A 66,248-nucleotide genomic window follows, 5' to 3' on the forward strand; every position below is an offset into this window, starting at 1 on the left:
CAATACTGGCTTAGCTTTTGTACCACTAGCTGTTGTTTCTCCATCTATTTCTGCATTGTGGATTTCTTTCAATTCCATTCACAATACTGGAGTTCCATCCTTATACTGAATTAAATGAGTTACAACTACTATACTGGACAGTACAATATGAGCAAATTATTATAAACCAAGATAAGGCTACAATTATTTTGTCGGCATTCACTGAATATACAGTAGCTGCCATGGGGAAGCTGTCAACCTCATCTGAAGCAGAGCTGTTGAATACCAACAAGAAAACTGTTGCTTTATCTTGGTTAAAATGATAAGGTGCTCAAATTGAATTTCCAGCACACTAGCTAATACCTATTTAGCTTAAAATGTGGACAAAACCCCTCACTATCATGTTTCAGCTTTTCAGAAAAACTAATAAAAGAATTTGTCTATGAAAAAAAATATCCTCAACTAGCGCAAAGGCCAGCCTGAAAAGGGGGGAGGACTTCATCATCCTATAATATTGTCATTGTAGTCTTCTGTGGAAGAATAGCAGCAGCATATCTCGTTCAGATAACGCAGCGCTCCTGCTCTGACTGATGGCCTATCTCATGCATAGTGAATAAGAGGCTATACAGAGAGTTAATGAGTGGCCAGCGACAGGGAAATGGCCGAGAGGAACGTAATGACTGACATGTTTGAAAGTAGGTCACAAGATACATCGTGTTTTTACCATCCATCCACCTCCTGCATGTTTTTCCACAACCATGTCTTTTTTAAAAGCCATTTCTTCCTCTCCCATCTCTCTCACCCTCTCTCCCACCGCCCGCTCATTGTTACCCAACTCTCCCCCTCTACCTCTCTCCGCATCCTCCCATCTCTCAGAAAATCCCTTTAACAGAGTGAGGACCTTTTCCTCTCCTCCTCCTCTAGGCATCTATTTGGTGCAGTTAATGGATAGTTGAGAAATGACTACCGGCAGCGGGGGAGGAAGGAGGGGAGGGAGAGGAAGGAGGCGGAGGGCTGGTGTGGGCTCCTCTTTTGTCTGTAAAATACTATGGATAGGAGACAGGCCAAATCACATCACAGCCCTTTAGAAATGCTCTGGACACATTTTCATACCGCACACATACTGAGATGTGCTCTATTCAATTTGGTTTCTCGGATATAAGAGCTATAAATCTTGGTTTAAGAAGTCAAACTGTCTAAAATGATAGCTCTTTCAAACAAGGTTTACCTTTAGAGAGGAGGCACTGTAGACAGAGAAGCCTTTGTAATATGACAGGAACCTTTAGCAAGACCTGGCCCACATAGCTTTTTACTCTCGCTGTCCTTCCTCTTCTCCCTACTTCTGCTTCCCTCCAGCTCTCTTCAATAGGCCAATTTAGATTTTTCTCCCTCTGACAGAGCTTTGCAGCCTTCCTCCTTCTCCTCTGCCCGTCTCCCTTCTCCTTCCATCATTATACTGGATGTAGTATTGTGGCTGGCTCGTTGCCTTCTCTACTCCTTGCCTGTCTCGATGTGGATCTAATGGTTAAATAACGACTACACGTCTCATCTTTAACTGTTAGCGGATCAGGGTAAGAAGTCCCTGTAATCTTTCGAGGTCCTAATTGATTTCCTGAATAGGAGGCCTAATAAGATCCAGGGGAATAGTCATTAAGGGTGCGTGAGACTGGGTGTTGCCGATCCTTTAATGAGGCCTCTTACGAAACAGAGAAAGTAATTACACAAACCAAGGTTAGAGGATACCTCTCTGCAAATGTGACAAAACAGGCTGAGCTTGTGCTGTGCAGAAAGAAAGAATGTGGGGAACAATGAGAAGTTCAGATGGAAATAACGCCTCCGGCTTCTTCAGCAATCACGGTTTGCTCACACGACACACATGTTAAATGACTACAATGAACACGTCAGTGCCTTCAGCAAGTTGCTGAGAGCCTGAAGTATAAAGCACACTGACTGAATACAGATTTAATGATAAAATAATAAATCCATGCATCTATAACATCAAAAATTGCTTCAGGTATTTTTAATTCACCAAAAGGAGAGATTGTATGAGGTATAGCTTTGCAAAGTGTCTAAAAGCAGAAAAAAGTTTGAAAGAACAACAAACAGATGAGATGAGATGAAAACTAATGCAAAACAAAAACATGGTGTTTACAACGGGATTACTATTTACAATATTTACACCGATGGTACCAAACAAATGAGGGAACAAGACAAAAAATGCTGGTGCCAAATAACAGCTGCCAAAAAAAAAAACTCATCCAGACAGTCCTTACTCAAAAACAAAATCCCCCAAATCCAAACCAACCCAGCACACCCTGGACAGAAACCATCTGTGTGTGCACAGTGAAGAGGATGCACCTAAACTGAACTCTGTCCTGACTCACCTCTTCATTTCAAAGGAACCAACATATTTGAAAGAGAAAACACAAGCAAACATTGTGGTAATAAACGGCCCACTGTAACTGAGCACTAGAGTTTGCAGATTTATTTTGTGTTGCAACTTCGACCCTCTATACAGTAGTGTTCAATATAATAGCTGTCCAATGTGACTAAGCAGATTAATCCAGGTTTTTAGTATATTTATTATTGCTACATGGCAAACAAGGTACCAGTAGGTGCAGTAGATTCTCACAAAACCAACAAGACCCAGCATTCGTGATATGCACGCTCTTAAGGCTGTGCAATTGGGCAATTAGTTGAAAGGGGTGTGTTAAAAAAAAATATCAGTGTCTGCTGTTGACTTTACAAACTCAAAACTATTTTGTACAAACTTTTTTCTTTCTAGGATAAAGCAATCCTGTGAATCACTAAACTAATATTTAGTTGTATGACCACAGTTTTTTATAACTGCTTCACATCTGTATGGCATGGAGTCAACCAACCTGTGGCACCTTTCAGCTGTTATTCCACTCCAAGATTCTCTAACAACATTCCACAATTCATTTACATTTCTTGGTTTTGCTTCAGAAACAGCATTTTTGATGTCACCCCACAAGTTCTCAATTTGATTAAGGTCCGGGGATTGGGCTGGCCACTCCATAACATCAATGTTGTTGGTTTGGAACCAAGATTTAAAATCTAAGGTATTAATCTGAGAGACCGGTCCACTGCATTTCAATCTAACCAATGAGTGTTGGGTCGGGTGTTCACAGGTGGTAAAACTAAAAATCAGCCAATGATGCCCATCCCATACTAGGTGACATAACATTTCAGCAGGTGCATGTAATGTATTCACAATGGGTAAAGTGAGAAAAAGAGCATGCTGAAATATATGAACATGTTTCCTAAATGTCCTTGATTTGCCAGTGCTGTTGATGTACACCATTGTCACACTTTGAAATACAAAAAGGAAGTAAAAGGACCTGTTCACAGCTGCATGAGAATGAAATAAATTGTGATGAAATAAAGGCGAAACATGCTACAAAATACTTTATACTGTATTTACTATTTGGAACAGGTGTTTTTACACAGAGACATTTTGAAATAGAAGGGTTGTCCCTGGTGCACACTGGTGCAAATAATCAAATTATGGTGGCTGAATTCCACTTCGCTGCTTCAGTCTCGGGGTCCGGGTATTGTGCATGCTGGGTCACTGTCACGGCTCAGTGGTACACTTGAATGTAATGGAGTCACTGTTGATGTTATTAGTTACACCTGTCTGTGCTTTTCCTGCAATGAGATGCTGAATTGTCTGCTGTAAAAAAAAGGACAATCAAGACAGTGTGGATGGAAGATTGGTGAGCAAGATAACTGTAACATTAGAGCGTCCTGACTGTCATGTAACCCGGCTGTAATGGCTGATCATTTTCAGAGGGCAGTGTTAATGATGTGTCCTTGTATCCATACATGATGTGATAATATGTTATTAATATGGACAGGTGGAATGACATGGATCAGACGTGAGCTGACATTATAAGTGCCCTCATGCTCTGAACAATGTTTTCATTCTAAAAATAGATTAAAGATGTCTGGCTTTCTTTGTCACTTCTCTTCATTCTTACACTCCAAAGTGCAAATGGGCGACACATCCGAGAGATTCTAAAATGATCCTCCTTTATATGAAGAAGCAATTTACTGCCCTCCTAATTTTTTTTTTCTCTCTCTGATGCAAATAGAAAAGAATATTTCAATTGTTCTGCCTGACACATTTCCTGATGGGAACCAAATCTCTGAAATCTTCAAAAAGCCTGCTCATGAGGACGATGAAGGGAGGAATTTGGGGAAGAGAGAGAGCAGGGAGTGAGAAGTCATGTGTGGAAATGATAGAGGCAGAGAGATGGAGACAGAGCGGGAAGACAGGGAAAGCATTATATGCAATAATTTGATCTTATATGGATACTCTGTAGGCTTGAATGAGCCTATTTCCTGTCATTGTGGTGAGAATTTAAAGAGCATCTGATGAATGTGAGCTCATGCAGCAGCAGGTACATTAAAAGAACAGACTCTGCCTATTAAATCTCCTCTTTATGGTTTCCCTCCTCACTCATAACCACATCTTGTCGAAGATAAGACTCTTTCTATTTATACCTGGGTATTTGCTCAGGGAAGGACTCATAATGGTTTGGGAATTATGTGTGACAGATGGAGTATTGGTCTTCTTATTGTGCGCCATAAAACGCTTCCGTATCCTTCACAGGAATTTGAATGACTATCCAGAGGAGGAAGCAAACGATTGCACTGTGAATCTTTTATTATTGTCATTTGTAGCACAAGTCTCCACTGAGCCTGAATTAAAGTGCAGACAATCTTTCTATAGATAGCAAATGTCTGTGCCTGCAGGGCTGGAATTGGTAGGTGTGTAGAAGCGAACACAGAAGTAGACAGTTGAGTATGTGATCATCAGCCCTCCCACTGAGGAAGACAGCGGTGTGAAATAGAGACACAGAGCGAATGCCTCTGGCTTTTCTTAGTGTTGCTCACACTCAGCTTCATCTTTGCTTTCCAGTCTCTCCTTTTAGTTTACCACTTTCTTTCTCTGCTCAACAACTGCAGCAGCAGCGGCGGATACAAACATATTCCAAGAAAACAGACAGCTGGGGATAACAACCAGGAGCCAGCTGTGGAGGTTAAACATTACCTGGTTTTGTGTAATTTTAAATGTCACACAATGTCTGATCAGGAAGCAAATATTTGTTAATTCCAGTGTCGAGGCACTTGTATTTAAAGTTATATACCAGGAATTTGTATGCACTTCCTCAAAGTCTTCCTGCTGTAAAGGTTGTTATCATTATTATTCATCTCAGGTTATCAAAATGGCCAAATGGAGAGCTTCTTCCTCTGGAGTTACTCTGCTGCCAGCATACTTGACAAAGTGACCAGAGCTCAAGTGAGTGTATCAGAAACAGAGGGCGTCATGTGTGTATCAGCTGTTGGCAGGGCTGGAAAGTCTACTAGAATGTTGTACTCAAGTAAAGCCCTTTAAATGACCATTTGTATATCAATGATTTAACCCAATTTACCATGAATTCTTGAAAAAACAGATTTGCTCACATGCCTACAGAGAGAATCCAAAAAACAGAGGAAATTCTTGATTAATCAAAGTAAATGAGGGGTTTAACAACAGTAAAACTATATCTAAACATCCTTTTACAAACTCTCACACAACTTGTGTACAGTATAATTCAAGTCTCATTTAACCGGTTGTATGCTCAGTACCTCCCAAACACATGCATTTTTACTCTAAAAAAATCGTACTATTTAAAAGGCAAGGCAAGGCAAGTTTATTTGTATAGCACCTTTCAACAACAGCAGGTAAAATATTTAGAAAAAAATATTAAAGTACATTCAAATATAAAATTTTTAAATTGAAAGCGAGCTGATAACACACACACACACACACACACACACACACACACACACATATATATATATATATATATATATCAAATTCCCTACTCATATTGCTAAATGAGAGGAGTTCCTTAATCTACCCGGCACACCCAGCTTCGCCCTTTTTTATGTGATACATAAAACACTTCCTCAACTGCCATCTCACACTTGCAAGGGAACATGGGGTGAGCAATTGATATACAGAATTAATTTATAGGGTATTCCTTTAAAGGCCAGTTGTGTAGGATTTAGGGTGAACTTTTGGTCGAAATAGAACAAATTATTAAAATGTGTGTTTTAATGAGTGTATAACCACCTCAAACTTTGAATCGTTGTGTTCTAGTTAGTGTAGGTTAATCCCTTTATATCTCAACAGGGGGTCCTCTTCCATGGAGCCCACCACCTTTCTACTGTAGCCCAAACCAAACTCTGGCACTAAAGACTTTTTACTTCACTTGTAGGCCACTGCAGGTTCTCTGGCAAAGTTAGGGTACTATGCTGCTTACAACCTGCAACCCTACTAATAAATGCTGCTAAATCCTACACACTGCTCCTTTAATTCAAATGATTTTTACTTCAACAAAAGTAAGATGACGTGCAAAATTGTACTTTGATAAAAGCAAGAAGTGGGCCAGTTAGTTTACTTTGAATAAACATTACTATGCTACTTTTTAAAGTGGAGAGTGATAGAGGAAGGGTAAAGAAAAAATAGTAGCCTATATGATGATGATGTTATATGACAGGTCTATTGAATTAATGAACAGATGAGAGACTATAAAATGAAGTGCAGTAACAAGTTGGCTGTACACATCCCCAAAAAATATTTTTGATTATTTTTCTTTCGACCATTATGTGTCACAACTGGGCATACAGCTGATTATAAATAATACAACCACTTTCCTCGGTGTACCTTCACTAGAATCAATAGACCTAACTTGGAATTAATTAGTAAAGAAAACAACAACAAAAGACCAGCAATGGCGTAGCGTATTATTAATAAACTGACACTTCTCATATAATCAACAGCAGACTAAAACATCTCAAAAGCAGACACACTGAACTGAACTGTATAAACAATATAAACTCCTCGGCAGCTGCAGCCTCACACACACACACACACACACACTAAAGCTGGAACTAGTGCTCGCACATGCTACGTTGCTTGGCAACGTTACGTCCTCAGTACATCGAGTTTGTTGTACTCACCTGTATGAACACAGTCCTCCACTATCTGCTCCAGGTGCAACTTCTCTGCTCGTTTATTCCAAAAGTAATGAAGTAAAATAAAGATGGCTAATAATTAAAACCAGTCCACTCAGTCTCTCTGTCCCGCTGCTCCTCAAAGTTTTCATGTTGATCTAAAAGAGGCTCTGCGATGCCTTTTTCGTTTATAATCCTTTCCTTTCCTTTCTTATTTTATTTGGTTTTATTTACTTTTAATTTATTTTTATTTTAAATACTCTACTACTATACTAGGCTGTTTGAGGTTATACTTTATCATGACATGTTTTTTTCTTCAAAGTAAGAGCAGCTTGAGGACTTGCAATTTAAAAAAAAGAAAAAAGAAACAAAAGGGCACAAAAAACAACTTTGTTAAAGCAACAACAGTAAATATGTACCACACACACCAAAACTGACAATAACTGCCCTATAATGTCAGTCACGTATATTTCACTCCATTGTGCATATATATATATATATTGCTCGTTTCCATTTATTGTTATTATATATATATGTATATATATATATATATATATATATTATTATTATTATTATTATTATTGTTATTTTAGGCTTTCTATTTTTGCTGTACAATGTCCCCATTGTGAGACTATCTTATCTTATCTTATCTTATCTTGTCTTATCTTATCTTATCTTATCTTATCTTATTTTATCTTATCTTATCTTATCTTATCTTATCTTATCTTATCTTATCTTATCTTATGTAGCTATTACTCTATGTTTCTCTCTATGTTTTCTGCAGTAATTAACATATATGTTCATACAGTCAGTGTTGTGAGCAAGTTAAAACCAAAAAAGACAGAAAATGTTTTTTTTAGTTTATATTGAGACATGTGATTATAATGTAGTGTACATAATGTAGTGTGAGGCAGCAACCACATGGATCCTGTTGTGAAATAAAGATAGCAGCGTCTATTTACAAGTGTTCTGAGAGGTGTTTCATTTTGCGGGTTGGCTTCACATACAGCAGGGTAATCACCTTGTTATTGTCTACAAAGACAAAAGGAAGAAATTATCCACAAATTCTCATCATCTGTTTTTGCTCTACGTTAGAATCAGCTCCCAACCTCCCTATTATTGTCTTTCATCCAGTATTTAATAATGTTTTCACATTACTGGTGTCACAAGGAAATTCTAGTTTCTATATTAAAGAAAATCTGGGTCTTGTGTTTGTGGTTTTGTAGTTTCTATGGCTAACAATAACTCATCGTGTGATGAGGCTGAGAATTTAAACCCTAATTAAGTGATTTTGGAACATAAACTGAATGTTGAGTATGACATAATTATCCATCACAGTTTACAGGCAACTTTTGGGTTCAACTTTGACCTCCTCTGCCTGTAGGTAAAAGTCTAATGGGGGATTATAATCAACACTACAACAACAGGTATTATCTACCATAAACAATGTCTACAAATAAACACTCAACTTTTCTTACTGTAGCGGATAAAAATAATGACCAAAACAACAAAAAAACAAGAGCCAAGTTGTAATAAATCCTCATTTTCCTTTGAGAGGTGCGTGAGATAGAGCTGCAGTGTTTCTGTGTGTCTGCTACAATAATGAAAGCCATGCACAGCTCCTGTCCGTTTACAGTGTAAACAGCACGGAAACGGCCTTCCTCCACTGTTCTCAGAGGGGGATGGGAGCCTGCCAGCTCTGGCAGCAGAAACACATCTACAGTACACGCACGCATGCCACACACCATCAGTATAAATTACAATAATCTCCCATGGAGTCATTATGATTGGTTCTCTGATTTCTCTTTAAAAAACCCTGTAGTATGTAAAAAACAGCACTGAGATGCTGAGTACATCCATAAAACAATGCAGTCTTCCTGTATCCCTTTATGTAGCCATACAGACTGTAAGCTCATAAATACACATATCCATGTTTATCTACAACATAACAGCCCTCAGTTCTGCTATCTCAGTGCGTATCAGTTGTATAAATAAATATGAGCTGTGACTCTCTGAGCCTATAAATAGAGAGGGACCCTGGGTAAAGCTGGTGTCGTACACATGCTGCATGGAGGCCTGCTAACCTGGACATGCAGTGCTGCATCAGCACTCTCTCTCTCTCTCTCAAACACACACACACACACACACACAAGAAAATCCAAGAGTAATGTGCCCGTAAAACATTGCATTCATTTACATTAAGGCATGTTTGCTGTGTCCTGTGTGTGTGTGTGTGTGTGTGTCTGAATGTGACAAGGATACGTGCAAACCACCAGGCTGACCTTTGACCCTCACAATGGGTATTCCCATCATCCTATTGTTTACTCTCCCAGACCCAATCAGCCATCCCAGGACCGTCTCCCACGGCGACTGCAGGGGTTGACCAATGAGCCGAGCTCTCCTAGTGCTCTGTGCAAACTGGACTTGTTTCAAATGTGTGCTCAGCCACACACACACACACACACATACACACACACTGCAGGCCTGGGAGCCAACACTGTGAGCCCACATCGTCCTGTTAAACTGAGAAACTGTCAGGCCTCTGTTTGCCCATTAGCCGCCAGCTAGAAGGTCGGACATGTCCTTACTCCTCACAAGGGCATGGAAAAGCTGACGGTCCCTGCAGCTCCTGAAGTGCAATTACATCAATTCCCAGGTTTTAGGGATAACTATTTTTCATGTTGCTGTTTTCTTCTCATTGTTTTTACCTCCGTCAAGGGGGTCGTGTTTCCAGCTTGGTCTGTTTGTCTGTTTCTCAGCAGGAATATGGAAAAACACCATTCCACCAATATCTTAGCATGGTAGAACACATTAAATTTGGGAGCGAAACCAAATTATGGGGCTGATACAATAATTATTTTATATATTTGCTAATATTGTGAGATAGGGTATTTGTGCTGCATTAATATGGTGTCTGAATAAATGGAAAATTAGCTTTGGACTGAGAAAGAAATCCAGGCTGTTCTCATTAACAGGCCGTAATGATTCCTTTAAAGAGTGATGCACTGGGATCCATAGGTATCCCACTAAGTCCAAAGGAAACAACATAATGTCAAAAGTCACAGAGGTCATCAATCAGGCAGATGGGATGGGAAGTGGGTGGCCCAAACAACCCAGGACTACAGAGCGGCCAGGGAAGTTATGTCCAGAAGTATTGTTTTTTTAAGCCTGACCCTGTTCTTTTTTCCTTACCTTAGTTACATTTTAGTGCCTAAAACCTAACATTAACAACTGTTTAAAACAGTTATCATGATGTTTACAGAGGAAACTATGTGTTGCAATCTTCATGTACCTGTATCTTGTTTAAAACAATGTTTGTCACGTGTCCCGTTTCATAGGATATCATAAGAAAAAGTTTTCATGAAAAATCATACAAACTTGTTTATAAGAATATATTGAAATATTCATATGAAAACTGAAAGTTGGTAAAAAAAAAATGTTGATATGTTTTGGCTCACCTGATCTATTGCCTTTGCTCTAAATTGTCACACAAGCTGTAAACAGAAATGAATGTGTTGTTTAAACAATAAAATACTGTACAATTCATCTTTCTAGCCTCCATGTTTTTTCCACATTATGAGTTAAAGATCATGAACACACCAAAGTCAGAAGAGTGACTTCTGAACTCCATCTGAGGAGCTCCTGAATGCTCCATTTGCCTTGGCAAAGGTCTGATTGCCATTATAGTTTTTTATTGATTGCTATACAATCCTTTGTTGTTCTCATCTTTGTCTTTGGTTCCTTTCTACCCTTTGCCTTTTTGTACATATAAAAGCATTTTTCTATCCCATTTTTTTTCTCCCCCGCCTTCCTTCAGCATTTCTTTCTGCACAATCGAGTATGAGCAATCTTTTTTATACCCTTTAACACACATTTTCATGCTCCAGCCTTGCCAATGCCTGCCAAGCCCTCCACAGTGTAGAGGAGAGCACTGATACACCGTCTTCCTCGCTCACATCCTCTCTAAATCCAGCAACCCTTTCCTTCTTCTTCCTCCCTCGCTATCTCACCTCCACACACTCCGTATCTGTTTTTCTGTCTGTTCTTCCACCTCCTGCTCCACCTCCCACTGACAGACAGACTATCACATATGCAGACACTTCAAACATGCTCCTTCTCAAAGAGCTCCTTGGAAGAGAGCTCTAAAGAAACCCTGAATAAGTCATCAAATCAACAGAATTTTTTTTATTTTTTTACATTGCATCTCCTGGTCTGTGTGCTGTTCTGTTTTCTTTCAACACGCACAAATATTTTCATCCCCCTTAGCTTTTCTTTTTTGTCTGCTAGGCCTCGCTCCTTTCAGTTCCACATCTAACTTTTATTGTGTTTACTTTTACACCTCGTCTGTTTATTTCCATTATTTTACTCCTCTGCAACCATCCAAAAATATCTGTAATAATTGCTTTTCCTTTATGTATTCTCCTCTGCAATCTGACAGAAGGACACTCTAATAACATCCCGGCTCAACTGGGATTTCCACTGAAATTCTCTTCCCCTTTATTTCATTTTCAGCTCGAGTAGAGTGAACATCTGTCTCACCACACTCCGGCACGACAGCTGTGTGATGCAAAGTGCTGGTTGCACATATACATATAACACATGCATCAGTTGCTCAGGGCTGGGCTCAATCATAAAGATAGGTTGCTTTTGAAAGGTGTTGCTCCTCTCCCATCCGGTCCACTCAAAAAGAAGTTGTTCCCATGGTAACTCTGCCAGGTCTGTTAATTGACTGTCAAAATGTGTGATGCTCGGTGATGAGAGAAAATCCTGCAAACAAATGTATAGAGTCGTATTAGTGGGAAGATAATCACATTGCACAGCTGCCTCAAGAGATGATAGTAAGAGCTATCTAATCAAAATGTTAATGATATGAGCTGTAATGAAACTGTAGGGCCCGTGGACTCTCACACACGCAGGCATCAATGTGTCACAAGTTAAAATGTGCAGGGGGTTTTAATTGAAAATGCACACAGTGGATAGATGGCTTAAAAAAGCAATATAATCCAATTTAGCTTAGCAGCAACATAACCTACCCACACATGGATACCAGTGACGCACTTCTCCAATGGATAAATGTATGTGGGATTGTGTTTGAGCATGTGAGTGAGAGCCTCTGGTCTCCATGTTCGTGTTCTCAGATAATCCACAGTGTTGAAAGAAACCTTGAAACAGACACTTGTTCAAAATGGATGAGAGGGAGGCTGACATAAAGAGTTATGATTTTGTTCAACAGGGTCTGAGTGAAATTATAGACATGAGGAGAAAGTTGAAGAGCTGACATTGAATAATACGCCTGAATAAGCAGTCGGATGCATATATGCATTAGAAATAAAATGTTTTCCTGGAAATGGAGCATGCATAACATAGTATGAATTTGATTCTGTATAAAAATCACAGGAAACCCATAGTATCACCTTATATTCAGATTTCAACATATCCTTTCATAACCTTTATATGACCATTTTATTTAACATTATGAAACAGTCGCGCTGTCACAGTTTAGTTAAACTGAATTACTTGGTTAGGTTTCGTGAAAAAATTAAAATGATTTGACATTGACTTTAATTTTCACACAGAACACTGTCTTTATACTATCACATGACTTCCTCCTTTGCTCCCATCATAAGTACTATGGCCACGGGGGGTTGTAAGCTAATAACCAACGCAAATATGGGTTGTGACAAGGTACTTGCACAGGCAGTGAGTTTGTTTAAATACTATTAAATATGTTGAAACAAAAATTTGTGAACTAAACACTATGAAAATCAACTAATTACATGGACAGAAAAGTATCAGCTCATAAGAATGTAGAATCGTTGAAAAGGGAGATTCTTTTGTCAACTGAACATATTAAATTTAAGAGCCAGTGGTAGAGGAACAGTTCAGACCATTTACCTATATAAAAGTAGCATCTCTTTATGAAAATACTCAATTACAATTAAAAAAACTGCATTCCAAATTTCACTTCAGTATTAGTAACAAAATGTGCTTTAAGTATCAAAAGTAGAAGTACTTACTGTGCAAAATAGCCTCTGTCAGTGTTATAATTAAAAGTTTTAAAGTAGTGCAAAATAGAAAGTATCCAAAGATTTTACTTAAGTACACCACTTTTAGAACTTTGTTACAATTGAGGCTAGGTAAGGGACACCATACACCATTAAGAAAAAAAAAACCTCAAGATATACATGCAGCACACATAAGGCCTTTGGTTGCTTCTGTTGGTTAAAATATATATTTTATTTAAAATTGTTTCCATATTTTTGTTTCCATATTATGATATTGCCATGTGTTTTTCTGTTGTTTATGTTGATGTTATTGTACTTGCTATTGCACTGGTCAGCTAATAAAGTTACCTTAATGTATTTGATTACTTTCAACTACTGTTCGCCTGTGAAGCTCATAATTTTGGGATTAAAAGAACACCTTAAAGCAACATACTCAAAGCCGCACTTAAGTCTAGCTCAGTGTGGAGACGAGCTTTGTTTCCTTCTGCCTGAATAGGGAACCACGGTTGTCTTAATAAAACATGAGTAAACAGCAAAGAGACGGTATATAATCTGCTCAGGTAGCACTGCAGCTTTTAAGCACACACACACATGCAGAGGTTGGGGATCAGAGGAAAGAGAGGCCGGATGTTAATCTCTCCAAAACACACCTAAATGCAGGAATATACCACCGCACTACACACAAACTCTGCCGGCTTTTTTCTTATCTCTCCTCTCTCCTTGACGGTCAGTGTTGCTGCCTATCTGCTCGACTCCTCATCACTCATCCACACAACAACGGCAGCCTCACTTTTCCCTGATTTCTCTTAGTTTTATAAGCAGAGATGAATTTGTATCCCGGACTATATAACCACTCAGCAGTTAAAAGAGAAGCTGGCAGTGAGTCGCCTGTTAAGCAGACCCTGTCTCTTGTTAACAAGGGCCCTCCTCAATTACTCTCCATCGAGACACTTGCTAAAATAGCCACAGAGCGCTTCCTCTCGCCACCCTCCTCCTCCTCCTCCTCCTCCTCCTCCTCCTCCTCTTCCTTCATGCAGCCACCTTTATTATTTAGGACCAGAAGATCTGTGTTGCCATGGATTCTGTCGTCATGGCTACAAACAACTACGCACATCTACAGGAAGTGGAGAAGGACAAATGAGAGGGGAGGGCCAGGGCCTGAAGGGGTCTTGGAGGAAGCTTAACCTCTTCGTGGTGGCGATCCAGCTGTGATAAGTCACAGGTCCGGGGCGAGGGGGTACAGATGGCGAGGTCGTCCGTCAGACGTTCAATGACAGATGGAGGTCAGGGTAAAGCCTAAGAGGGACATGAGCAGGATTAGAGCACATGTGGGGTATTCCAGCTGGTTGTTTTCTTCCCTGTTGTCTCAGACCATTTCTGCTCTCTCCTTGAGTGAGAAAACAACACTTTCCCATATTCTGAAAGCATCTTCTGAGGAAACACATTTAAATCCTGCAAAGTACAAACAGATAAAAACCTTGTGATTCCTCCTCTGTCTGCGGGTGCATCCTTGAAGGATGCAGGGTGATTTACATAGAGCAGATAAGAGCAGAGTTTTATCAGTGTTGACGGACAGCTGACTGTTTAATGCGCCTGGGCAGAAATGAAGTTTGCAATCCTGCCCTTGATGTTTGAAGCATTGCAGTCAAACTCCAAGGCTTCTCAGTACTGTTGAGTAAATCAGCACTCATGTGGTTAAACAAAAGCGAGACAGACTTTACTTCCTCTGTACTCTGTGCTGCCGTTTGACTGGAGGGGATTTAAGGGCAAACTGCCTGCATGGATGTTTCCTCTGATCAAGAGGAAGTGATAGTAGTTCCTCTGTGGTGTCACACTAATGAAGGAGTTCCTCACTAGGCTTTGTGATCAATAGCGGATCAATAGGCCTTTACTGATCTGTATGAGGCTACAAAAACCAACAGACTCAACTCAAACAAATAGACACCTTTAGATAAAACAAATGCTACAAACCCCCACTGAATAACAAGGTCATCTTAATTGATATCACAGCACCAAATTAAATCATATATATAATAATAGTATAGCCCAGAATCATCATCCTTCTCTTCAAAATATATTAAATGATGTCAAGGTACACCGCCCATTTACTGTTGAAGCTTTTTATTGTTGTCTGTAGCTCCACCTTGTGGATTTAAGACACACTGACACAAGTGATGTGTGTCTTATCAATGATTCTCTCTCTAATGTAAATTCCTCCTTTTATCACTTTGTTTTCAATCACTTTGGCCACATAAACATCAGACAAAATGTTCCTCTCTACCATACAATGTGGGTTAAATCTGCAATCCTATACCAGAGACCTGTTCCATAAAGTGAGGTTTTTTTTTTAAATGAGACAGGCCTTTTTCGGTTAGTCTGATGCATTTTCCTTTGATTCTATTCCATAAAGCAAATTCAACATAGTTCAAGTTCAGTTACAATAACAAATTTGGTTGGAAAACTATGTTAAATTTACTTCATGGAACTAAATCAACTGAAAATGACAGAAATAAACCTAGCTTATTTGGGAAACCGATTTATGAAACTAGGCCCAGGTGATTCTATATGATTTGTCAGCTGGCTCGTGTTGTAGACAACACTTCACTGGTTTAGTGCTGAGCGGCTCTTAAAGATAAGTGGTAAATGCACCGCAGCAGACTCAGTGGGGTGAAGTCTGTCTACAGTACAAGCACTTGGCTGTTAATACATCCTACAGTGTTAATGTAGACAAGGTGCATTAAGGAAAATCAATGAGCTGAGGTAATAAGCAGGTGGAAGAAGTATCCAGTAAAAGTTACCGCTCATAAGAACTGCAGGATTTCTTTAAATGTGAATTTTTTATTTCAAGTCTTTGCAGCTTTATGTGTTTTTGACAAATCCTGAGAGCAGATTATGGGGTTCATTGTGTGTGCTTCACACTTTGTGCCAACAGCCACTGTCTATTTCTGTGGTTCCAGTTATGTGTGACTGTCTTTAGGAATGAGCCAGACTATATTACACCCTGGTCCCTCCCTCAGAAGCTGTGCTAAAGTAACAGCTGATGTCAGTCTTGCTTAAAGACACACACACATACAGACTACAACCTGTCTGCCATTAGGCAGCAGCTTCAAGGGCACAGCCAGTCAAAGGGGAGGAGGGCTCCTACACCTTCCTCTCCCCACGACACATCAGCACTTGGCACAGGGGCGGCTCCTGAGCACGCTCACAAGTCCACAGTCAAAGACTTGAATCCCAAGTTGCAGCAGACAGAGGAGGGGAGGGCAGTTATCTAAAGCTCTCAGCACCCCCATGTGCCTGGTTGGATAATGGAGCTGCACTGTCTTCCTACTGAGACCCCCACCACAGCCAGCTCCTGCTCCACGGACCCTCTGTACGACAACTGCCCACCTTTTGCCCAGCGAGGGAGGGCCAGGGAAAAGGAAATGGAGAGTAGGGTTGTGTGCCCGGCTGTAACCAAACTCCCGGGCCCCTGCAGCCCTCAGCCCGGTCTGGCCCCAGCTGTGGCTGAGGTTCCCACACTGGTCGGTGGGGGAAGAGGGACTGGCGCATGGCCAGATCACAGCTACTGCAGCTGGAGAGGAGGCCTGGGAAGACAGGGCTGGGAAGCAGAACTTGGTCCAGGCATAAACAGAGCAAAAGGAGGAGGAGAGAGAGGAGGAGAGCAGGGAGGTAGCTGGGGAGTTGAGGACAGCGCTCATCTGAACCAAAGCCCCAATCCATCACAGAGCGAGGAGCACAGGAGTGCTCTCTCTCTGTATGATAACCTCCCCGACGCTGTCACCCCTGACAGCCTCCAGGAGGTCTTTGACATGGAGACAAGCTTCCCGGAGCAGATGTACCAAGCATGGGTCCCTGAGCAGATCCGGGGGCTGGTGGACGGCGAGGGAGTAAGTGAAGACAAGAGCACCTGGTCCTCCTGTGAGATCATCCTCGCTGAAAGTGGTCCCAGTAACCAGGACCAGAATCCAGACCAAGACAAGAAGCATGAACAGGGGCCAGAGCTGGACTCAGGATCCTGTGGATTTAAGCAGGGGGGTCCGATGCTGCATCTCCCGATATCCCCTCCTCAACATCTTACAGCGGAGTGCCAGGCTCTGTGGCCCCCGGCTGAAGCCCAGCACCCAGAGCAGCCATCTTGGTCTCCCAGGGTGCCCCCTCCTGTCCCCCTGGCAGACCCCTCCGCCAGCGCCCTCCGCAGCCTCCTCACCAGCCTCCAGCAGCAAATAGTCAGACAGAGGGAGGAGTATGAGACAAGAATACTCAGGTAATTTTGCTTCATCTTACATTTCCATTTAACAGTACACAGCACACATAATCACATCACAGAGATTAAGCACACCACGTTAAAGACAAATGAAACGTCCTACATGTAATGTGCTTATGCTCTCGGCTTCAGAATCACACTTTCAGTTCACTGACTTGCCTGTGAGATTTTCCCAGCCCTTGGTGTATTTCAAGTTGAGGGTGACACAATGTTCCCAGGCCCAGAAACTGTGTGTGTCCACTCAGCTGTGCTGCTCCGTTCACTCAGCTGACCCCGAGCTTCACCCTATATCCTGTTTAGTTCATAGCACACCAACAACTGTTATTAAAAATTCCCATCAGAGGCAGTACAAATAATATAAGTCCTAATTATTTCCTTTCTACTGTGTATTTTTCTACTGTGGAAATTGTATCTCAAATGTATCACTTCGTTCATATTAATAACTTTGATGGTTTTTTTTTTTTTTTTTTAACACTGACACATTTACAGTATTTCCTGTCTGTAAATAGCTCTAGTAGCTAGTTTTAATATAGGGAGTTCATACAGCTTTTTAAGAGCAACATTCACACACTTTTCAAGGACTTTCCAGCTACCTGAACAAATAATTTCTAGATTCTGCTTTTTTATCACAAAAAAAGTAAGTTCCCCTAAAAGTTAGTTAGCACACTGTGATAATTTCATTTCAAGTATTTAAAGAGTTAGGTTAACATGAGCGATTGTGCACATTAATCACAGGTTAATATTGAAAATAAAGCATTTGTAAGGACAATATTAAAATTCAAGCATAATCCTAGCCTTGAAAACATAACGTTTAAAACTGAACCGCTTTTAAAACTTTGAACGAGCTGTTAATGGTAAAAAAAGGCACATCCTGTGTGGTTGACCTATAGAAACAGCACATGGCACTGGAAAGAGAGCTAAATTAAGGGTCCATGCTGCTGACCTAGACACAACACATACCTCATTTATTACTGATATAGATAGAGCAAGTCTCAGTGTGATGTCACAGCTACCGGTTGGCAAGGGCAATAGGAAAATGACAATCCTTTTGGCTAAACATGGAGTACATAAGGAGATTTAGTTGTAAACCCAACCTTCTAAGCCTGTTCTAAGCAAACTATATCAGCCATCAAGAATCAATCCTACTAAAACCCCTAAAAAAATCTAAATAAATGTGCAGACTGTCCCATTGTCTCCATTCTACCCATAATTAAAACAGCCTAATGCAGCTCTCCACCTTTTATATACACCCAATCATTTCTATATCTGTCTTTCTCCATTCTTCCTTGTGTGTTTACCATCAGCCTCGAGCAAAGAAATGAAGAGCTGCAGGTAGAGGTTGTCAGGTTGAAAACAAACCTCGCACAGCAGCGGCACTGGTACCACGCCATCCAGGCTAAGATCACAGAGTCTGAAAGGAGCCGGGCCGCCGCAGAAATACACAATGCAACTCTGCAGAAGGAGATGGAGCAGTTTTTTGACACCTTTGGAGAGCTCAACAACGAGGCCAAGAAGACAGAATATATCGTGAAGAGCTTCTAAGAAAGAGAATGTATGAATTGTGTGTGATGACATGAACAGTGTGGGCAAAGACAAGGACAAAAGGCACAATACTGGCTAGTCTTTAAACTCTACTTAGAATAGCTTGTCACTATCTACGCAGAATATTGCAAAACATCACTGAAAGACGAAAAATGAATCACTGATGTCCACTTTATTAGTTACGTAAGGGCAAAGATGTTGGCCAGGTGATTATATGGTGGTCATTGCAATCACAGGACATCTCTGAAAATAAAAGGAGAAATAAACTGAACACAAATGTGAGATGCACAGTGTATACAATGGAGCTTTTTTTTCTTTAAACATGGTAAAAATGGTAAAGGAGGTTTTGAGCACTGTAATGCTCAAGACCCATCCGATAAAATTTGTGGGAGTGAATTGCCCACGTCATTTAAGGCATGACTGAAAGAATAAGATGTTTTTAAAAAAAGGAAAATATAGTGTACAACAATTAAGTCCTCAGTGACTCCATAGTGTCATATTTCTGCATGTCCATTACACTGTGCAATCAGTTCTGCAAAAAAGCAGCTCCACAGTCCATTTCTCTCATCTTCAAGTTTCCATCTCGAGTTTCGAAGGTTCAGAATTTCATTCAGGACTCAGTCACATCCTCATTTTAAACCCAGACATGTCGGCTTTTTGTTGAGAAGTTGACATCCTCCACAGACTTTGCCCTTACAACCAGGCGACTGCTGTCTTTAAGGACGATTCAAAGGAGATAATGAAGGAGAGCGATGCACAGTACGTTTTCATAACACACACACACGCACACACACACACACACTCACACATGTAAAGGCTTACAAGGCAAGAAAAAAAAATACAACATCTGCAGGCTTTCAGAACCAAGAACACCAAGGTACTGTAAGTAAAATAATGGACCTGAACGGATTTCTCTTTATAACAAGAACTACTGTAACTTATTGGCATCTTTAATGCCGTGTCATGCAAGTTAAACACCATTATCTGTGTTTTACTGCCTTTACATGTGTTCTACATGATGTCTGATTGGTGATGAACTTTGTGACTGCTCCATGGAATGGTTTAGAAAAGGAGCAGCCATCGCATTGATCTGTCAATGAAATGCATCGACAAGAGGCATTAACTACATGGGCCTCGATGTGGTTGTGTGCAACATTTTGCAAGAAAACAAAAATAAATACATGTATCTTTTTGCCTCTCCCAAATTTACAGGATCATGATGTTTTGATATACACATTTTCAGTCGGTACCTTTTGTCCAATGGGGATGCAATATATAGTTCTATAGAAATGTTGACTTTCTTAACAAAATGAGCACACCTTATCTATTAGTAATGAAATGCAGCCACTATGAGTGTCAGATCAAGACATGATCGTGACTTCACATACAGTACATTATATAAGGAAATAAAAATATAACACTGCAACCACAGCTTCCCCTAGTTGTCAAGAGGAAAAGCTTAAAATCCACATCACTCAAGGCGATTAATTAAAAAACACAGTGCAGGAAGCACCACTGTGGAGGTCTGCAATACTGCAAGCTAGTTAACGGATCGACCAACCTTTGGATGAGTGTTTGATATCAGTCAGTTGGTGCAATCGACTCATGGTAAGCTTTTGTTCATATTGGCGTAACATGCATGAGAGCAGCTGGCAGCTGTGGTCTATGTTCAGTGCTTGTCTGATCTAATCTGATAACCTCTGCTGTCAACATAACATTAGCTAAAAAAATAAAACTATTAAAATACAGGCATACAGAATAAACAACAATCCCCCACCGACTCAATATGGAAATCAATATGGATGCATACATCATATATACTTGATGAAGGTAAACGATTTCCACAAAGAAGAGAAAGATTCACTTTTGACCCAACAGATAGAATAGACAGCTTTGACCTTTAGGCAGCAGTCCAAAACAAAGTTTGATGTTGAAGAGGTTCAACGAGATCCACCAGAGAAAGTAAATAGAAAAATAGACCTATTCACTGAGGTTTAAGAGGAAAGGAAATACGCATGACAAAAAAACTGAGTGATCTGAAGAAAAGAAGGTGATGGTTGATTGATATTTGATATTGTAAATGAGAAGGGAGGACTGAGGCAAGCCATGGACTGTGTTCACTGACTCTCATCCAGCGGTCCTGTCAGTGTGTCGATGCTGCTGCTGTCTGTGTCCGAGGCCAACGTGTGCTCCGTAGACATGGACGAGATGTCATTGGCTGACGAGGACTGCGAGGCCGAACCTGACACCACGTCTGATAAATGACACACACAAAGGAGAACCAGATATAAAAAAAAATAAATAATACTTAAGATTTAAGGGAGGAAATCATATAGTAAAGCGCTTTTCCTAAAGAGAAATGCTGTTACAAGAGCAGAGAGAATATGGCAGATAAAGATTGAAGACGGTGCATTTACGTACCTGAGCAGTCTTCTTTCATCAGTCCATTCTTGTTCCTCTCTTCCCAGTCAATCACCTCTTCGTAAATAAGTTCTGTATAAAGGCAGAAAAATAAAAGCCTTGTAGGTTCAGGAAATTCGGTAGTGAATTAGTAGGTAAATGGGTGTTAATTGTCATCAGATCTAATACATTTCATGGTCTTATTGTATAATTTTCCTTGTCTTTGTATATATACATGCAGATGTGTAACAAACATGATTCCTAACAGGGTAAGGTTTAGTTTCCTGAAACATTTTTGATGTTAATGTTAAACTGCACTGCTGTTAGATTTCCCTAGAGGGCAGTGTGTCCTACCTTTCCACTGCTCGATGGAGTGCTCTCTCTCTTCCAGCTGCTTATCTGAAATCTGGGGCGGAGGCTGCAAAACAAAGAGAAATACATAAATCAGCAAGGTCACACACAGCTAGATGCTGCACTGATAAAGTGAACCACAGCTGGAACAGCGTCCTCACCGCATCTGCCTCTCCGGGGTCGTACCACACGTGAATGTATGGGTGATTGAGGGCTTCTTCTACGGAGATGCGGCATTCAGGATCAATGACCAGCATTTTGGACAGCAGGTCCCGTGCTTGACCCGCTGTTATGGCAACAGCAGAGGAAGGGCAGTGTTACTATGGAAACAGGCCCATGACATCATTTAATTTAAGTGGTTTTCATGAAAACTGATTACTTCCCCTTGCGGTGTTGGGTAACATCTCTGGGAATGTCAAGATTTGTTCTCTAGATTCAGTGATGTGATCTCTAACTCTAAATGCCACAGAAAAAAAGTTTGACCTGCATGGTCATTCTCGGAACTAGTTGTATAAGAGATCCAGTTTTAAACCTCTGCGTCCCTGTAAGTTTTGTCAACATACTGCAGTAATATTCCTCTGTTAAACTAAAACCTATGTATTTAAGGAAGTGTCCTTTACAAGAGTTTTAAAACGATGAAATGTTATAATCCTTTGAAATACCTGAGCTAGGAAACTGCAACTATATGCATTTAGAGTTAAGTTAAATGAGTGTATTTTTAGTGTCAAAAATTCTTACTCTTGAGTTTGTCATGTTCTGAGTCAGAAGGAAAGGCCCAGTCTGGGAAAAGCTCAGCAAAGCTGACGCCAGGATACTGCGGCTTGTTCATCACATAGTTCCTCACAGTCTCCATCAGTCGGTTCATAAACTCTAGACTGGGCGTGCCCAGAACCTCAATCACCTTATTCCACTGGTCGATGTCTGGACAACACGCTTGTTAGGGAAGACTCAACTGCATTATGGGCATGCACAGTACATAGGTCAAAAAAATGACAGGAACATTTCATAAGGTACAGAATCAAGAGAGAAAAACAACAAATTATGCATTTCGAATAACATATATAAACACAAACAAATAAGACAATGGGGAGAATAATTGATATCACGTGGTTCAGGTGCATTTAGGATGTGTCTTCTGCTAGTTAAATGGTGCATACTTTGTGTCATCTCTCTTTCCCTGGCACATTGCTATTGAAATGGCAGATTTGCCAAATTGCAGAATTGAAACAAAGACAAGCACACCCATGGGTGCAAGTACATTTGCTACTTCTCAAAATCACAACTGCGTCAGTGTGAAACTAGCAGTGACAGTTGTGCTGTGCTGTGTGCGCACTGCACAGGCAGTAAGACAGGCCCCAAAGACCCAACAGTCATGCTAACGGATCTGTGAGGCTCTACTGAAGCTAAATGCTAACCTTAGCATGTTGCCATGCTCGCAATAACAATGCTAGCATGAGCACAAAACATACAGCTAGGTTTGGTGGGATTGTTATTTATGCAGGTATTTGGTCAGAAACAACAACAATTGGACACATTGAAGGCTGATGATGGTGCGAGGAGACATGAACGTGTGCACTGAATTTCATGGCAATCCATCCAATAGTTAAGACATTTAAAAATATATAGGTATGCACATTCAGTAGGCCTGCTGACTTTCAATTGCAGTAAAAGACTATTACTTCCCCTGATGAAAAGCAATCTATCCTTGAATTGCTCTGCGTCCTGTCTCAGCTACTCAGGTGTAAATGCACAGTGCCACTGAAAGGAGCTGGTGAGGGAAGAGGTGATCATACCCATTAGAAACAGAGAAACGGCCAATATAAATGCAAATGATTTTTTACTGCTTCAACTCTATTGCCTCCATCAATTAAGGGAATTATAGCCATCTGAAAAAAAACTGCACGGATTAATAATCATTGAAGAAGACAGGAAACACACAAAGCTCTCTGATTAAACTGGGCTGTGCTGGAATCTTGAGTATTCCTACTGAACAGATTCTGTTTAGAGGGCATGACTGGGAATGTCTTTACAGACAAGTGTGCTCGGAGTACAATAAGACCAAAAAAAGTCAACATGAGTGAAATACTTATGGTGGGCGAGAGATGGAAGAAGTTGGACAACGACAAAGAAGGTGAGATCGATGAAGGATACGGTCGGTTCCCTGGAAGATGACGCTTCCCTTTACCATCTCTCCCATGATGCACCCCACTGACCAGATGTCCACTGGGAACAGAGATCACAAGCAAACATAAATACACACAGAGACACAAACAAGACATTAAATAATGATCAAATAACATCAACCACATAATATAATGCAATCTAATTGTACAGTAAAATGACAAATGTCAGATGTTGCCAGAGAACATGCTCCATGATTTAAATTTCAATGACAAACATTGAAATGCAGAACACTAGCTGTTGTTATTTTAGTCCATCCTCTAGCTGTGCCATGGCCTGATGCTTTCATCATATTCATCTTAAGGCTGGCTTTTTTTCCCTCTCTCGCTCTGGCTCGGAAACCAGACGCAGCCTTCCAGGCCTTTCTCCTCGCCTCTGCAGCTCTGCTTATCAGTTTACACAGCTGTTGCTCTCCTCATCACTTTCCCATGTGTGTGCGCTTAGCAGAGTAGGATGTATATGTAGTTTGTCTCACTTTCTTCCTCTCTCTCTCTTTTCGCTGTCTGAGTTTGCTTAAGAGCGCATATGTGGCAAACAGCCGTTAACTCCTGTCTTCCCTCAATTTCAGTTTCACTGAAGCTTAAAAGTCTATGAGCTCCCTTAATGTCTACAGATCATACAAACCACTTTAGGTCAAGTTTATCAACAAACTCAAAGCATAGATCATAAATTTAAACTTTGGAGGGGTTAAACTATTCATTGTGACTGTTAAACAGGGTTGTTAGTTACACTTTTAAGTGGTCAAAAAGATTCTTCTGTGGGCCAAGTATATGACAGCCTTCTGACTACTTCCTGTTTCTAATCCTCCCTCTGGGTGAGTTTTCATGCATCATCTTGTAGCTACTTTAGAAAGGATACAGAGTATTCGACTGTGTTTTGTAGACACAGTATAAAAAATTACTAATTTGTAGCATAAACTGACCGTTTTAACAGGGCCTCTTCCCCAGTGACTATAATGGGCTGATGTGTATTTGCATGGCTTGGTAATAAAACGTAATGTACTAATCAAACTACTGTTTTTTTTATTCTTTTTTCACTGAATCTTTGGGCTGAATGGGAGTCAAACAAGGAGGGATACAGTCATTTTCAGGAAAGAGGACTTTGTGAGAGATCAGCTAACTGACAACAGGTCCACTGCAGCAGAGCAGCCACGGTAAGAACAATTCATTGCCATCATCATAACAAATAAACCAGAATTAAATAAAGCTGCAAAAGGCATTCAAGCCAATTGCTTGACATATATGCATTCACTCAACAAGTCCTCTGGATTAAAAAGGGACCTTGTGTTTCAAAGCGACTAAACCCTGAGAGCTTCAGAGCTTCTCCTGAACTCTGTGTGTTTGTTTCCAGAGGCTGAAGTATAATGTAATGGAGTTCTAAGATAATTAATGCATGTCCCCAGATAATGTAATTTAAATTTCAGAAGAATTGAAACGGACAAAATTCAGAACCAGCACGTGATCAAACAGGTGCACCAAATTTGGTTACAATATCTTAAACCAATTCTGATTTACTAGAGTTTCTGTAGTTTCTGGATGTTAAAAACACAGTTTTAAAAATGCATGTAAAAATAACACTGATCTGTTCAAAGTGGGTTCCAGCCCCTGATGTGCTTGGATCCTCTAATAACCAGACAGAATCCGACTGATACTGGATCAAAGAGACTGTGCACTTATTATTCTTAACAGCCGGCACCATCTGTTCAGCTGTGATGTGCTTCTTTGTTTACTCAAATGCTGCTGCGTATCATCAACAATCGAGTCTGTTGGACAAACAACGTAATAATGAAACTGTGCTAGTAATTACCTCATATTTTCCTCTGCGTTATGTTCTGTGACATCTTGTTTGCAAACTAGCTGATATATATGCAAGATTCAAATTAAAATATAGTGAGAAAATATTGACCAATTATGATGACTTTTTGTTTTTTTGCTGTAATTTTTTCAAACTGGGTATTAGAAAAAAGAAAAAAGTTATTATAAACAGTGTCCGCTGGTGAATAAGTTGTTCAATAAGGACATGGAGAGTTCTACCTTTGTGTTTAAGCATTTATCATTTCTGTACTGTTGGTCATTTTCTTCCTGTAAACCTGTGAATTGGAAAATTGTAATAACAGAGCAGTATTATATGATACTGTGTTCTTTAGAGTGGAGCTTTATTCCTCCATTCATCCCTCTCATTTTCAGTAATATAAGGTCATAAAAACTACCATTGTAAGAGTGGGGCTTGGCTCTCCTTACCATTCTCCTTATATTTCATGCCCAGGATGACCTCTGGGGCTCGGTAATATCTGGTCACCACATAAGGGGTCATCATGAAGTTAGTGCAGGCCGTCCGAGCCAAACCAAAATCCAAGATTTTTAGAGTGCAATCAGACTTCACCACGATGTTACTGGGCTTCAGGTCCTGTGGGGAGAGAAAATCTATAAATCTATAGAAACATACACACAAAAACATAACCCTTGAGTTAATAATTTCACTACAGGTAGTAGCTGGAAAAAGATTAGAATGGATGCCAGAGAAATTGTTTAAACAATTGAAATAAAAGGGTTCTTTTAAAATTAAGAAGTTTAGTTACTCTTTCAGATATTTTTAGTGCTATTAACATTCAGCCCACAGCACAATTGTTCCTCGTTACCCTGTGGATGATGCCAGCAGAGTGCAGGTGCCTGATGCCGCAGAGGATCTGGTACAGCAGATAGGACATCCGCTCATGGTCCAGGTCCATGTGAATCACCTGGCATAGGCTGGCATCCATCAACTCCATCACCAGATACCTAAAGGTAGCGACAGGAAAAAACAGAAATGAAGTAGGGAGGCAAAATTGCAGAATGGTAGATAACAGATACAAGCTGTAAGAGAGGATAAGAGTGGCAGTCATAAAAAAGAGGCAAAATGTAGTAAAGGAGTTCATAAAGGGACAGTGACGAATGCAAAGAAGCAATTTAAAGCCTACAGAGCATATAAAAGCAACATATTGCAATAAAAGAGGCTGACAGGTAAATCAAGGGGAGCTAGTGAAATGCTAGCTTCAGCTAAAATCTCTGAATCCTACAGAAAGCACAGAGTAGATTATTGAAGACAAAAAACACTCCACTGCCACTCACAGGTCCTGGAATTCCTCCAGGGACTTCTGAGGCGTGAACACGTTGATCAGACGGATGATCTGCAAGCAGAGAGACAGGCCATTAGTCCACTCTGTTAGTCTCCCTTCTACATCCACTTCAGTGTGGAGAGCAAGCCAGCTGAGGACAGAGCACTCAAGCGGGTTTGTCTGGATTCTCTCACTCTGAACAAGAAATCACATCCCCGCTGCAGTGAACCGACTATCCCTTTATCTCAAGTTATCATTTCAGATTTCCGAAAACAAAAAACAATTAAAGTTTTTATGTTGTCCCTCATATTCCAGTCTTTCTCTAAATCCCATCAACTAAATAAAAGAGGGAGGGTTGTAATTCTGAACCCAGAAGTGTCTCATGAAACAGGCCAAGAGAAGCTGTGATGATAAAAACTACATTTTAACTTGACTGCCAGCTTGTTTTAACTGCCCTGCAAAACTTAAGACATATAAAAAAGTTTTAAGTGCTTTATTATGCCATACAAAAGTATGTTATATACATTTGGACCCTGTCCCCCACAAAGTGAGATAATTTGCTTATCCTTTTTGACATACATTCAATTGAAAAATGTACAAAATCAATATATTTAATGTTCAAATGGATAAACTTTATTGTTTATTAAAAATATACACTCTATAACTATACACTGTATACACACACTGTAATGCCTGCAACATGTTTCAAAAATGTTGTGACAGGGGCATGCTTACCACTGTGTTACATCACCTTTTCTTTGAACAACACTCAGCAGCCAGTGTTTATGAACTGAGGACACTATTTGTTGAAGGTCTGAAAGCTAAATTCTTTCCCATTCTTGATTGATATAAGACTTCAGTTGCTCAATAGTCGAAATGTTACTGGCATTCAATTAAAAATAAGCATATAACAATCCACGAGGTTGGCAAGGCAAAAACATTAAATGATTGCACACAATTTTTTTTTTTTTTTTTAACAAATCAGGGTTGTATCTGTATCAGAGATATGCTGTATGTGGTAAGGCTCTAGTCTGCTGGCCTTTATGTTTTTTGGTTTTCCATCTCCAAAAGTTGTGGATAGTATCTGGTACTTTTTTTTGGTACACCTCGGTCAAGATTTCAAGTGAGCTGAGCTGGTACTAGAAGGTGGAGTTAAAGTGAAGAAATTTTTTTCTCGTTAGTTTCTGATTGAAGGATCGTGTGAGTGTTACGTTGAAGACGATTTCACTGCAGATTCAGGTGGTTTCGCTATTGAAATCAACTGAGAATCCCACCTACACTGAGGGAGTATTATTTGCACTTGAAATCAAAAAGAGGAAAGTACTTCTACCAAAAGGGGAGTTGAATCAATGAGCAGAGCCGTACCATACAGTGGAAACATGGTAATATAGCATTAACATATTAGAGAGGGAAGGAAAAGGAGCTGACGGTTTTCATGTCAAATGTTGGTGCTCATATGAACATTGAAACAGTTTTTGCCTGATCTAATCATTCCTCCCATTCATACTGGTTATTAATAAATACATTCCTAACACATTTGCAACACTGTAAGTCCTTGTGTTGAGCAAAAATACATCCCAAACGTTAGCTGAGGCTAACATGAGACTTTAGAGTGAATCAAATCAAGTGGGTATCTTCAAAGTTAGTGTTTTAGTACAGAATTCTCTGTTTGTGTTTCTGTTTCACTGCAGCTCAGCACACATACACCCTCCAAAGGAAACATGAAAAGGGAGTTTTTGGGTGATACCCACTTAAATGTGTAACTGAGACTGCTGAAGTCTCACACAAGCGTCCCATATATTATTCATATACTACATATACTACTCAGGTATTTTTGCACAGAACAAGCACTTTAGTATGCCCCCCAACACCTAAACTTAACTATAAGTCTTACATTTTTGTGATTGACACATTTGAGCAGCACCAGCTCCCTGTAGGCACGCTTAGCATGGGTCTGGTTCTGGAAGGGCCGACACAGCTTTTTCACTGCCACAGGTATACCGAGGACTGTATCGAGAGCAGAGCTGGTCACACATGGAACAGAAAGAGACAAAGGTTATTAATGAAGAAAAAAAAAAAAATGCATTCTCCAGAGCAAAACTATTGCCTCATCAAATGATGAGAAAAAAAGCCAGCTACCAGTCTCTTGTCCTTTATCTTAAAATATATATTTTTAAAAAGGTGCAAGAGGTATTTTCTCTCTGTACTTTCAACAATAAAAGGGGCTGCACAAAGTAAAAATTGCAGGGAATAAAATCCTCAAAGAAGAGGACATCGGAGAAGACTTATGGCACTAGTTCAACTGTTTCGTACTGGAGGTTTACGTGATTATTTACACTAGCAGGACAAAAGTTTACATTATCAAAGCAGTATTCACAATTTATGTCTAATAAGGCAGAACTTGGGACATTAACAACACTTTGGACCGGGGACACAATCACTAAAATGCTAATTAAAGTCCAGCCTCTCACCAGACGATGCCCTGGGCCCCGGAGCCGATGGCGCGGAGCTGCTGGTAGCGCTTGAGTACAGTGAAGGTGGAGTCCCCCACCTGGACGCTGTAGAACTGGCCCTCCGCCTCACTCATCCTGCTGAACAGTCAGGACCACCAGCACTGTCTGCAGGAGGGAAAAACAACACCAAGATAAACACCCAAACAGCATGACTGATTTAATGCCAGGAAGTTCAGATGTACATAAAATCATCTATCTCTATTGGCCGTGCGGGATGGTAAACAATTTATAGCACGTTAATAAGCCTACATCAGCGTGATGAGGTTATTACACTTATAAAGGGAACTTGAAACCCCTTTTTCCAGTCCACTGAATCACTGAAATGATCCACAGTGAATGGCAGGGCCTAATATGGTTCCATCTGTCAGTCCCTGGCATCACTCCCTCCATTTTCAGCCCAGTTCGAAAGCCAACTCATCTATCACCGCTTTCTGCTCAGTTAGTTCATCTGACAACGGTAACAGAGGATTGGAGCTGAAGTCGAGGCTGTAAATGTTTTGGAGTGTGTGTAGTGGAGAACAGAGGCAGCTGACAGCTTGGAGTTCCCGAGGCTCTCTCTGCCATATCTTAACTCATGCTGACACACTCCTGCTCAGTAAACACATACATAACACACACACTGATGCAGCATTAAGCATGTTAATTATTCTTTGATTTGCATCCAGCCTCACAACAAGTGTGTGCAGCCATCAGCATGAGCACATGGTATCTGATACATGTTAATACATGTACACGTGATGCATTTATGTTTATTAAAAAAAAGAAAAATGTCAGTGTTAACATTGGTTCCTCAGGCAGGAAGTGGAGGAGGAGGAGTATTCTTGGCTAGGGTTTGTGTGAGCACGCGTGTGGGCGAGGGCACACAATTGTGTAGCTATGCAACAGCGAGCAGTCATGTCTGTTTGTCATTCCTTCAGAAAACAGCCACAGGTTAAGTGGTGTATGATATTTTAGCCTCGTCTGTTTGACGAGGACACCAACACACGCTCGTCTTCCCGGTCAGAGAGACAAAGTGCCAAAAAAGAAAGGAGCAGCAGGAGAGGTTATGATCGAATAAAAAACTCCAACCGTGTGAATTGTAAAGCGACTCTGTCTCAGCTTTGACACTGTGACAGCTTTATAAAGGACTGCAGTGAGCTTAATCTGGACGTAGAGGTGGACCAATTATTAGTAGAGAGAGGAAACATTATGGTTATATTTTGTAGTCATACTACTATGACTGAACTGTTAAGTTAATCAACAGATAGATTATATTACTATCATCATTCTGAGTAGTAGGAGCAGGAGTGTTAATAAGACTGGTTATTAACGATACACATTTAAATACTTTTTAACTCCATCCTTTGAGCTTTGATATTGATTTTTTTTGCCATTTTCAGAAGAAAATCAGTAATTAAGAGGTCAGTAAATTAATTGTTGCAGCCCGAGATGCTGACTGAAATATAAAAGAGAAGAAGAGATAATACTGTTGAAAATATTTTCAGTAATATCTGTAATATATATGTTTTTATATATATATAATACAATTAATTATGGCGCAATGAAATCTGGCAGCAACCCCATTCATTTTAATTTCTGGAAAAAGATCTGGAAAAAACCTAAATAAATGAAAGTATTTACTGAACTCCACAAAGTCTCTTATCTCTCCTTTTCAGACACATGCATTAGCATAATGCTAAAACCCTTCCTCTTTAACATTCACTTAATTTTTATTATAACAACAGTGGTTTCCCTTGTTATTTTGTTGAGGTATGAGGTATTTCCCACCGTGGTTATGACTTCATTTGATTGTGTTACTTAATCCTCCAGAGTCTCTGCTTGTCATCTTGGTTTTGTATATTTCCCATTTGGGTTTGTTCTGAATAGTTTGTTTCTTTTATAAGCTCGTTTTTTTTCATCTGTTTTTCTGTGTAGCTTTGTAAATACACAACACAGGAAAAAAAACAACTTCAGATGTGGTAGGTGTGGGTCTGAAACGGCACCATTACTCAGATGAAAAATGAATCCTTTTCATCTCTATCTACTTTCTTCCTCTGCCTCCCTGTCTTTTTCTCCTCCTTCTCACATGTGCATCCAGCTGGCTCTCTCACTACACCCAGGGGGTGAGCTACAAAGAAAGACCTTTACGTTTCTCGTGCTTCTCTCACTCTTTCCATTTTCCTTGGCTTTGTCTTCCTTAGTTGTTCTTTTATGCTCCTGTCGTTCCCTCAATGCTCTGCCCTTTTCTAGGCTTCTCCCATCTTCCCTGTGGCCTCCTCAAAGACATTCCCACTGATGGACTGGACGCTACTGACGGATATATTTTGGATGAATATTTTGATGATCAAAGCAAACCTTTTCCCACTTGAATTGTTTAAAATGCAGGTGCAGCAAAAACATGCTAAGGCCTTGGCTGTGCTCAATTAGAATTAAATTAAAGTTTCCTTTGACATGCAGGCAGCATGGTTTCTAGGCCACAGATCCAACACAACACACGAACACCTTGTGCAAAACCTTTCCCTCAGAGAAAAAATACCGGCTCTGCTGTTTTAGCTTGGAGGCTGCATTTTCTAACGGTGGCACTTTGATATTTTTCGCCAGTATTTCTTTTCCCTCAACGTCTGGTGCACTGATTCACAACACTCACACATCAAACTAAAGAAAACTACGAAGGGGCCATTAATCATGACCAAAACCCATTTCAGCTGCAGCAGGCACAGTGTATGTACAATCCCTCACTAGCTGCCAAACTAGGCTCGACTATGGGCTAAATGTACAGTTGACTCAGCACAGATATATGGACACTGACAGGGAACAACTGAAATAAGGTGGGGATTGCATGTAAGCTCAGAAAACCAGACAGATACCAGCAGACACCTGTTATACTTCTGGTCAGCAAGCATTGAGGAATTTGTTAGAATTCAAAAGGGATTTGATTAGTGTAGATTAAAGTTAATGTCCCCAGGAGAAATCTAGGACATTGCAGGTGGACACCTCAAAGGCTAATAGAACATAAAGACAGATAGAATAAACAACATCACTGACATATTTAGCAAAGTTGTGCTCATGTTATTAACCAGAGCGGTACATTGACGTAGTTCGGCCTCACTAATGAATGCATCATGACACAGCTAATACTGCAGCACAACGCATAGTAATGTGGAGGAAAATAAACTGAAACAATGGCAAAATTACCACAAAAAAGCCACCAATTGTAGGGCAGACAATTAACTGTATAATAATGGTGATCACGGGTTTGGCTTCAACACTTAATTAAACCTGATCAGTCAAAATGCAAACGGCCTACTTACTGCCAGTTTCTAAGGTATAAACTGCCTGATCTTAGACGTTTCTTAAGAGAATGCTGTAATTAACCAGCCTCTGCTTCCCAAACATCATTAAGGCTGCATGCAAGAGTACTTTCACTGCAAAAAAGCCTGTCAGTGTTTTCTATGTAGGAACAATATAGCTGGTTACTTTCGGTGTCTCTATAAATTAAATTTATATTTTGCTAGAAAGGTGAAGAAAAGAAAATTACAAAGTTAGTTTAAGTATTGTTTAAGGACAGTGTGGTATTTAAAAGAGACTGTTCACACATAAAACAAAAATACATATTTTTCTTCTTACCTTTGGTGCTTATTTATCAATCTAAATTGCTCTGCTGTCAGTTGTTGAGTGTTGGAGATATTGACTGTAGAGATGTCTGCCTTCTCTCCAATAAAGCAGAACAAGACGTAGTTTCAGTTGTGCCTCTCGAAGCACCAAAATCTATATTTGAAAAGCTCAACAGCAATGTCTCTTTCTAGAACTCACGACACTTTTACTCAAGATAATCCAGACTTTTCTTTTCTGCTGAGCTACACCCACCAACCATATCACCACACAGAAGGCAGTGTGCATCTACTCATGGACGTCATGGACGAGGTGGTTGAGCTTTTCAATTTTTTTTTTCAATTCTTGGTGCCGATTGTCATATTTTTCCTTTATATTTGAGAGAAAGCAGACTCTCTGTGACTAATGCCTTCACCACTGTGCAACTCACACCAACACAATCTAGATAGATTAATAGAACTACAGGTAAGTGGAAAAAAATGTTTTCACTTTAACACATGAACAGTGAGAGCCTACAATCATGGACCAATCTGTTCTACGATATCAAAGATACCAACTGAGCTGCAGTCTCCCTAAAATCAACCAAAACAATTACAGTTAAAATAGTTCTCATTACTGGGGTGCCCTTATAAACCTTATATTGATTATTAAATGCTATATAAAAGGCTTTTAGTTTGATTAAATTTTAGATCACTGAGATTGTGTGGCACATATGCCACCATTCAAAAATATTAACTGATATGCTGAACTGACAAAACATACCAGTGTCAGTGCTAAAATATCAAAATGACTTATTATGGCACATATTGCAATATGTGGACAGTGTATTGAAAACAAATGGCAACAGCTGTGTCCAAATCGCATACTTCTTTTTACTTTTTTTACTTACTGCAGCTGCTCTTACAAAGTACATAGTACTGCATGCAGTATACAATTGGGACAAACTACTTCTTCACTTCTCTACATTGCACCTTGAACATTGAACATCTAGCTCATATATCCGTTGCAGTCTGTAGCACTGCATTTGACATATTATGCATTGGGACATACAAAATAGTATTGGCAGCACACACAACTCTAAATCTCTCCAAAACACAGGCACTCACAGTCAGATAAATAGTCTTCTTATTTATTGTTGGCAAAAATGACGTGTTCGTTGCTCCCACAGTAAATAGGAAGAGAGTGCCGGCGTTTTGTTTCTTTGCATGCTAAACAGTATGCTAATATGGGTATTTGGAACGCACCCATACATTTTTGAGTGCACTGGGTATTCGTTACCCCGTTTTATTTAGAATAAATATGAATGCAAAAATTGCATGCAAGCATTATGTTCTCTCTTCTTTGTCCCCCAAAATCCAAAGTTATAAAGCCATGTGATTTTGTTCATTTCAGCACTTCTCTTGTCAAGGAGTTGATAAGAGAAGTGACCTTCACCATCCTCGACCAAAGCCAATCATGACTACTGTCCAGTTCGGTCCACTGCTGCCTTGGGGTCTGATGTGGCTTTGGCTCTGAGTTGGTAGCTGGATGGGAGTCAGTGAGCTGGCTATGATATCATATTAGCATGGCCCGAAGACTCAGCATCTCATCCTGATGTGGCAGAGTTACAAAACACACAGGGGAGGGCAAAACTATATGCAGGCTGCTGCTGCTGCTGCTGCACTAGAGACGTCTGTTGAGACCAGCCTCTTAAAGAGGATGAAGGATGCTAAAGATGTGTTAATGGGAAAATATGCCACATGTGTTGCTCTTGACACAATCCTGTTGTCCTGTCATGTGTGTGCTGTGCTCTGTATTTATGTATGATCCCACTGTTGGCTCACACCACCCATGCCAACCTGTTTATTCTTTGACATACTTCAGATTTTGGAAATGACAGATTAATCCTGTGTACACATGGCGCCTGATTTGTTGACAAGCTGAAACTTGCCTTTGACATACCATACCAAATAAAACATAGCACTAGTGTTAGCTTTCATCTCTACACCTGTTTTCGTGGCCAATGTGGTACTGGTCTGAAAACCTGAGAATACTCGGCCTAGAAAAATGTCATTCATTTGGCTCATTGTGGCTACAACAACGTATGACTATGGTTAAGCTATGTGCACTGACAACATAATGTTATGACATAACCAAGGTACAAAACTGGGGATTTTTATTGTGTCCACACGCAACATACCTACTCTAAAATACACACATACACACACAGAGGTATGAAGTCACCCGTGTATGACACACCGCGGCCGCAGCACCGCTGGCACTCGGTGGTTTGACGCTCAGAAAATGTCAGTTCACACAGCCTAAGTCACAATAACGAAAAAGCCGGTTACATTCACGTCGCGTTTGGTCGGTTACAAAGTTACCGAGGCCTACAGCCCCCGTCTTTTTTCACTTCTGCCGGAGCAATGCGGTAGTCGGGCCGGGGCTCCACTGAGAGCTGACGGACCGACGGACTGCAGAGGAGACTTACCTTCTCCCTTCGCCGCTCCCAGGGCACTCCCATGCATCGAAAACACAGATAAAACCCTGTCTCCGTCTCCCCGGCACAGCCTAGACTTGGAAAAGTTGAGGGGAGCGGGCTGTCACGACGGATAGGGCTTCCTCCAGCTCCTAGCTAACTCCAGCGGCAGCAGCGCGGAGGGGACGGGGTGCGGAGGAAGGCGACGCCACAACAAGCACTGAGAGAGCATGCGGGTGACGTCATCGCGCAAAGTTTACGTGGGCGCAAACTTTTTTTTTCTTCTCCTCCACATAAAAACTTTGTGGAAAAACTTTTTGTTCTGGATGTTATTGATTAAAAATTATTAAAATATCGAAGGATCAATATAAAAATAGCCAATCAGAAAATGTTGATACATTCTGATAAGCATGAGTAATAAACAACTCAATCAGTCATGGAAAAAATTATTAGACCACACTTGTTTTCTTCACTTTATTATTCATTCTAATGCCTGGTAAACCTAAAGGTACGTTTGTTTGGACAAATATAATGATAACAACAAAAAATAGCTCACAAGAGTTTAATTTAAGAGCTGATATCTGGCCATTTTATATGGTTTTCTTGAAATTTATTTTGGTTATGATCAAGAAAATCATCAATCAATCAAAATGGCTAGACATCAGCTCTTACATTAAACTTTTATGAGCTATTTTTATTGTTATCATTATATTTGTCCAAACAAGTGTACCTTTAGTTGTACCAGGCATTAAAATGAACAAGGAATTGAAGAAAAGGGTTGGTCTAATATTTTTTCCATGACTGTATTATATAGGATATTTTTCTAATTCCCTACAATGCTACACACCATGTGTACATTCCCATTTTCCATAACATATCTCTATATGTGTAAATTGTATATAGTGCATATAGCCATTTTATTTTATCTTAATTTAGTCTTTTGTTTCATTTATCAACCAATCACCTTTTTCTTTTTAAACTTATCTTTTCTTTAAATAGCCCTTCATTCAAAATATTTGTATAGTATTAGAACTATCCAATAACACAGTTCCAAAAGATAAGGAGAGGTCAGAGGGTGTCCTAAAATGTATAGTCATCTCCTCCAATATCTCATTTAAATACGTCCATGGAACAAAGTAGCTCCATTTTATGCATCTCATAATGGTGTTACATTACAAGCTCAAACTGGGACCAGACTAAAGCAATGGTCATACCACCTCTAGTCACATCAATTAAAAAGAGCTATACCTGTAGCGCTTTCACTCCTGTACTAGTAATATAGCATTAACGACTGATACTCACTACACAAACCGTGGCAGGGAAGGAGAAATAAGGAATAACAACGGGAGACTTTGGATAGAATGCTTTACCTATTTATTTATTTATTGATTGATAGTGCCTGCTTATGTCTATAAAACATACAGTATAAAATACAATCACAGTTAAAGATATAAATCAAACCCTCTCTTAAACCCCTATAAAATAAAAAAATCAGATAAATACAGAATATTATCATTATCATAAACCCATACAAACTGCAGACAAAACAAGTATTATTGAAAGTCACGGTACATTATTTTTGCTCTTGGTATGTATGTCTATGGAAATGTTCCAGGGATAAGGAAAATAGTGTCATGTTCTACTATGAACAGAATAGATATACAATGTTTGTTTGGTTTTTTTTTTTAAATTTAAATGAGAATAACAATAAAATGGAGCAGAAACATGACCAAAGAATCAAGTAATTATGTGAAAGTCAGATTCAGAAACTTCCTTCTGATAACTTCGGCAGAAAAATATTGAAGTTATGGATTAATGGCCCAACAAGCACTGGAATAAAACTGTTTAGTTCCTACATTTCCCATTATGCCAAGAGAGATAAGATGCTCCCAACAGACATAAACAATTCATAAAGCATAAAAAAATAAATCACCTCATTCATGACTGTGTACATACATAATGCACATTTGGTCCCCATATTGCACAACTGTAAACACTTCAATACACCATTTTTATGTTTTTCTGTGAAGCCTTCTTGTGTGTATTTTTGGCTCATGTCACGGTAATAAAAAGGCACAGCATGTTAGTTGCTTTGGATGTGTAAATTTTGTTTTCATAGATTGTTCCACGAGGCCTCGATGGCACTTTCTCAGCAGTGTATTGGTCGGAATTCACATTTCTCTCTTTAAAAAAAATAAAAAATCAATGTACCGTATACCTCCCTCTTTCATCTGTCGCGTTATTTCTCTTTCACTCTCACTCACACTCATCCACACACGCACACACACACAAACACACACTCAAACATACTGGACGTTCAATTGCACTGTAAATCTAAGAGCCTCCGTTCTCCTCTCCTGTGCTTTGTGAAGAATTATTCCACGGTCACAGATTTGGCCAGGTTCCTGGGAAAGTCAACCTGCAAAAGAAAAGCCGTTTGTTAGAGCAAATAGTCATGTTGTGTCACACAAAGTGCATTTACTTTAAGCTAACTGGGAAAGATACAGTTTCCCTTTTACACTGAAACAAACACACTTTAACTAGCTCAGAAAATGTGGATAAGAAACGATTCTACAGAGGACAGATACGGACAAGGATGAGGGCCAAGACAGGAGAAAAAATAATGAGGAGAATTTTTTCATTATGCACTTCAAGAAAACAGTAGAAATAACATGAATAAAGTAAAAATATAATGTTGAGAAACAAATCTGTGAATATCTTTCTACCTCTACCAAACTCAAAAAGTTGACTTTTTTCTCTCCATCGTATTTCAACTTTATTATCAACATTTCAACATTTTTCTCGAAATGCATAATGAAAAAACAATTTCCTCCTCTCAATATTTTTTCTCCTGTCTGGCCCTAACCCTCTTCCTTACAGATCAGCTCTCACGAAGGACAAAAAAGAAAAACCACAATGCACACATTAATGCCTGACCAGTTCCTGTTCTTTTGATAAGAAACATCATTGCTTACAAATACACCATACCTGTGTAAACTATGTAAAGCTATCATTGTGAGATAGATAAAAGGTAGAAACGCAAGATCACCAGTATGTAAAACAAAACCCTATGACCATTTCACACAAAACACAATCCAGAAGTGATATCGAAGTGGTCATTATAAAGTGAAACAAACTGCCTGAAACATACACAGACACACATGCAGCTTTAGAAAGTGCTGGTCTCTGCATCAACTATACAGTTCATTAATAATGAATTAACTGCAAGCAATAAATAGCCTCCCAGAGTCCTGCGCTGTAGGCAAATAACATTCTGTTGACATGTTGAAATTTGATGAAAACACTTTTAAAATTGTTGTTAAATTAAAAACATAAATATTAAGGATGCTGCATGTATCTGAACTTCAAACTTAGCATGGCATTAAAACCAATGTGCAATAAGATCATATGCAAATAGATGCAACTGAAGGCATTTGAATAGCAAAGCAAGATCTTTCAGAGCATATCTGCATTTGAATTTTATATTCGTCAGTTTTCTGTATATACAAACATTTATGTTATAATAATCATTTATAGCATAATATTGAATGTAACCAATGACGCACTTCAATGCTTTATTGCTTTAAGTACATTTTTAATAAAAATATTTTAAGAATAAAAGGCTATGTTTTGCATACAGCTCCAGTGAGAATTTGTACACATAGCTTATGTCAAAAATTGTGCAGACTACTTACGTCATATCCTCGCAGGACGGCCAAGTGGAAGGACAGGAGCTGCAGGGGGATGACGCTGAGGATGCCCTGCAGACAGTCCACTGTGTGCGGCAGCTCGATGGTGTGGTAGGCGTTCTTGCTCAACTCAGGGTCGTCCTGGCAACAAAGGATGATGGGCCGACCCTGATGTAGTGAGAGTCACAAGCAACAACATTAACATGAGCCAGTCAATTCATTTTGCTATATTTGTTGCTTTCAGAACATTTGTGTTTTGTGTTAACCCTTTGAACCCCACAACCTACTGTTAGGTTTGAAATGCATGTTAATTACACTTTTTATCATAGCAAGAAACTGTAAAAAACAAACAAACAAAAAAAAAAACTGAAAATATTCAACCAATTAAACTTTATTTATATAATTAATTTATATATAATCAAAGACACTTTATTCTATGTATCATTTAAAATTCGGCCAAAAATAAACCATTTGTTTTAGCCATATCCTTTAAAAAACATTAAATTCTGCACTCCTCAGTCCAACTGGGAAACCATGAATAACTTGACTAATTGAAAAGTGAATTATCAAATAAATTAATCTTTTTCCGTTTTTCTTCTTTTTTTGTGTGTGATTTATGGCATTATTGAATTAAAAGGACTTATATACTGCAATGAAAAACAAGGCCAGAGGGAGTAAAATGTGACAGTGCCTGGGGTTCAGAGGGTTCAAGTGCATGTGTCTAGGTGTGTTTTCCTAGGACCTACCGATCTTGCAGTGACTTGTTGCAGAGCATTCTGGCACTTGGTGTAGCAGGCGTCTCTCATGATGATCATGATGACCGGCATGTCTTTGTCTATAAGTGCCAAAGGTCCATGCTTCAGCTCTCCGGCCAGGATGCCCTCAGAGTGCATGTAAGTGATCTCCTTGATTTTCTGCACAAGAGTAAAAAAGAAGAAGCCCAGAACATCAGTCTGCATAATAACCAGTGGTGGAACTAAGTACATTAATCAAGTACTGTACTTAAGTACAATTCTGAGGTACTTGTACTTTACTTGAGTGTTTCCATTGTATGTAACTTTATTCTTCTACTCCACTACATTTAAAGGCAAATATTGTACTTTTTATTTCACTACATTTAGCTGCTAGCTTTAGTTACTTTTTTAGATCGAGATTTAACATGAAAAACACGATCAATTTAAACTTATTATACATTTTCAAACTCATAATAGTACATCAGATAGTTAAAGATGAGCATGATAAATGCAAAAATAATAATCTAATAATATTTGGAAACAAAAATAAAACAATCAGAGTGGGGCCATTCTGCATAACATGTACTTTTACTTTTGATACTTAAAGCACACTTTGATGCTGATGCTTTTGTACTTTTATTTGAGTGAGTTTTGAATGCAGGACTTTTGCCTATAGTGATAGTGATATTAGTACTTTTACTTAAGTAAGGGATCTGAATACCTGTTTCACCACTGATAATAACACATACAGACTCTATTATGTCATCTGCTGTTGCTACTTTCCCCTCATATTTTATGTTATTCTAGGAGAAGAGAATTGCATTTTTTGAGAGACTACTGTGGCATTCTCAACTCACCAGCGCCCCCTCTAGGCAGGTGGCATAGTGGTAACCCCGGCCCATGACCAGAAGAGACCTCTGCTGAAACAGTTCCTCAGCGATGGCCTTGATCTTCTTATCCAGATCCAACACCTTCTTAATCAGATCTGGGAGAGTAGAAGAAGTGGAGATAGAGGCATTAGGGGCAACAGTGAGGATATCAGTGCACACATTTTAAACAAAGAAACAGCATTTGATTAGCTTTATCTGTCAGTGGTGGTTGAACATGGTTTGACGTCTGTCAGTCTACATTTAAAGATGCTATGTTCTTTTGTGATTTACTAGTGTTTGTTTGTTGAACTTACCAGGTAGTATCTTAAGGCCATGGATGATCTCCAGTCTTCTCTGCTGTAGGGAGAGCCTGTCCTCGCTCATCATCAGGCCAAACATGACGAGGGACACAAACTGACTGGTGTAGGCCTAGATCACAAAAAACACTCATATAACCCCAAGCTTTGTTTAACAGTGTGACCTATTTGGAAAATAACACACAACTCATGTGGATATCTTGCACTATTTAAAGAAATAGATTTTATCATTAAATGGAATGCAAAGTACGTAAAGGGATAGTTTGGATTTATTGAAGTGGTGTTGTATGAGGTGCTTATCTATAGTCAGTGCATTTCTTATAGATGGTGGTCTGCATGCCCCTATTTGCAGCAGCTTTATATTGCTGTCAGAGAGCCCCAATTTTAAATGGATGCGGAGAAAACTGAAGCCATTCTATGATATCTACAAAGCCACCAGACTCCACTGACAAAAACAGCAATTTTACCTTAAAAAACACGGTAGTTGCTGGTCTACTGCTGCCTAGATTGTTAAGTTTGTTTGTGTTATTGTGTGACTTTGGTGGATCCAAACTAACTATTTAAAACACAAAAGTCACATAATAATGTTGAACCTTTGCAGAGAGCATAACAGCTTCATTCCCCACAATTTAACGTAATTAAGGCTGAGTGACGGCATAGTAAATATGACCTACATTAAACAGATTTTTTAGGTGACTAAAAGGCGTTTGCTGACTCCTTCAGCCACAGTAGTGCTTTGCTTCGCTTCAGTATCTGTCCCTCTGTTTGCTTATGTTCACCATCTACTGTTACCGGTTGTAACAGACGACATCACATCACCCCGATTTGCTAGCTATTTAAGAGAATTATTAACTCCTGACTTGCGTCCTTAGATCCTCAGGTGGCGCCCTTCTGACCGTTCCTAAGTCAAAACTGAAAACCAAAGGTGAACGGGCTTTCTCCACCAGAGCGACCCGACTTTGGAACAGGCTGCCCGAGGAGATAAGGCACGCAGAGTCAGTAACTTCACTTCTTAAAACCCACTTTTATAGACTTGCTTTTATTTAATGCTGTCTATCTCACCACTTCTTTTACTTCTTCACTTTTTACTTTTTTACTCCTTTCACCTTTTATTTTCTGTGTATCTGAGAATGTCTTGTGATTGTTCTCTTATTGTTTTCCTTTTAACGTAAGAATTGTTTTTAGCCTTATGGCATCCTTCTTTGTGTAATTAACTTCTCTCTGTCAAAGCACTTTGTAAACTGCTGTTTTTAAAAGGTGTTATATAAATAAAGTTATTATTATTATTATTATTACTGTTGGTAATACACTGACTACGGATAAATACCACATACAACCCCACTCCATAAAATCCTAATTATCCATTTAGAGTTGGTCTGTTTTGCATATTGGTGGTGGCAGATCCTGAAAAGATTTAAAAAAGATTTACCTTGGTGCTAGCCACTCCTATCTCAGGCCCAGCATTGACGTGGACTCCACAGTCTGTTTCTCTGCAGATGGAGCTGCCAACAGTGTTGGTGATACCGACTGTCAGAGCACCTTGTTCCTTGCAGTAGCGCAGTGCCATTAAAGTGTCTGCTGTCTCTCCTAAGGGAGCAGAGGGAATGAAAGGATATGCTTATGATGCAGAATTGCAGCACAATAAGGCCACAGTTGGAGGTAAAACACAAAAAGATGATGATACTGTCAACAGATTGGACCATTTCTGTGTGAAGCTATTCTCTTTAAAGCCAGTTTCACGGTGGGATTTGTCTGGGAACAAACGACTGTTTGTAGAAAATTTTTTCCACGTTTTTGTGTGGTGTTTTCACCTGACTGGCTGATGAAGAAGCAAACGTCGTCTCTAAAAACAGGTGTGTTGCGATCCAGAAAGTCGCTGGCCAGCTCCACCATGACAGACAGCTCCGTCAGCTCCTCCAGGATTTGTCTTGTCTGAAAGTTCGGGAAACAAAAGCAGCAGTTTCACCATCATCATCATCATCATCATCTTCATCATCATCATCATCATTGTTTTTTGAACTACATTGCCAATTTTTAGTTTTACTCACAGCCACTGCAGCGTGGTAGCTAGTGCCACAGCCAATCACGAGTAGCCGTCTGCACCTTTTGATTTCTTTCAGGTGATCCTTCAGCCCACCGAGAATCACTGAGGAAGTAGCAGACAGTAACATTAGTTGACATTCACAGTGACAGTGAAATGTTTTAGTCTATAATTGCTCGATGTCTTTTAAAAGTTCAAATAGACTATGAAACTGCAGATCCTGTGTGCACAGTCTTGTTAATATTGATTTAAAGGATCCGGGACCTGTTCAAGTGACCTATTACACTTGAAGGCAGGGCAGGTTTGTGGGATTACTAGTCACCTGCGTCTGTGTCAAAGCAAATCCGTCCTCTCATAGTGTTGACAACTGACTCCGGCTGCTCAAAGATCTCCTTCTGCATGAAGGCATCGAAGTTACCTGCAAAGACACAAGCATATATATGTATATGAGATTATCTCCTCGGTATATTATAATGTCTTGTGAGGACGTGCAACATGTCCCCAAGAGATGAGACAGAAAACAGAAGCATGTTGAGGATGGGTTTTCTGCTTAAAGAGGCTGAAAACTGACAGCCATGTTATCTTTTCACTTTCAGCCAGCAGAGGGCAAGCAAGTCCACAAACTAGATTGGTAACAGTGCATGCATGTGCTCAGTGTATTCAGAAGGTGTGGTGGAAAAAGTATTCGTTGCTATATAATAGATAGCGTTCCTGCAGTGTTGTGGTTAACTCTTTCCCATGCTTTGTCCGAAGGTAAAAGTGTCCCGACCTGTTTTAATCAGGGAGGTTGTAAGACGTTGTGTCTCACTTTATTGCCACAGGCCAGAGACAGGCATTGTGTCATTAAGACTGGATAACTAAGAATCATCTGTGACCTTGTTTCTTGGGTTTAATTGAATTTGGAAAGATTGTTTCTTTAAGCAAACTCAACACGTTCTCTTCCCAACTCATCAGATACCAAAGCTTTGTCACAGCCCTCTGTGTCTGATTCAGACGCAGTGGGGGTGGTGTGTCAATTTCAGGTCCATGCATAGTGGTTTTTTTTTTTTTTTAAACTGTGTTTACAGGAAGTGGTTAACTTTAGGCAATAAAACCAGTTGACTAAGGTAAAAAAAAAAAAACGACCACTTCTGCACTTAATTACTGTATGCAGTTATGCAGGGCGACTCCAAAAAACAACATTGACTCTTGATTTCACATTAATCACAAACACTGATCTCCTGGGTCAAAGTCTGGCACTGTTTCTCTGTGGATTGAGCATTTTGACACTTAAATTGTACTGTATTTACACTATATGGCACCTAAACCTGCTTTATAATAAAAAGACATCACACTTTTTACAACACAGAACCTTGAAGTCTTGTCTGAAATAAAATAAAAGTAATGTATTATCCTCATGTTCATTCATTCCTCATGTTCTAACAAAAATGAATTTTTAACGATTATCTCACCTTTCATGATCTGTTGCAGCTCCATCTGCAGTGTCTGGATCGCCCTCACTGGATCCTCACCAGCCTGCCGGTTCACCCTGTGGATGGAGAGTTTCCCGCCGGTCACCACTGCCATGTCATCATCCTCCAGGTACAACACCTTGTTGGTGTGTTCAATGATGGCACTGTGTGTAGAGATACGATTAGGTTATAATGTGTTTATAAAGGGCACTTAACGTGTTCATTTTTGCTCATACCTGACAGATATGCAATAGAGAGAGACAGGTGAAGTTAACAAATTAATAATAATTAATAAGAACAATTTAATGATACAAAACTACACAGACGCTTGGTATCTCACCTGGCGTCAGAGGCAAAGTAATACTCCACAGGCCTGCCATCTCCCACAGAGTTGATGGCGTTGGAGCAGTCTGGACGATTATGGCTGTTCTTCTCCTGGACTCCCTCCTTGATGTGAGCTACAGGGTCGAAAGTCAGAGGTCAGGGGTCAGAGGTCGCACAATGACTTTGAGCAACTAAAACAATCAAGATGTGCTCATCACATGAATTCATCCACAGGTCACTGCTGTGGAAAATGGGCTTGTCATGTTGTGAAATTCAGATTTTACAGTAAGGTAAGGTAACGTTTGAGGTGGAACATCCATCTGCTAACAGCGCAGGACAGAACGTTTACGATGGACGTGAAACTGTTGTGACCTGCTGTTACATGGTGGGAAAAAAATTTCAGTGAGTTGTATTCGTAATCAGATGTGTTCTGTTTTTGCTTAAGTTAGCCACAATAATCAGCAGGATAAGACAAATATGTGGCAAGTCATTATATAAAATCCTGTGAAAATGCCGAAGAAGTATTTTTTTTCATCCATTAACGACACACCCAACTTGGTTCCCTCCTGACCCTAAACCACCCAAATCCTTGGACTTTGGTTCAGATAAGATAGTGAAGATACAGTTCTTCACACAGTAGAGATGAAGAAGCAACAGCAAAGCAAGTACATTGCTGCTCAAACAGTAATGATAATGACAGACGCTGTATTTGTAAGATTACACGAGTATTAAACTAAATGTCTCTATTGTCTTGCTGGCAACTCTAGGATCATGAAGCCCATTCTTTATTCAGTATCCAGATAAGTTTCCAAAGGACCATTACTCTGTGAAACTATACCGAAAAATCCCTGGCAACACTTTAGGGAAAATGGCTTTCTAAGAAAGTTTTTTAACAGAATTATTGCACAATGAATAACAGAACCACCAAACATCTTGAGCTACTTGTACAGTTAGCCAAGAGCATCACTTTTTGTGATTTGTAACAGTACATCAGAGAAAATCAAGAGTAAGAGCTACATTATGTTGTTATTCAGGGAAAAAGTAAAAAGAAAATACTTCTTTGATATAATGTCTGTTTAAACGCTACTGTATGAGGATACTCAGATGTCCTTGAAAAGACAAAAAAACAACAATACAATTATCCGACTAATATTATACGCCTATAACTTTGTATCTAAAGCCTGATTTAACATTTCATACATGCCATAAAGCTCCATTGTTACCCAAATAACCATTAAAAACACATCAATCAGCCCCACTGTTGCACATGTTTCTTCATTACGATAAACACGGCCAGCGATGTTTATTTTGAGTCAATCCCACACACACACACACACACACACACACACACACACACCGTCCTGCTGGATGAAAATAACCCCAACAAATATTTACTCCTGTTTGAGTTTGCTTTAAACTACAGTGCCCAGCTGTTTTAGGGAATTATATAGTCTTTTTTTTTGAGAAGTACATATTCACGACCCAGTATCAACATTTACAACCCCAGTGGGAAAGAAAGGGCTTTTGTTTGAGCGTGTTGAGAGATAGACCAATGCATTGTTGGACTGGGTCGTTGCTGGCCTTATGCTTTTAAGATGTGTTTTATAATGTGTAGAAATGTGATGACAGGCAATGTGAAAGGGGGATACATTCATTGCTTCCCTCACTTTTAAACTGCTCATAAAATGACATAATAATAATAGCAATATAGTCGTATTCCTGTCTTCCTCATTACAATCACTTCTAGTTCAAAATGCTGCTGAGAATGCTCACAAAATCTAACATAAGAGTCGACACCAAGGCCTATTTTGGCTCTGCGCTGGTTACTTTATGAGCCTGAATGCAGCCTGGGATCCTCCAGCAGAGGTATGATAGTAATTCCTTGGTCAAGGCTAAAAATCAGAACCCCTTGGATTCAAGGCCCCATAACTCTGGAACAACCTAGTAGTCAGCTGAGTCGTTTATTCTTATTTAAAAAAAAAGTTATTTATTATAGTTCTTAAACAGCAATGAAATAGAGTTGTTAAAGACAACTATTAGGGTGGTCAGTCGGAAGATAATTAGTTAATTTATTTTGTGTTGCTGCGTTGTGATTAAGCAAGAAGCCTCAAAAGTGAATTACCTTTATTTACAAACTAACTAACAATAATGCTGTTTGGAGTATCATAATGCAGCTCAGAGGCGCATGTACTGTCAGCAACAAGGTCATTTTAGATAATACAATATGTGTACCTGCAGTATGTCTGTGTGTAAGCGTGCAGAGATTCAGGGTGCAGTGTAAATGCATAATGGCAGATAGAGACAGGAACAGAACTCACAACTGTTGTACTGCACGGGGATGTTTTCGGTCAACAGCTCATGCTCACTTCGCACACCAATGAGCAACGGACTTCCTCTCCTGCCGGGACAAGAATGAAGCAGGCGGGGTGGACGAGACGGAGAGAGAGGGGAGAGGTGGGAGAGAGGAGAGGATTAGGCTTTGTAGACACACAACAATGTGAGATACATACACTCTCACGTGGTGCTGAGTGTTGAGGGAACCTGACATCCTATCCGGCTGTATTATTCCAAACAATGCTGAAGTTCCTCTGCACTCTTTATGATCTGTCCTCTCTTTTCCCACATCAAACTTCATTTTTCACATCAGTTTATCATCACTTTGTACACAATCCTAAGGTTGGGTTTGTCCCTGTGCAGACAAACATCCTCCCTCTTATTCCACAGCTCTTCTAAACTTTCTAATGTTGAAAATCAAACAAGTAAACTGACTCTACATCCTTCTAGGATTTGCGTCCTGGACCGAGTCACTGCTGCCTCATTGGCTACTGATTCAATGTGGGCTTCTCCTATTGGCTTTGGGGGCAGAGCACCACATATAGATTTGACAGGTGAGGGAGGAGGGTGTGAGATTAAAACCTTTACACACTCATCTTGTGACCACAGTGCAAACAGTATAAAAAACAAAAGCTCTTCTTGGCGAGTAAATTATTATGAAACCAGCTCTTGAGAAACCGTGTCCAAAGGGCCTCTCCTTGTTTCTCGTGTTTCTCTGTCTGGATCCCTCTTTTCTCTCTGCTTAGCACTTCTCTGGGGCTTGGCTACGCTGACGTAAGGCCGCTGGTTGTTTTAATGGGTGTGGGGCTTGAAAAGTGAAGGCTTGCAAACAGAAACATGTGGTCGCTATCCAATACAATATTTACCCTAAGGGAGGGAGAAAAGGGAAGAAGGGAAGCAAAGCGACGAAAGAAACCTAAGTCAGAGAAGGACAGGGTGGTGGAAAGAAAGATAATGGAGGATGAATAGATTGAGAGAAAGTGAAAGAAAGAGAAGAGAAAGGAAGAGAGGGAAAGTCGTGCCAGGAGGTTGATCACTGACGACAAAGGGCGGGTGGTGACTAGCATCACTAGATAATTGCAAACATTCCCTCATCCCTCCATCCTGGGAGACAGTGCTGACTACTCAACATATTAACCACAAAACTGTATTGAGTTAGCCAAAGCTGTGCAATATACTCATATCTTCTCTTAAGAAGCACACAATAAGGAAATGTGTTTCCTGATTTTAGCAGCAGGTGTGCTAAGAAGCAGCCATGCCAACAGTGGCACTGCCAGGCAACCTGTCTGAGTAAACCACAAGTACCAGCCCACCTATCTCTCTTCACTTTGTTGACCTCCTTTTTCCCTCTCTCACTCCCGTGCTCCAGCAAGCTCCCTTTACCCTGATCCATGACAGCTCACTGAACCATGAAAGGTATAAAGTAAAATAAAATGATTTGAAGTGATTAACCGGGAGTCTTTTTTTGGCAGGGGCATATCCCGGCAGCAGAAACAGGAAACTCTCTCGTCTCTCTGTTAATGAGTCACAGAGAAGAGGCCAGAGGCCCAGGAGGGAGAGGAGGAACCTGAACTCAACCTCTGCTCCCCTCCTCCTCCTCCTGCGTCTTAAGATGCAGATAGCACTGACACATACAGGCTGACGGGAATTTACACACAATCATACACGGAAAACATTTATTTTGACCAGTATCATGAGAAAATCACATTCAAGAGTCATAACATGTCACATGTAATGGATGTCTGCTAAGATGAGCCACAATGAGTGAATCAAGGTCTCCTAAAAATCATATTTGAGATTGCTTCATAGTTGTAATAACAGGGATGACGCATGTCTAATGAGTCTGGCTCACTGCACGGGACCAGAGTGAAATGTCAGAGCTGTGTGTGTGTGTGTGTGTATGTGTGTGTGTGTGTGTGTGTGTGTGTGTGTGTGTGGTACCAACCTGGTGCAGACAGCGTCCCCGGGGAAATGACGGCTTTTAAACACCAGAGCATAGGCCCCCTCCTGACACAGAAAAAAACAGAGGAAACATGAGCTCAATGAAAGAGTGAAATACACCAATGCTGGAGGAAACTGTGTAGAAGAGGAGGAGGAAGTTGTGTATTCCTGGAAATCAAGAAATGTTTAAGGGAAACATTTTAGAGATGCAAAGAAACTCCTCTGCCTCTGTGGGGTTTGGCAGTTGTGGTGGGGGATGGGGGTGGTAAGTAGACAGGGGGGGGGGGTCAGAGAAATAAAACCTCTATTGTACAACATCAGCTGTGTTTCGAAAGCACTGACTGCAAAGCTGTCGGCAGCGGTTAGGAGCTGAGTTGGCTTGGAGCGTATGTGTGTGTGTGTTGTGTGGAGGCGGGGAGACGAGGGGAGGGTATCGTGGTCATGACGCTGTAAGTGGGTCTAACTATCTGGTTCCCATTACTCCACATCCAAAATGGCTGCTTTTGCCTCCTCTGCTCCTCTGAGAACTCACTGCAACCAAGAGTGTGAAGCTCTGGAGCATGAAAGTGGAACACACAATGGAAAAAAGAGGATTGCTCCATCTTAAAAATCTGTTTCTACGGGTGATGATGTCACTTGTGATGCCGTTAGGGCGGTTGCTATAGAGACTGTTTTTGTGATGGTGTACAGTGTTTTAACGGACAGGAAACTAAAGCGCATGTTGTAGAATGAGCACATGAGAGTGAGTATGAATGGTCAGTGAGATGGTCTTTTTATAGTATGATGCTATCCTTTATAATTATCAGGAAGCTGGTGGTAAAATTTTCCATTTGTTAATGTACACCTAAAGAAAAAAGAAACTGTAGTGTCTCACTGGCAGCGATGGGAGAAGTACTCACATCCTTTACTTCATTAAAAGTAGAAATACAATGGTCTAAAAATACTTTAAAAAATGTTACTTAAGTAAACTTACACATGAATGTATGAAAAGTGAAAGTACTCTGCACATGGAGTGTTTCACAGTGTTATATTATCATAGAATATTATATTGTGGTGAAAAGTAACAAGTACATTTACTCAAGTACTGTGCATAAATATCCGAGTATTTCCTTTTCCTGCTGCTTTATACTTCTACTCCACTTCAATTCAGAGGCAGATACTTCACCTTTTACTCCACTACAATGTTTTGACAGCTTTAGTTACTTTTGCAGATTCGGATTATTAATCCAAAATACAATCAGCTAATGTATCATGATATATTATAGCAGCTTGAAGTAATTAAAATGTGCTCCATTTTTACCAGCTGCAACATTAAAGCGGTGAACACATTAAAGCATCATTCATTATAAATCAATATTAAAGATATATAATATTTTTAAATAGGAAATTCTCCATAATGAGTATGTTTACTTTTGTACTTTATCATTTTTTTTAATGCTTTTATACTCTTTTTATTCTTTACTTCTATTTGTAGAATGCATTTCAACACTGGAGTATTAGTACTGTTACTTAAGTTTTCCATCATATCATTTAGGTTGTTTATCTGAAAAGTAACTACAGCTGTTAAATAAATTCAGTGTAGTACAAGATTTCCTTCTGAGATGTAGTGGAGTAAAAGTATAAAAGAAACATAAAATGGAAACACTTAATTGCATACTTAGTGCTTTCCTTCACTGCTGACTAGCAGAAAAATGAACTAAAAGCAAACCCTGGATATCATGTAATGTTACAGTAAAACATAGATTAGATTAGCATGCTAACACTGAGTGTGCTGCTGTGAAGTGTGTGTATGTGTGTGTGTGTGCGCGCGCGCGCGTGTGTGTGTGTGTGTGTGTGTGTGTGTGAGAGAGAGAGAGAGAGAGAGAGAGCTGCTCACCAGCTGCTGAGTAACCCTCTCTACCAGGGTGGAGAAGGTGATGCTGTCGTTCTCTCGGTTGTCGTAAACATATTTGATGAGTTTGGGGATCACCTCTGTGTCCGTCTCTGACTCAAACTCATATCCTTTGTTTATCTGAGGAAGATACCGTTTGTATGAATATAAACATGAACACACTAATGATATGCTGTCAGTCATCCTGTAAGATGAGCTTTTGACAAATTCTATCTGAATCTTTTATTCTGGTCACTTTTTATGAAGTGCTTAAGCTCAGTAAGAGAATCAAAACTGTTGCTTAGAACCTTAGACAGAATTAATTAAACATCAAACAAAGGTTTAAGCTTTCAGTTCTGAGACATAACTTTGTGCGTGGCATTGATTAAAGGAAACTGATTTATGAATTTTGCTAGAGAGTCATCACTGTCATGTGTAAACAACAAGCTGTTTATTGAAATAAAAATGTCCTCAGCTGTACATTTTAGTAAAACCTTCAATACTTTATTAGCTATTGTGATTTTATTACACACTAAAGTTGAATGGGCAGTTTAACACTTAGTACTGTATGTGCAACATTCGAGATAATACAGACTTAATTTGAATTTGCAGAAAAAAGGTTGTTCTATTTTGACATTTAACATTTTGAGAGGATTATTTAAGCTTTTACTCATCAGTTTTTATCCCATCAACTTAAAAACACTAATAAATAAAATAATTTTTATATTCCAGTAAGGCGTGACTTTTGCCCAAGTTTAATGTGGCAACAAGTCACTCCTTAGTTAATGAGTAATACTCAATAATGTTGTCTCAATAGAAAGTTTTAGTGCTTAGAGCTGGAGCGATTTAAAAAGAAAAGAAAATTCATTCATTGCAGATTGTTTGAAATTGTCACACTCTTAGCACATGAATATGTTGTTATTGTCCTTTGCTCAAACAGTGGACAGAGTAAACTGATAAAATAATACATGCACAAATGTACATCTGTCTAATCTGTAAACAGAACAACATGGTCAAGTCTTCTTGAGTCATATGAGGAATGTTATGATCCTGAAGCAGAGATTGACGCAGCAGCTTGCCAGTAAACAGAATGACACTCAACCTGTCACGATAATACACGTTTAACCTGATCAGTGGGTAAAGAGGAATTCCTTATGATAATGTAACTCACCAGGTATGCTTTCAGCTCTTTGTAGTTGGTGATGATGCCATTGTGGATGACTACAAACTCTGAGAACAGTCAGCAATATTGAACAGGTTAGACAAAGGAGCTAAAGGTCAAAAAGCAGAGAAGTTGTAATAAGACTTTCTCTCCTCATGATAGTACTTCAAACAAAGCAGTGCATTTAGCAGCCACTAAAATAAAATGTATACATTATCACCATAAACATGAGTTACAAATAAAGGTTTATAAGTTGTCATAAAAGATAACCAATTAATAAAAGGTCCATATCTAATACAATATACTAATAAACCATAAAATAAAACAAACACGTGATATAAAATGATGATTGTGTTGTACATGATGTGAACTCTCACACTGTGGACTTTAATGAGCTTGCACACCTTGTTCTAAAGTCACAATACATTATTTACACACCTATGAAGATGGCACACTGACGACAAAAGGAGATGGGTGTACATTTGGGTGTGTGAGGGTGTGTGTTAAATTATGGTATACAAAATCTTTTATTGAAAGATGAATCGGCTATAAAAGCTAGATGACAATTAAGGCTTTCAATATGATGAACACCTTTTCTTTCCTGATTATTGAATAAACCTACTGTGTTTCATTGATTCATCCATTAATGCTGACAGTCCTACAGTATGTTTTGCATAGATTTACAGTGCATGGGTATTAAATGTATATTCTCATATACACTATGCTGTAAGTTCATATTACCGTTGTCCTTGTCGGATCGATGTGGGTGGCTGTTGACAGCGCTCGGCTCTCCGTGTGTGGCCCAGCGCGTATGAGCAATGCCGAAATGTGTGTACAGCTCCTCGTCCAGGTCCAGTGAGTCTTTCTCTGAGCAAGCAAAACACAACACCAGTCCCTTTACTGACATGAACACACTGCAGGGACTTTTCAAGACAGAAGAATGCAGCACAAGGAGTGGTGATTTTTGGAAAATTTCTTCAAAATGGGATGATAAAAAATGGACAGCTTTCAAATGGTGCACATGTGGGACAACATATTAAAATTTTAGAGAGAAAAACTAAGGTTCACATATAAATCTCTCATTAGAAATATGGGTCAAAATGAACCCAATTTTTTTTCAATTACACTTTAGATAAAACCACAATTGTGCGAGACTCCTTTTTTACCAATGATGCTCTTATTTTGTTAAAAAATCAGTGCATCCTGCCTGTCATTAACAGTGGTGCTTTTTTTCTATTGAGTTACTGCCTGAAATTCGTTGAATAAAGTTTACCAAAAAGGCTGAATATATGTAGAATTGTTTCCTTTGTGGCAGTGCAAAACAACATATTTTATCTAATTTTTTATTATTATTTCTTTTTTTATTTTATTATTTTGGTCTGATTTATTTTAATTTATTATTTTCGTAAAATGTATTTCAACGTCTAAAAATATATTTATATTTTTCATTATTGGTTTTATTTATTTATCTAATTTTTATAGTTATTTATTTTATTTGTTTTATATTTTTTCTATAGTTTAACCCATGGAAGCCTGGAAAGCGGATATGTCGTTTTGTAGTATTTGTATAAGCTCTCAAATACTTTTGGAATTTCATTTCTACCTGCTACAGAGGCTGAGAAATCTATTATTTAGTAGAAGCGTTGACACATCTGTTGAATTTCCAGAAAAACTTCAGGTTTTAGGGGCTTGTTTTAAAATCGCCCAGAGGTTTTACAGGCGTTTTAGGCGTCAATGGTTTAATTTCAAAGAAAAACCCCTGTTAAAAGGACATGTTTCTCAAAGCTCAATAAATACACAATGTTTCCAAAGTTAAATCATGAATGTGATCAAAATATTGAACTATCAATAGCATCAACCCACTGTATAGCTCCTCATCCAGGGCCTTGACCTTCCCGGTCTTCTTGAACAAGCAGATGTTGTTGTTGTTGATGTCATTGGCCGACTTCTGAGGGCCGTCCACAGCGATGCCTGCAGACAGACAGGACGAGAGGCAAAACAGTACTTTTATTACGAGGGAACAAAAGGCACGAAGCACACTAATTCAAAGTTCTAGTGGTCATATATTAGTAATGAGAGCTAAAAAGACAGATGGATAGATTATGAGTAGAGATCCAGGATTTAATATGTTCATATCCGAGGTGTTGTTTATTGTGTGTGTAAGCAGGATATGATGTTTAACAGCCTTTAAAGGGCCTCTTAGTTATGTGGCTTTATCTCACTCAAGTAGGATGAACAAACACAAAGTGTGTGGGTGTGTCCGTGTGTGTTTGAGCAATATTAAATGTCCAGGTGGCAGGCGGTTCTGAGTGAGAAGTCAATGGAGCTTCCTAAGCTGTAGTTGCTAGCTTAGATACTTCATTACATCACATTTCTTCTAGATTTTCCCTCTGCTCTTTTATGATTGAATAGGCGTGTCAGCATGACACCCGCCTCACTCTGCCTAATGGTTGTAGGTGTAAGTTGCCATACCAGTTTTATTGCATTTCATTTCAGATCGCTATGATTTGTTGTTAATTAAACATCACGAGTCTCATGTTGAAGAGGAAACAGATGAAAAATCATGGTGTACTCAGATCAAGCCAGAGATATAACTAAAAGGCATTTTTGTGTATTTTTAACCCCATAAGCCCTACCCAATAAAGGCATTTTAACTATATCCTTTCGGGAATTGATGCAAGTTTGCCTGAAGTAAAGCCCCGCGCTTCCCCTTTGTCTAAAGAGGTTTGACTGTCAGGTAACATGACAATGTGTGTGTGCCATTACAGTTTTTCAACCCAGAGTCATTATATTTCTGGCAGATTTTGTTTCTTAATGCTTTGAATGCTGTCAAAAGTTGCCCAGATTTCTTTTTTTAAGGACCTGACACACAGGTGCTGCCAAGGAATACTATAAGCTTTTGTGCATGGTGTGTGTGTGCTGTGAAGCCGGGTGTCTTACCTGCTGAATCGTACCCTCTGTACTCCAGTCTCTGCAGTCCCTTCACCAGCGTCTCATATATCTCCTTTCTGGTGCGAGGCACTCGGTAATTCAGGTAGGCAAAGATCCCTTTTAGAGAGGGAGAAAGGAAAAGAGAATTTAAAGGGACAGTTCACTCTACCATCAAAAATACATATTTTTCCTTTTACCTGTAGTCTTGTTTATCAACTTAGATTGCTTTGTGATGAGTGTTGTAAATATCGGCCATAAAAATGTCTATCATCACTTGTATGTAATTGAACTTAGCTTGTGGTGGTCAAAGTGCCAAAACGTACATGAGAAAATCTCAACAGGATAATCCACGGACCTTGATTTGCAGCAATTATACATCACAGACAATAGTTTCTATATGAAACTTATCACAACCCTTTGGGGTGAACTGTCCTTTAAAACAATCTGAAACTGTGTAGGTGAGTTTAAACAACTGCAAAGTGGAATCTTGTGAGCGAAGTACTATCACATTTTGTTGGTCCAATAAGTTAAAAATAGTAATAGAAAGAAATGGCAACTTATTACCAGTAATCAAATTGGATCCTAATTCAGCAGTGTCTTAGGTATATTGTTATGTATACCTATATCATGTAGGTGTGACCCAGGGTATTTCAATCTAAGGAATATGACTTGACTGCCAATGTCAAAGTTAAAAATATGGTTATGTCAAAGATTCCATTCAGACTACATGAGGATGCTGAAGGACTGATTTTACATGTATAATTGCTTAATTGCTCACAGATAATTATGATATATATCTTATTTTAATAGAAATACCAGCCTTTTAATAATACTGTTGGTAGAAAAATTTGAAGGGGACCCATGTGGACAAAAAGTGCTGGTGTGTGTGGTGTGTGTGTGCGTGCAGGAATGTTCCGGGCAGCTCTTTTCCCAGCAGCACACAGCTGGCCATTGACGGACGCACATTGCGCGCAGTGTTGGGTCAGCCAGGTATAGACAGGCTGCTGTGGACTCCCACAGCCTTGGCCTTTTCCTTGCAAGACACCCGAGCAGAGGGCCAAGTGCTGTTAAAGATTGACTTTCTGCTGTAAACGTCCCTGAGTTACATGTGAGGCTGTCAAAAAGACGCGATATGTAGTCAGGCTTCAGATTTGTGAGTGTGCGTGGCTTCCTTTCCGCAAAATATATAAGATAACAGATAACTATGTTGGCTGGTGTGACCTGCCTGTCAAGTCATACCAGCCAACATCCGTGACTGAAACACTGACACGTCGCAGCTGCGCGTAAAGTTTCTGAGAAATCAGCACAGATCAGAAATCAGAGTAATTTATCCAGCTGTTTCACTTCAGAATCCATATTTCCTTCAATACTTAAACTAACACGAATTGGATAACTACAAGAGAGCAATTTAATAGTTTTATAACTTTGGCATCGAGGCAATTTTAGTGCGTAAAGCGAGTGAAATTCCTTCCAACAAGTTTCTTAATACATAACCTAGACTTTAAAAAAAAAAAAAAGAAGCAAACTTACCACACATGACTCAAGTGTTGTTTTCGTGACTGGAAACGTTTCTGTGAGAAAAAGACTTGTAGTGTTCCGACTGGAGTGATGCTTCTGCCTCTGCCGTGTTAAATTCAGACCGACTGCTGCTGCACACTCCCACTATTCATTTAAATGGTGTTTCCTGGAGAGGCAGCGGCCCCGCCCCCCTCCTGGCAGCTCCTCTGTCCTGTCAGCTGCAGCGTCCTGTTGCCTCACAGGTACTCACCACTATACCTGTCACAGATTGATTGACAGGTGTTTATTAACGCAATCATCTTCTGACCAGCCCGATTACGTCAGCAGCACTCAAGGGTTTGTCAACTTTCAATGAGGTGATGTTTCACCTTTATGCATGTGACAGCCGTGTTTGACATGTATACACTATTATTTAGATAAGGACTTTTAACTGCCATTTTTATTTCTTCGATCATTTATTTGATGAAGGTTTGGCCCTGACTTCTCTAAGTCTAGTTTTCATCAGTAATCAGACTGTAACTGATACTGGAGCATTTAGCAGTCATCATGACAACAAGGAAGATGATTATTTGTAATGCATACTGATGCCTGGCAGGTGTAACTATTATGCTTCGTTACTTATTGGTTGGCAGACGTTTTGCCACCTCCAGCTGTCTACAATAGAAGCATCTGAAGAATCTCTACTCAAACTGGTATTGCATATTCACATCAAAACATGTTTTAGGAAATATTTCAGTTGAAACACTATACTTTTATTTATTTATTGTTTTTTTTTTTTGTTTTTTTTTACATAATATTGAATCTATTTATATTCTTGTATTGTTGCTAAGATACATGCATTTGTATTGAACTGGGTGAGTATTTCTAAAGGAATGGGTGAGCAATAAAGAGCAAATTTAATTATGGAGTGAGTTCCTGATTAACTGCATCAGGGACAGATATGCAAATTTTCTGTTCAGAGATCAAACATAAAAATAGAGTTGTTACGAGGAAGTTTTGTTGAGCAACCTGTTTTGTATCGTTTTGCATCTGATTCAGGAGTTAAGAGATTCCTGACATAATCACAAAGGGTGTGGACTTCTGTATGTCCACTTGTGTAGAGGTGTGTCACATGACTTGGACTTGAGTCAGTCTCGAAACAAATGTCATGACTTAAGATTTGACCTGACAGAAATCAAAAAAGACTGACAACTCAACTTGGAATTTGACAAAAAAAACTCATGACTTCGCTTGGACTTGAACCTTTTAACTTCAAAATACTTTAAGTACTTCAGACACTTTCCCCCAGGCCCTACAACTAAAAAGTATGTAATTAAAATTTTTTTGTCAGGTATCAATTAATTTTCTTCTTACTTCCTGTATCAAGTAACATTAAGGCTATTCATTTCCAACATGGCTGTAGAAAGACAGCTGCACACAGCATTACTCCATTCATTCCTATTAAAATTACCCTGTAGTGGATTGGAAGTTGTAATTCCATCGTTTGACCATTTTGTCAAATTGGCTTCAAACACTTAATTCCTCAAATCGACAGAAGAACGAGACAGAAAACTAAGTTTACGTTACTGAGCTCCAGTTACTCTGTTGCAGTGGTTGAATGTCACTAAGTACATTTACTCAAGTAATGTACTTAAGAGCAATTTTGAGGTACTTGTATTTTACTTGAGTAGTTCCATTTCATGTAACTTTATACTTTTTACTCCCCTACATTTGGCTACATTTCGTTACATTTCAGGTCAAATTTTAACATAAAAAAATTATACATTTAAAGTGATTAGTCAATTTTTAAAGAGATTAAACAGTATATTAAGAAGTTAAATGAGCCCTATCTTTAGTAAATGAAAATGCTGCTTACATATTTGCATCAAAGATAACTAGGACTGCGCGCAGTACTGAACGGGCCCTCGCAGTACACGCGTGTTGGGGCATGCTGCTGTCGGGGTGTGTGCGTTACAGGGGACAGTCTATACCACCCCTATGAATTTCATTGCCTTAAGTCTTATGGTCAGGGCACAGTGGCACTTATTAAATTAAACTGCCGCCAGAGCGCCACCTAGGGGCCGATCAATAAAACCTTCAAAGGTTATCCTCAGGAGGGCATTGACAATAAGTATACCAAGTTTGGTGTTAATCCGATCAACCGATTTGGAGATATAAAATACTTCAATTTAAAGAGCGCCACCTAGTGGTCATCGGCCAAAATTTTGCAGCGGGCCTCAAGGGCTCATGGGGAAGTAGTAACCTGAGTTTCATGTCATTCAGACACACCAATGTGGAGATATGCAACACTTCGTGTTTTGTGCTGAAAATAGCGCCACCTGCAGGAAGTTGTTATTTAATAACTTGAGTATTCTTTGGGTAATCAAAATTCTTTTAATAACTTTTTGTCATGAGGGTCCATAGATGCTGTGTGCAAAGTTTGGTGCAAAACGATGAAATTGCCTAGGAGGAGTTCGAAAAAGTAGGTTTGCGACATTTGTCGAATTTGCGAAAAAAAACGGTAGGCGAAAATGGGAGTGGCCTATATCACGAGATTCAGCACAACTCAGTGAACGCGTGGATATAAGTTTTTTGAATGTGCGATGAAGTATGTGGGAGTTATTAGCCAAAACGCACTTTCCTTTATTATAGCGCCACCTAGTGGTGAAAATTCAGGATGACAATAGATTATAAAATTTTTCGCCAGGTGTGACTTATATTTAAAGTTTCATGAGTTTTGGGGTATGTTCAGGCAGTGAAATATGCGATCATTTGGGTACGAGAAAAATAATAAAAAGAACTAGGACTGCAAGCAGTACTGAACGGGCCCTCGCAGAGTGGAGCCGTCGGAGGAGGGCACGTCGGGGTAGGGCACGTCGGGGGAGTCCCTATGCGTCCCAAATGGCGTGTCTCCTACCACTGTGCTCGGGGTAGGTGTAAAACATAATACTTGCTGTAGCCAGCAGGGGGCGCTATGACTGGGTGTCAATATTGACACGTGGGTGTGTCCAGGGCTGGCCCCTAATCATGTGTGTGAAATTTGGGACAGATTGGACAATGTATGGTCAAGTTATACAGTCTGGTGTTAGATGGCGAGACGCCATATTTGGCCGCCATGCCACGCCCACATAGTGTGATCGTCGGTAAAGATTTATACAACTTTTGATCCCAAAGGCCTTGTGATGGTACTGACCAAGTTTGAAGTCAATTGGATAAAATCTGTAGGAGGAGTTCGTTAAAGTATGCAGCGTGGAAATGGGTAAAAATTATGAATTGTGTGATATTCGAACCAAGATGGCGGACTTCCTGTTGGGTTTGAGATATGGGTCCAAGAGGCTTTTTGGTGTGTCTTCACATGATTCATGTGTGTACCAAATTTCGTGTCTCTACGTGAAGCCTACTGCGAGGGCTAAGTAGAAAACATGTGACTTCCTGTAGCCAGCAGGGGGCGCTATGACTGTGTGTTAATATTGACACATGGGTGTGTTCCGGGCTGGACCCTAATCACGTGTGTGAAATTTGGGACAGATTGGACAATGTATGGTCAAGTTATACAGTCTCGTGTGTTACGGCGAGACGGCATATTTTGCCGCCATGCCACGCCCACATAGTGTGACCGTCGGTAAAGCTTTATACAACTATTGATCCCAAAGGCCTTGTGATGCTACTGGCCAAGTTTGAAGTCAATGGGATGAAATCTGTTGGAGGAGTTATGTAAAGTATGCAAGGTGGTCATGTGATGAAAGGGGGCGTGATATAGCATAAGGGGCGGGGCTTTATGAAATATTGTTGTGTGGAAGTGTTAAGGGCTGGACTCTGATGAAGCATGAGAAGTTTGGACCCGATGGGACAAAGTATGTGGAAGTTATAACGATCTCGTGTTTTATGGCGAGACGCCATATTTTGCCGCCGTGCCACGCCCACATAGTGTGAGCGGCGGTAAAGCTTCATACAACTTTTGATCCCAAAGGCCTTGTGATGGTACTGACCAAATGTGAAGTCGATCGGATGAAATCTGTAGGAGGAGTTCGTTAAAGTATGCAACGTGGAAATGGGCCAAAACAGCAGGAAACGCCATTTTCGATCCAAGATGGCCGACTTCCTGTACGTTTTAGGTTATGGGTTCTTGAGACTTTTTGGTGCGTCTTGCCATGATACATGTATGTACCAAATTTCATGCTGATACGACATTCCTGTGCGAGGGGCTGAATTTTCTTGACTTTCAAGGGGGCGCTGTTGAGTCATTTTGGCACACCCATTGCTGCAAATACCAGAATACGTAAATTTCACATGAGATTTATATATATTCCAAATTTGGTGAGTTTTGGAATATGATAAAGCCCCCAAAAAGGCCATTCATTTGGGAGAAGGAGAAAAATAATAATAGACGGACCAATTACAATAGGGTCCTCGCACCGTTAGTGCTCGGTCCCTAACTAGGACTGCAAGCAGTACTGAACGGGCCCTCGCAGAGTGGAGCCGTCGGGGGAGGAGCCGTCGGGGGAGGACACGTCAGGCGCGGCGCTGTGGGCCCAGTCCCTATGCGTACCAAATCGCGTGTCTCCTACTACTCAGCTCAAAGTAGGTGTAAAACATGTTACTTGCTGTAGCCAGCAGGGGGCGCTATGACTGTGTGTCAATATAAACACGTGGGTGTGTTCCGGGATGGACCCTAATCACGTGTGTGAAATTTGGGACAGATTGGACAATGTATGGTCAAGTTATACTGTCTCGTGTGTTATGGCGAGACGCCATATTTTGCCGCCATGCCACGCCCACATAGTGTGACCATCGGTAAAGATTTATACAACTTTTGATCCCAAAGGCCTTGTGATGCTACTGACCAAGTTTGAAGTAAATCGGGTGAAATGTGTAGGAGGAGTTCGTTAAAGTATGCGACCTGGAAATGGCCAAAAACGATGACAAGTACAATATTCAAACCAAGATGGCGGACTTCCTGTTGGGTTTGAGGTATGGGTCCAAGAGGCTTTTTGGTGCGTCTCCACATGATTCATGTGTGTACCAAATTTCTTGTCTCTACGTGAAACCTACTGCAAGGGCTAAGTATAAAACATGTTACTTGCTGTTGCCAGCAGGGGGCGCTCTGACTTTGTGTCAATATTGACAGGTGGGTGTGTCCCAGGCTGGACCCCAATCACCTGTGTGAAATTTGGGACAGATTGGACAATGTATGGTGAAGTTATGCAGTCTCGTGTGTTATGGTGAGACGCCATATTTTGGCGCCATGCCACGCCCACATAGTGTGACCGTCGGGATAGATTTATACAACTTTTGATCCCAAAGGCCTTGTGATGGTACTGACCAAGTTCGAAGTCCATGGGGTGAAATCTGTAGGAGGAGTTCATCAAAGTATGCAATGTGGTCATTTTGTAAAAGGGGCGTGGATTAAGCATAAGGGGGGGGGCTTTCTGAAATATTGTTATCTAGAAGTGTTAAGGGCTGGACTTTGATGAAGCATGAGAAGTTTGGACCAGATTCGAGAAAGTATGGGAAAGTTATAATGATCTCATGTTTTATGGCGAGACGCCATATTTTGGCGCCATGCCACACCCACATAGTGTGAGCGGCGGTAAAGCTTTATACAACTTTTGATCCCAAAGGCCTTATGAGGGTACTGACCAAGTTTGAAGAGAATTGGATGAAATCTGTAGGAGGAGTTCGTTAAAGTATGCGGCATGGAAATGGGCAAAAAAGAGGCAAAAACAGCAGGAAACGCCATATTTGATCCAAGATGGCCGACTTCCTGTACGTTTTAGGGTATGGGTTCTTGAGACTTTTTGGTGCGTCTGGTCATGATATATGTATGTACCAAATTGCGTGTCTCTACGACATTCCTGTGCAAGGGGCTGAATTTTCTTGACTTTCAAGGGGGCGCTGTTGAGTCATTTTGCCACGCCCATTCCCCCGACCACTAGAATATGTAAATTTCAGCTGAGATTTATGTATATTCCAAAAATGGGGACTTTTTGAATATGATAAAGCCTCCAAAAAGGCGATTTACTTTTGTGAAAAAAAAGAATAATAAGAATAGACGGACCAATTACAATAGGGTCCTCGCACCGTTAGTGCTCGGTCCCTAATAATCATTAGAAATACAATAGGGACCTCGCAGGTCGTTGCCTGCTCGGGCCCTAATAATTATCAAATTATATATTTAGAATATATAAAACAATCTGAGTGGGTCCATTCTGCATAACGAGTACTTTTACTTTTCATACTTTAAGTACATTTTGATGCTGATACTTTTGTACTTAAGTAAGTTACAAATTGCAGGACTTTTTCTTGTATTGGAGTCATTTTGCAGTGTGGTATTAGTACTTTTACTCAACCCTCCTCTTATGTCAAACTGACCAATTTCAAAGCTTTAAAATGTTTTTAAAATTTCTTCATAAAAAGAAAAAAAATGTAATTGTAAAATAAACTTTTAGAAAATTAATTGTCATGTAAAACCATTGTATTTTATATGTAGGTCTTTCCAATGTACATTAAAAAAACGTTTTAACATACATTTTCTTTTATGAAAAAAGAGTGAATTATCCTCATTGAACCATGATCTGTGAGAGGTAAAGAACACCATTGCACTAAATATTGATTGAAATGGTTAGTAATGGAGTTATTAATGAAATATAAACAATGTTTATTGGGAATTTTTAAGTTTCTGACACTTTTGGATAATTTAACAGGTCTCAGGTTATTGATGTTCCTGAAAAAACGAACATAACAGAAGGGTTAAGTAAAGGATCTGAATACTTTTCCCCACACTGCTCTATTGTTAATATAGTATCACACCTGATGAAGAGTGCATTATGACATGTTTAAGACTTTGAACTTAAGGATACTGGACTTGGCTCGGACTTGTCTGTTATAACTTGGTGCTTGAATGCAAAGACTTAGTTGTGACTTGCAAAACACTGGCCTGGTCCCTTCCCAGAGCTGCTGATCCCCTGCAGGTGGGCAGGTAGTTCACTCAGGTTCACCAGAGCGCCGTTGGCCAATGCATTCAAACTGTATACCCACTATACATCAGAGATATGGCTTCAAGTTACGAAATATCACTTTAAATTTGACTTGATAAAATCATAAAAGACTTGCAACTCAACTTCCTCATGGATTCCACACCGATGAGTCTTTTGACTTAAGTGCTCTTTTCTGATAAAGTTACAGTTCAGGATTGGGGACTTGACTAATGACTTGCCTGTTTTGACTTGCAGAGCAATGACTTGGGCCACCGTTGCCATACTACCACGAGTCTGACAGACATGTAGTCTGCATGGCTCCACCTGGCACGATGAGGTCATTGGTTTGCCATGTGGTCAGTCCTTGATTCAGAGTTCTGCAGAAACTGCTTGTCATTTACTCATCACTTTGCTAGTTCCTAAATTCCGTCTCATTCATCTTCCTGGTGTTACTAACTACCTGACCTCAATGCGTGCCTTTTTCAGGTGGAGCTGCTCAATTCTGTAGACGAGGAAGTGACTTTAATTAAAAGGGAATAATGTCAAAACACTCATTTGCATTTCCAAGGTGGATTACTAATTCTTCAGCATTGTTACAGGCGTGATTGATGGCAACTCAGGGCGGAATAAAACTGCTAATAAAAACCCCTTCAAATATTTCTTAGCCTAGTGACAATAACTTGATGCCAAAAAAACTAAAACGATAAGGAAGAACAGAAACTGACGGAGCAGGGCATACAAGTTGCTTCCTTATAATCTCCAAATGCCTCCTGGACTCTGGTCCACTTGTTCATTTAACAACCTATGAAGTTAGATTTAAAGCTTATTTTATGTTCATGTTCATAGAATAACAATATTTTATTGTATTTGCTCTTAAATAAATACCAAGAGAATAGTTTTATAGAAGTCCCAGGTATCAGGTACACCCAAATCATGTGTAACAACTTTAACGACAGTCCTGTCAAATGCCAAGTCCAATTAACCTCAGATGAACATTAACAGAGATAATGATTGATATGACGACTGGATAATGCCGATTGATTTATTATTTATTCAGATATATCATAAACAAAACTGCTTCAGCACTTAAGTTGTATTGCTTTCCAGAAAATGCACTTACTGTAACCTTTATCGCTCTTCACTGCTTGTGCAGTTTTCCCTGTGCGAAGGTCATGCCAGAGCTTGGATCTGATGCCAAGCAACATTAAGAGATATGATGGTTGACAGGAAGCAACTGACTTGGACAGGCATTATATGAGTTTATTGTGTCTGCATAAAATGTATTTACACAAGACAGAAACTGAAGGAAATTCTTACTAAACTAAATAAAATTTAAACTGATCGTATGAGATATGGCAGTACGAGTCGGAGACACTGCTGATCTCTGCCTGTATCTGAGTCTGAGACAGTGTGTGGGCAGTAGGACTTATAAAAATGAAACCAGAATGCTCGTGTGTTCCTCTCTGACCACATCATGTCCACTTAAATGTCCACATTTCTGCTTGAGGAATGTGTTCGCATCTTGCCAAGTCACACGCCTCACCTCGCTTTCTCCAAACTACATCAGCCCATGTGTGATCATGATGAAGAAGAACAGGGATGGACCTATTGAGTGTATGGAAAATGTATGTTTCCTACTGTATTCCCAGACATAAACCTAGAAAATCCTGCACAAAACTCCAAACACTAAACACAATATTACTGTTTGTACATATCTACTTGCTTATGTTCTTAAATACTGTATGTATGTACTGTATGTAACTATTACATTTATATTTCCTCATGATGACCTCAGTTCCCTTTTGTTCAGTCCACAACTCTATAGTTATAATACTTTTAATTGAGTTTCTTTGTACTATATGCTGACACGTGTTCAGGTGTGCTGAGGTTATGCGTGAGTGAGAACAAGTGACAGAAGCCAAAGAACTGCATTCCTCCCCTGGCTTAAAGGATTAATAAGTATAATTACGTATGTTCCTTGACTTTGTTATCCAATGAGATCCACCCCAAAGATCAAAGGTTCCTTAAGTACTACGGTGATATAAAATGATGGGCAAACGGCGAGGTTTTGCCACAGCTAATCAAGGAATTACAGGGAGTTTGGACATGTTAATTCATCTTCACTTTTGAGCCTTTGACTTCTTTTTCCCCCCTAGTTTGTTATGTGTACGTTATGATTGTGTTTGATTGGTACATCAGTGATTCATCTCCTCTAATTGCTGTGCACTCATTATAATGGAATACCGGTATTATGTCAGAGCTTTGACATTATCCAAAATATTTACAAGGAAACACCCAGATAAACTTGTGGGTGAGCCTACACAAGTGACAGCAATTATAATCTGGCAACTTCTACCACATCACGCTAAACAAATAAACGTCTATCCATTTTCCATATTCACCTGATGAAAGAATAAGGATTTGAGGGTTAATACAAGGTGGGATATGTAAACTGTAACTAAATTGAGAGTTTATGTAAACATTAATAATAGTAATACTTATATATCAGTTTGAATGATAATAAAAAACTGATAAATGGCCGAGCCATGGAGATAACCTGGGAAGGAGACACCTTAAACTTTGGCTGGAATCCATGAGGAAACATTGCAGGTGACTATGTGATTTAGATGAGGAAATATTACGAACTTTGGCCAATTGCACAACACACTTGTTGGGTATTTAATGAATCCAACAAATGAATCAT

The 66,248-nt window shown here is 39.7% G+C and overlaps 3 protein-coding genes across 3 annotated transcripts; 1 reads left to right on the top strand and 2 right to left on the bottom strand.

Moving 5' to 3' along the window:
* Positions 1-16,318: 16,318 nt before the first annotated feature.
* Positions 16,319-19,169, top strand: LOC131981410 (uncharacterized). The gene is made up of 2 exons (XM_059345683.1): positions 16,319-17,277; positions 18,582-19,169. The coding sequence occupies exons 1-2, from the start codon at positions 16,319-16,321 to the stop codon at positions 18,817-18,819; spliced, it is 1,197 nt and encodes a 398-aa protein (XP_059201666.1). The 3' UTR covers positions 18,820-19,169.
* A 916-nt stretch (positions 19,170-20,085) lies between these two features.
* Positions 20,086-35,601, bottom strand: mapk9 (mitogen-activated protein kinase 9). Its single transcript, XM_059345935.1, has 12 exons — positions 35,420-35,601; positions 29,317-29,463; positions 28,740-28,869; positions 26,859-26,917; positions 26,390-26,528; positions 25,992-26,157; positions 23,722-23,793; positions 22,309-22,491; positions 21,732-21,856; positions 21,574-21,637; positions 21,241-21,312; positions 20,086-21,073 (listed from the first exon to the last, which is right to left on the bottom strand). The coding sequence occupies exons 2-12, from the start codon at positions 29,430-29,432 to the stop codon at positions 20,937-20,939; spliced, it is 1,263 nt and encodes a 420-aa protein (XP_059201918.1). The 5' UTR covers positions 29,433-29,463; positions 35,420-35,601; the 3' UTR covers positions 20,086-20,936.
* A 1,183-nt stretch (positions 35,602-36,784) lies between these two features.
* On the bottom strand, positions 36,785-56,707 carry gfpt2 (glutamine-fructose-6-phosphate transaminase 2). Its single transcript, XM_059346337.1, has 19 exons — positions 56,601-56,707; positions 55,080-55,187; positions 54,003-54,110; positions 52,881-53,006; positions 52,149-52,207; positions 50,984-51,118; positions 49,112-49,173; positions 47,151-47,230; positions 44,849-44,966; positions 44,509-44,672; positions 43,380-43,475; positions 43,065-43,162; positions 42,828-42,948; positions 42,446-42,603; positions 41,014-41,128; positions 40,688-40,815; positions 39,843-40,010; positions 39,103-39,264; positions 36,785-37,826 (listed from the first exon to the last, which is right to left on the bottom strand). Exons 1-19 carry the CDS (start codon positions 56,605-56,607, stop codon positions 37,782-37,784), a joined length of 2,058 nt encoding a protein of 685 aa, XP_059202320.1. The 5' UTR covers positions 56,608-56,707; the 3' UTR covers positions 36,785-37,781.
* Positions 56,708-66,248: the final 9,541 nt, after the last annotated feature.

Source organism: Centropristis striata, chromosome 12, assembly GCF_030273125.1.
Source record: "Centropristis striata isolate RG_2023a ecotype Rhode Island chromosome 12, C.striata_1.0, whole genome shotgun sequence".
NCBI classification, from domain to species: Eukaryota; Metazoa; Chordata; class Actinopteri; order Perciformes; family Serranidae; genus Centropristis; species Centropristis striata.

What these genes read in the sequence shown, in the direction of transcription:
- LOC131981410 (XM_059345683.1), top strand. Translation starts at nt 16,319, where the DNA reads ATGGAGCTGCACTGTCTTCCTACTGAGACCCCCACCACAGCCAGCTCC. An exon ending in TATGAGACAAGAATACTCAG is followed by an intron (nt 17,278 to 18,581) that starts GTAATTTTGCTT and finishes GTTTACCATCAG; the next exon opens with CCTCGAGCAAAGAAATGAAG.
- mapk9 (XM_059345935.1), bottom strand. Translation starts at nt 29,432, where the DNA reads ATGAGTGAGGCGGAGGGCCAGTTCTACAGCGTCCAGGTGGGGGACTCC. An exon ending in GGGGCCCAGGGCATCGTCTG is followed by an intron (nt 28,870 to 29,316) that starts GTGAGAGGCTGG and finishes ATGTGTGACCAG; the next exon opens with CTCTGCTCTCGATACAGTCC. An exon ending in CTGGAGGAATTCCAGGACCT is followed by an intron (nt 26,529 to 26,858) that starts GTGAGTGGCAGT and finishes CGCTACCTTTAG; the next exon opens with GTATCTGGTGATGGAGTTGA.
- gfpt2 (XM_059346337.1), bottom strand. An exon ending in GCTACCACGCTGCAGTGGCT is followed by an intron (nt 42,949 to 43,064) that starts GTGAGTAAAACT and finishes CCGAACTTTCAG; the next exon opens with ACAAGACAAATCCTGGAGGA. An exon ending in TGGCCTTAAGATACTACCTG is followed by an intron (nt 40,816 to 41,013) that starts GTAAGTTCAACA and finishes CTACTCTCCCAG; the next exon opens with ATCTGATTAAGAAGGTGTTG.